The sequence below is a fragment of the Ornithorhynchus anatinus genome, chromosome X3, assembly GCF_004115215.2.
Source record: "Ornithorhynchus anatinus isolate Pmale09 chromosome X3, mOrnAna1.pri.v4, whole genome shotgun sequence".
NCBI lineage: Eukaryota > Metazoa > Chordata > Mammalia > Monotremata > Ornithorhynchidae > Ornithorhynchus > Ornithorhynchus anatinus.
In genome coordinates, this window is record NC_041751.1 from 32,659,025 (window position 1) to 32,729,000 (window position 69,976).

The 69,976-nt window shown below is 49.3% G+C and overlaps 7 protein-coding genes and 2 pseudogenes across 9 annotated transcripts; 8 read left to right on the top strand and 1 right to left on the bottom strand.

Moving 5' to 3' along the window:
* Window positions 1-2,286: 2,286 nt before the first annotated feature.
* On the top strand, window positions 2,287-3,217 carry ORNANAV1R3023 (vomeronasal 1 receptor ornAnaV1R3023). The gene is given in 2 exon segments (NM_001253415.1): window positions 2,287-2,897; window positions 2,899-3,217. Coding segments are annotated over 2 exon segments (930 nt in total).
* On the top strand, window positions 4,269-4,950 carry ORNANAV1R-PS3033 (vomeronasal 1 receptor ornAnaV1R-ps3033 pseudogene; annotated as a pseudogene).
* On the top strand, window positions 5,687-6,638 carry ORNANAV1R-PS3034 (vomeronasal 1 receptor ornAnaV1R-ps3034 pseudogene; annotated as a pseudogene).
* On the top strand, window positions 15,455-16,375 carry ORNANAV1R3024 (vomeronasal 1 receptor ornAnaV1R3024; the record flags this gene model as incomplete). Its single annotated transcript, NM_001253416.1, is given in 2 exon segments — window positions 15,455-15,740; window positions 15,742-16,375. Coding segments are annotated over 2 exon segments (920 nt in total), but the record flags the coding sequence as incomplete, so codon positions are not given.
* A 4,935-nt stretch (window positions 16,376-21,310) lies between these two features.
* On the top strand, window positions 21,311-22,240 carry ORNANAV1R3025 (vomeronasal 1 receptor ornAnaV1R3025). The gene has a single exon (NM_001253417.2). The coding sequence runs from the start codon at window positions 21,311-21,313 to the stop codon at window positions 22,238-22,240; it is 930 nt and encodes a 309-aa protein (NP_001240346.2).
* A 1,598-nt stretch (window positions 22,241-23,838) lies between these two features.
* ORNANAV1R3026 (vomeronasal 1 receptor ornAnaV1R3026) lies at window positions 23,839-27,629 on the top strand. 2 transcript variants are annotated; one of them, XM_029053585.2, is made up of 2 exons: window positions 23,839-23,896; window positions 26,664-27,629. In XM_029053585.2, exon 2 carries the CDS (start codon window positions 26,700-26,702, stop codon window positions 27,627-27,629), a length of 930 nt encoding a protein of 309 aa, XP_028909418.1. In that variant the 5' UTR covers window positions 23,839-23,896; window positions 26,664-26,699. The 2 variants fall into 2 exon arrangements, with proteins under 2 accessions (XP_028909418.1, NP_001240347.2); NM_001253418.2 differs by lacking the exon at window positions 23,839-23,896 and having other exon boundaries at window positions 26,700-27,629.
* A 13,307-nt stretch (window positions 27,630-40,936) lies between these two features.
* Window positions 40,937-41,866, top strand: ORNANAV1R3028 (vomeronasal 1 receptor ornAnaV1R3028). The gene has a single exon (NM_001253420.2). The coding sequence runs from the start codon at window positions 40,937-40,939 to the stop codon at window positions 41,864-41,866; it is 930 nt and encodes a 309-aa protein (NP_001240349.2).
* Window positions 41,867-48,378: 6,512 nt separating this feature from the next.
* ORNANAV1R3029 (vomeronasal 1 receptor ornAnaV1R3029) lies at window positions 48,379-54,411 on the top strand. Of its 2 annotated transcripts, XM_029053587.1 has the most exons (2): window positions 48,379-49,307; window positions 54,384-54,411. In XM_029053587.1, the coding sequence occupies exons 1-2, from the start codon at window positions 48,379-48,381 to the stop codon at window positions 54,409-54,411; spliced, it is 957 nt and encodes a 318-aa protein (XP_028909420.1). The 2 variants fall into 2 exon arrangements, with proteins under 2 accessions (XP_028909420.1, NP_001240350.2); NM_001253421.2 differs by lacking the exon at window positions 54,384-54,411 and having other exon boundaries at window positions 48,379-49,350.
* Window positions 52,577-53,482, bottom strand: ORNANAV1R3030 (vomeronasal 1 receptor ornAnaV1R3030). Its single transcript, NM_001253422.1, has one exon. It carries the CDS (start codon window positions 53,480-53,482, stop codon window positions 52,577-52,579), a length of 906 nt encoding a protein of 301 aa, NP_001240351.1.
* Window positions 54,412-69,976: the final 15,565 nt, after the last annotated feature.

The following is a 69,976-nucleotide window of genomic DNA, read 5'->3' on the forward strand; positions in this document are numbered from 1 at the left end:
CGTGACAGGAGAGAGTCAGGAAATGGGGGAAGAAAAGGAAATGCAGGTACAGCACCGACGATGCCGTGTCTCTCTATGGGCACCTCTGATGTGTCAGTTTGTAACAAGTAATTGTGGGGAGAGATCTGGGCTTGTCTTGTCCCAGATTGGTGGGCAGCAGGGAGGGGAGTCTGCAAATTTCCTGTTATGTCGCTATCCAAGTGTCAGAGTGGATTAGTGGGCAGCGATTCACTCGTTGACACACGCACACCTCCACCAACGCAAACACACAGATTACTCCCTGAGGGAGTGGAGAGATGAGGAAAACTGCTGATAAATGCCGCCTCAGCCTTGTCTCGACTGAGTCTCACTGTCCACGAGCCGCCCTTCCGTCCAGAATACGCAGTTGGTTTGGGTAAGACAAAAATGGCAGAGTGAAATTTTAGATAGGAGATCCAGGTAACAGAGTGAAGCATAATCTGGAGTGGGGAGAGGGTGGAAGAAGGAAGACCAATGAGGAGGGTGATAACTATATCGGTAATAATGTTGGTATTTGTTAAGCGCTTACTATGTGCACAGCACTATTCTAAGCACCGAGGTAGATACAAGGTAATCAGGTTGTCCCACGTGAGGCTCACAGTTAATCCCCATTTTACAGATGAGGTAACTGAGGCACCGAGAAGTTAAGTGACTTGCCCACAGTCACACAACGGTCAAGTGGCAGAGCCGGGATACGAACCCATGACCTCGGACTCCCAAGGCCGGGCTCTTTCCACTGAGCCACGCTGCTTCTCTATCAGTCTCCTCACTGGTCTCCCTGACTGCATATGTAACACACACACACGCACATCGTGTCTTTGGTATTTGAAAAAGAAGGTGTTACCCACTGGTGTGTAAGTGAGAGTGAAAAATCTAAGGGACAACCACAGTCCTGGCTGCACGATGTATGCATTTGCCCCATCAGTGGTATTCACTGAGGGATTACGGTGTGCAGAGGACTGTACTAAGCAGCTGGGAGAGTATAATACAGTACAGTTGAGCACTTGAGTCCAAACTGAACTAAGTGCACGCGAGAGAACAAGAGAAATATATCATCACGATAGAGTAATTAGGCAAGACTGCCCCTTATTGTGATGTCTTTGTGGTTTGCAGTATCCGAGCTGTTTCTCGTAAGCCTCTTACTTTGATGATCCTAACAGAGTTACTGCTGCAACACTCCCTTCCTAATCACAGAGCACCGTGCCGGAGCTACTGATTCCCAGCTGGGATTTAGCGTGGTCTGAGGCTTTGTTTTTCCACGCACTTAAATAGTCTCCTCTTCCCTCCTTGCTTTCTGTTTTCACTTTCAGCTCTCCGGGTAACAGTTGATTGGGTATTCTGCTGCTGGCCATTCTTCCCTGGGTCCCCCTTCCCCAGAACAACTGTGTTTCAGTGAGCATAACTTCACTGCTTAGGAGACCGACTTCATTCCAGGCCTTTGTTGCCCCCAAGATACTGCCTTGATATCTGACGTTGAGAATACGGTTCAGGACGTTGCCGACTGAAATGCTCCTGATGTATGTGGGTATTTGTTAAGCGCTTACTATGTGCCGAGCCCTGTTCTAAGCGCTGGGGTAGACCCAGGGGAATCAGGTTGTCCCACGTGGGGCTCACAGTCGTCATCCCCATTTTACAGATGAGGTAACTGAGGCACAGAGAAGTGAAGTGACTTGCCCAAAGTCACACAGCTGACAAGTGGCTGAGCCGGGATTCGAACCCCTGACCTCTGACTCCAAAGCCCGTGCTCTTTCCACTGAGCCACGCCGCTTCTCTGACTCTGACAGAAGCCGCCGCTTTTGTCCCCCAAAAGCCCACCCTGCTGGGAGGCCACCCTGAAGCCAACCAGAATGTCTCTCTCGCGCTCTCTCTGACCGTCTCTCTCTGACTCGCTGAAGGGAATTAGCTCGAATGGTAGAACGCTCACTTAGCAGGTTTGTTGCCCACATTCTCCACGTGTATTCATTTCCCCCCATATAGACTGTAAGATCATTATGGGCGGGAAAGATTTCTCTTAATTCTGCTGTATGGTACTCTCCGAAGTGCTTAGCGCTCAATAAATACCATGAATTGATTGAATGTTTGATTTCTGTCCCTCCATTACTCACCTTCTCTGCTCTTATCTCACTCTGACTCTCTGTTTCTGTGTCTCTTCCTCAACCTATGTCTCTCTCTGACTCTCTCTCAGTGTTTATATCTGTCTTTCTCTAGTTCTCTTGTTCCCGAGGTTGCGCTACCGGAGAACTCTTCTAATACTATGGAATGAAGAGAATGGATGTCATCGAGCTTGTCTATGGGACTCTCTTTCTGTTACAGATTGTGTTTGGGGTCTTGGGGAACGTGTTCCTCCTTCTGCTTTATATGCACATGCTCTTCACCAACCGCCAGGTGATTCTCCCAGACCTGATCCTCGCCCACCTGACCCTGGCCAATACCATGGCACTTCTAAGCAGGGGGGTCCCTGACCTCCTGTCAGCTTGGGGACTGAATAATTTCCTGGATGACGTTGGATGTAAAACCCTCTTATACATTTATCGAGCGTCCCGGGGCTTGGCCATCTGCACCACCTGCCTCCTGAGCGTCTTCCAGTCCGTCACCATCAGCCCCGGCACCTCCCGGTGGGCAAGGGTCAAAACCCAATTACCCAAGTGCATCCTCCCTTCCTGCCTCTTCTCCTGGATCCTCAATCTGCTGATTGACATGCCCACACCAATTTTCGTTACGGGACCCCAGAACGGCACCAACATAAACAGCATCATCATCCTGAAATACTGCTCCTCCGTCAGCATCAGAGCAGTCACAGCCCTGGTTAATGCGGTCCTGCTCTCCTTCCGTGACCTCTTCTTCTTGGGGCTCATGAGCGTGGCCAGCGGCCACATGGTTGTTGGTCCTGCACAGACACCACCGGCATGTCCGCCACCTCCACGGGCCCGGCCGCTCCCCCAGGGAGATGCCCGAGGTTCGAGCGGCCAAGAGAGTCGTTGCCCTGGTCACCCTCTATATCCTCCTCTATGGACGGGATACAATCACCCTGAGTTTTTTATTTAATATGAAGAAAATTTCCCCTCTCATTCTTAATAGCAACAACATTATGTCCTTCACTTTCTCAGCTGTCAGTCCATTTCTGATGATTCTCAGTGACAGGAGGGTGAGAACGTTCTGGAAAAGGGATTCTCCTATTGCCAACTGGGATCCCTCTTAGGGTCTTGGGAAGCGGAGTGCGTCTGATGGGGAACGGGGGATCCAGGGATCTGGGGAACAGGAGGGTTGGGATGGAGGGGTTAGAGGCATCCCATCCTGCTAGTGTCATTCTTCTGGATACTCAGAGGCCTGGTTCCTCCATTTCCACCGAGTCGATTTCCTTCTCCTTATGTGTTTTGTGATCCGGAAGCAGATCTACCAGGGGTCCTGGTACCCCGCTCCAAGTTTCCCCATGGTCTGTGACATTAACCAATCCCTGATAATTCTGAGAGTCACTGGTTTGGGGAAGGGGGAGAGTCCGGGACAGTGTGAGCCACCAATGGGGCTGGGGGTAAGTTCAGGTCTGTCAGCGTCTGCCAGCATCCCCATAATGCATGTTTTTGGTTATGAGGACTTAGCTGGGGTGTGTGAATATCTTTTTATTAATGGTATTTGTTAAGCGCTTATGTGCTAGGCACTGTACTAAGCACTGAGGTAGGTACAAGATAATCAGGTTGAACACTGTTCATGCCCCACATGTGGCTCACAGGTCTCAATCCCCACGTTACAGATGAGATAACTGAGTCCCAGAGAAGTTGAATGACCTACTCTACACGCTAGGCCACGCTGCATCTCTGTGCAAACCATCTCCATTAATGCAAACACAAATCCAAGCACATGTCTTGCTGGAGGAGGGGCATATCTTCTTCAAGAATGAAGTCTGACCAATGCTCATCAGAATATCAAAGAGCCGGCAATCGTGCGTGACTGTTTCCAAGGGCATGAAGGGCAAGTGTATGAGAAGTTCTCTCTCAACGACGCATTCGTGGATACAATCTCACCACCAGCATTGGTACTGTCTTCAATTCAAAGTTCAATCCTCCTACTTTTCCTTATCATCATTTATTGTTAGCAATATTTGTTATTATTATTATTAGAGAGAGGCAGCAGTAGTTGTAATAGTAATAGAAGTGAGAGTAAAGTTTATTGAATCGCTCATTCAGTGCATTGTATTATACTATCGCTTGGAAAGTATCGATAACCCAGTGACACATTACCAGCCCACAGTGAGCACTGAGCTCTCCTTTGGGATCGTGATTCTGGTAGAGATCAGTATCGGGGTCTCAGTGAACGTCTTCCTCCTCCTGTTTTATGCCCACGTGGTGTCCACCAGCCACAAGCCCAGCTCCCCAGACCTGATTCTCGCCCACCTGGCCTTGGCCATCGCCATCATCCTCCTCACCAGTGGAATCACCAAGACCATGTCGGCTTGGGGACTGAGGAATTTCCTGGATGACGTTGGATGTAAAATCTTCACGTACCTCTACTGGGTGGGTCGGGGTCTCGCCATCTGCACCACCTGCCTCCTGAGCGTCTTCCAGGCCGTCACCGTCAGCCCTGGCACTTCCCGGCGGGCAGGGGGTCAAGGCCAAATTATCCAAGTGGATCGTCTCCTCCCGTGTTCCTTTCTGGATCCTCCAACTTCTCATCGATGTTAGTACGTGACAGGCCCCCGGAACTTGAGGCCTTTTACTCAACATGAAAGAAAAGTCTCCTCTGTTGGTGAACATCCACGTGATGTCGTTTACCTTTCCAGCGACCCTTCCCGATGATCCACAGTGACAGGAGGGAGAGAACCTTCTGGAAAAAGAAATCTCCTGTGTCCTTACAACGGATCAGTTGTAAGGTCCCCGGGAAGCTTCCTGTCTTCCCGGTGCTTCCGCAGGAAGCTCAGAGTGAGCGGTAGAGTGGGAGATGAAGCGGCGTGGCTTAGTGAAAACAGCCTGGGCCTGGGAGTCAGAGGTCGAGGGTTCTAATCCCACCTCCGCCACTTGTCAGGGGTTTGACTTCGGGCTAGTCACTTAACTTCTCTGGGCCTCAGTTACCTCATCTATAAAATGGGGACCAAGACTGTGAGCCCCACGTGGGGCAACCTGAAAACCTCGTATCTACCCCAATGCTTAAAACAGTGCTTGGCACATCGTAAGTGCTGAACAAATACCATCTTTATTATTATTAGAGGTAGGCACCTGCCTGAGCCTCACCAAAATGACACTGAGTGAAAGTCTGGGGAAATGGAGGGATGTAACCATATCAAGGCAATAACTTTCCCATCACTGTAGAGAGTACCATTATCCTCCCTGTCTCTCAGACCTGAACCTTGATATTTATCCTCAATGTTCTCATTTGCCCCACATATTCAAACTGACACCAAAATCCTGGCAGGTCTACCTTCACAACATGCCTAAAATCCACCCTTTCCATTCCATCCAAGTTGAACCATGTTGCAAGTGCTTAAAACACTGCACTCGGAGTGCTAACTACTCAATAAAAAACAGTTTTTCTTGATTAATCTACGTAGGGTATTAGCTAAATATTTGGAATTAGCTGTTCTATGAGTATAGGATGGTAATTGCATTCTCCTAAGTGCCTGGTAAGAGTACCATAAATTTAGAAGAGACATTAATTCACTCAGTTGTATTTATTGAGTGCTTTCTCTGTGCAAGTTTCTTTCGGGACTGTGTTGCTGTTACAGATCAGCAATGGGGCTCCAGTAAATGCCTTCCTCCTCTTATTTTATACCCACATGGTCTCCTTCAGCCCAAATTCAGCTCCTCAGTCTTGATCTACACCCATTTGGCTTTGGCCAACACCATCATTATTTTCACTTATGGAATCCCAGAGACCATGGCTGCATGGGGATGGAAAAATTCCCTGGGCAAGATTGGATGTAAAATCATCTTATATATTCACCTGGTGTCCCGGGGTCTTGTCATCTGCATCACTTGCCTCCTGAGCATCTTCCAGGCTGTCACTGTCAGCCTCACAACTTTCCGGTGGGCAGGAGTCAAAATTAATTACCCAAGTGTATTGTTCCCTCCTTTGTCGTTTTCTGGGTCCTCAATATGCTGATCGACACTAATGCACTGATATATATGACAGACCCCCAGAACAGCACCACCGCTCATCTTCCCTATGATCTCAAATATTGTTCATTAATCATCCTTAGTGCCGAGGCTGCCGTGGTAAATGTGATTTTGCTTTCCGGTCGTGATCTGACATTTGTAGTGATCATGAGCGTGGCCAGTGGCTATATCGTGTTTGTCCTGCACAGACCCCACCGGCAGGTCCGGCACCTCCACGGGCCCGGCCGCTCCCTCAAGATGTTGCCCGAAGTCAGAGCGGCCAAGAGAGTGATCGCCCTGGTCACCCTCTGTGTCCTCCTTTACGGCCGCCAGTCCATCATGCTTAACTTTATAGTCAACACGAGAGAAAAGTCTCCTCTTCTGGTGAAAGTCCACCAGCTTTTGACATTCACCTTCTCCTTTGTCTGTCCGTTCCTGGTGATATACAGCGATAAGGGGGGTGAGAATGTTCGGGAAAAGGGAATATTCCGTGTACAACAGGGAGCCTTTGTAGAGCCACCTGCCCTCCCTCTGTGATTCCCTGGGGTGGAGGCGACCCCATTTCCTGATTTGGGCCGACTCATACAAGATAGGGGGAACCTGCCAGGAATCATCTCAAGGACTGGAAGAGACAGCAGCGATGGAGGGAGCTGTAGCTTTCACGTAAAAGAAGAAATCCACCCTCCCCACCTCCCTCTGATCACTACCCTGGAAGGGCTAGTTCTGGGGAAATCATGCAAAAGTGGGAATGGCTGCCACAACTCTGATGTTACCGGTCGAACTTCCCTGGTCTCACGCTTCTGCCTCCTTATGTCTATCCTGTTTGCCCCCATCAGGTCCTGTCTGTGAGATAGATCTTACCATCTTTAGTCATTGCAAAATCCCTACCCTCACTAATCCTGAAATTCCTCTATCCAACCTCATTCTCCTCACCCGCTCTCTTACCCACACATCTACTCCCTGCAAATCTGTCCTGTTCCCTCTCAGAGACTCGCGATTTCTTAATCCACCTTCCCTTGATGCGCAAATCTACGCCCTCCATTACTCTCTCCCCCTTCAAAGCCTTAGTGAAGGCACATCTCTTCCAAGAGGCCTTCCCTGATTAAGTCCTCTTTTCATGTTCTTCCACTCCCTTCTGTGTCGCCCTCACTTGCTGCCTTTATTCATACCCCCCCTCAGCCCCGTAGCACTTGTGTACATATCTATAATTTTATTTATATTAACATCCGTCTTCCCCTATAGACTTTAAGCTCGTTATGGGCAGGGAATGTGTCTGTTATATTGTTCTATTTTAGACTTTGACCAAGGAAAGGGGATTTAGGTTAGTCCATTAACAGAACTTGTGAAAGCCAGGTTTACTTAAGGATATAAGACAGAATGCTAGGAATGTAGATAAATATGTAAGGCGAAGACCAGGAGTAAGATGAAAAACTAAGTTTGCGAGGTGTTGATCAAGAACCCACTGCCTACCCCTACGAAAATTGCAGGAAATGGGGGCGGTGGGGTGGCTGGAGAGCAGTGGACACCAGGCCACCTGAGCAATCAGTCGCAGAAGGACTTAAATGGAAAAGAGGACCAATAACAGAATACTGGACCGGAGCAGCAGCATGTTGTAGTGGATAGAGCAGGGGCCTGGGAGTCAGAAGGTCAAGGGTTCTAATCCAGGCTCCACCACCACTCCACACTCCGCCACCAGGGAAGCAGCGTGGCTCAGTGGAAAGAGCCTGGGCTTCGGAGTCAGAGGTCATGGGTTGGACTCCCGGCTCTGCCACTCGTCAGCTGTGTGACTGTGGGCAGGTCGCTTAACTTCTCTGTGCCTCGGTTACCTCGTCCGTAAAATGGGGATTAACTGTGAGCCTCACGTGGGACAATCTTTCATTCAATAGTATTTATTGAGCGCTTACTATGTGCAGAGCACTGTACTAAGCGCTTGGGATGAACAAGTCGGCAACAGATAGAGACAGTCCCTGCCGTTTGACGGGCTTACGGTCTAATCCGGGGAGACGGACAGACGAGAACGATGGCAATAAACAGCGTCGAGGGGAAGAACATCTCGTAAAAACCGATGGCAACTAAATAGAATCGAGGCGATGTACAATTCATTAACAAAATAAATAGGGTAACGAAAATATATACAGTCGAGCGGACGAGTACAGTGCTGTGGGGATGGGAAGGGAGAGGTGGAGGAGCAGAGGGAAAAGGGGAAAATGAGGCTTTAGCTGTGGAGAGGTAAAGGGGGGATGGCAGAGGGAGTAGAGGGGGAAGAGGAGCTCAGTCTGGGAACGCCTCTCGGAGGAGGTGATTTTTAAGTAGGGTTTTGAAGAGGGGAAGAGAATCAGTTTGGCGGAGGTGAGGAGGGAGGGCGTTCCGGGACCGCGGGAGGACGTGACCCGGGGGTCGACGGCGGGATAGGCGAGACCGAGGGCCGGTGAGGAGGTGGGCGGCGGAGGAGCGGAGCGTGCGGGGTGGGCGGTAGAAAGAGAGAAGGGAGGAGAGGTAGGAAGGGGCAAGGTGACGGAGAGCCTCGAAGCCTAGAGTGAGGAGTTTTTGTTTGGAGCGGAGGTCGATGGGCAACCACTGGAGTCGTTTAAGAAGGGGAGTGACATGCCCAGATCGTTTCTGCAGGAAGATGAGCCGGGCGGCGGAGTGAAGAATAGACCGGAGCGGGGCGAGAGAGGAGGAAGGGAGGTCAGAGAGAAGGCCGACACAGTAGTCTAGGCGGGATATAACGAGAGCCCGTAATAGTAAGGTAGCCGTTTGGGTGGAGAGGAAAGGGCGGATCTTGGCGATATCGTAGAGGTGAAACTGGCAGGTCTCGGTAACGGATAGGATGTGTGGGGTGAACGAGAGGGACGAGTCAAGGACGACACCGAGATCGCGGGCCCGAGAGACGGGAAGGATGGTCGTGCCATCCACGGTGATAGAGAAGTCTGGGAGAGGACCGGGTTCGGGAGGGAAGATGAGGAGCTCAGTCTTGCTCATGTTGAGTTTTAGGCGGCGGGCCGACATCCAGGTGGAGACGTCCCGGAGGCAGGAGATGCGAGCCTGAAGGGAGGGGGAGAGGACAGGGGCGGAGATGTAGATCTGCGTGTCATCTGCGTAGAGATGGTAGTCAAAGCCGTGAGAGCGAATGAGTTCACCGAGGGAGTGAGTGTAAATGGAGAACAGAAGAGGGCCAAGAACTGACCCTTGAGGAACTCCGACAGTTAAAGGATGGGAGGGGGAGGAGGCTCCGGCGAAGGAGACCGAGAATGATCGGCCAGAGAGGTAAGAGGAGAACCGGGAGAGGACAGAGTCCATGAAGCAAGGTGAGATAAGGTATGGAGGAGGAGGGGATGGTCGACAGTGTCAAAGGCAGCAGAGAGGTCAAGGAGGATCAGAATGGAGTAGGAGCCATTACCTGATTATATTACCCTGTATCTCCCCCAGCGCTTAGAACAGTGCTCTGCACATAGTAAGCGCTTAACAAATACCACTTGTCTGCTGTGTGGCCTCAGGCAAGTCACTTCTGGGTCTCAGTTACCTCATCTTTAAAATGGAGATTGAGACTACGGAGCCTCATGCGGGACAGAGACTGTGTCCAATCCGATTTGCTCACCCCGGCCCTTAGTACGGGGTCTGGCACAAAGTAAGCACTTAACAAATACCATAATTATTATTATTACATATATAAGTGAGTAGATTGTAATGGTCAGTATGATTCTTTTCACTTGATACTGTCCCGATAGAGATCACCCATCGGATCGCGATCGAAGAGGTATCCCTCCTCGATATCTTGGCAGTTAAACTGCGATCTCTGATTCTGAGCACCTCCTCACTGTAGCCTTGCGGCGTCCCATCCCCACCACCAGAAAATTAGTCTCTTGCTTTTCACTTCCAAGCACCTTCATGGCGTGGTGGTGCAGCATCGGCCCTCTGGGGATAATATCTCCCGAGGTTAACACATACCACCAGCTCATAGCCCTGAGCCACTGCCGTAGTACATATCCTTGTCTCCTGTCCACAAGAACCAGGGAGCGGTTGGCAGAAATCCAGACATCAGGCTGACCTCATCCCTCTCAACTTCATCCTCACCTGTTCTAATTCTGCCCTCTCCCCAACCTGACAACAATATTTCTCCATCCTTACTGACTCCTGTTCCCATTACCCTCACCTATTATTTCAGAAATAGAACTCCCTCCTCAAACTCCCTATCCTTTCTCCCCCCTCATGACCTAGCCGCCTATTTAACTGATAGAATTGCAAGAATCAGGCACGATCTCTCCAAACTCTTCCCTGCTCCTCTCCATTCCCTCCATTCTCCTGCCCCACCTTTGACTCTTCTGTCTCTCCTATCGGTGTGTCCAGAAGATCTTCTCTCAAAATCTACCTCCTTCACCTGTATCTCTGATCCCATTCCTCAGCGCCTTGTCAAATCACTCGCCAATCTTTTCTTCTCCCACCCGCAGAACCATCTTTAGTCTTTCATTTTCCAGTGTCTTCTACCTCACTACTTTCTAACATGATCATATATCCCCTCTCTTAAAAAAATCAGCCCTTAACCCATGGCTCCACCCAGTTATCACCCCATTTCCTTCCTCTCAAAACTGCTTGAGTGAGTCTCTTATACCCACCGCCTCCACTTTCTATCCTCCAGATCTCTTCTTGACACCCTCCAATCTGGCTTCCTCTCCCTTTGTGGGAAAAGGAGATTAATAGTGATCCAGTCCAACTGGCTCAAATACTTCTAAATCTTCCTTGGACGCTCAACAAAGATGAAATGACACTCACCTTTCCCACAGCCCCGTGGCATTTATATACATATTCTCCCACTTTGCCATTTTCCCCCATCTCACCCTCTAAACTGTAAGCCCCTTGTGGGTAGGGATTGTGTTTACCAACTCTGTTGTATCATACCCTCCTAAGTGCTTAATACAGAGGTCATGACACGGTATCTGCTCGATAAATACCATCGGTTGATTAATTGATTTATTGTTTGGTCACTCCTCTCTCCTGGAAACATTAACACCCTTTGGTTTCCCTAGCACAGTTCTCTCCTGGCTCTCCTCCTATCTCTCTCCCCATTCCTCAGAATCAGGCACCGATTCACCTTCTAACTCTCACCCCCAAACCACGGGTGCTCCGCAGAGCCAGTGTTCTGGGTTTCCCACCCTTCCACTCTACACATGATCGTATAATTCATCCATGCACATGGTTTTTTTATGGTATTTTGTTAAGTGCCTACTATGTGCCAGGTGCTGTACTAAGCACTGTGGTAAATACAAGCTAATCAGATTGGACACAGTCCCTGTCCCATGTGGGGCTCACTGTCTTAATCCCTGCTTTACAGATGAGGGAACTGAGGCCCAGAGAAGTGAAGTGACTTGTACAAGGTCACACAGCAGACAAGTGGAGGAGCTGGGATTAGAACCCATGACCTTCTGACTCCCAGACCCATGATCTCTCCACTAGGCCATGCTGCTTCTCATTTGCCCTTGCCGCCTCTTGGCAGAAGACTCCTACACGCATATCATAAGCTCCAACCTCACTCCCGCTACGGGGTTTACGGCATGTGTCATAACGTGGTGTTGAGGGACACTGACTCCAGGACTGGAGCATCTGTGTCCTTGTATGATCCTGGGTCTAAGAGTGTCAGACACACGTAAGAGACCCAGGCTTAACTCCTGGCAGAGCTGGGCTGCGGGTGAGAGCCGGGCCGTCTCCAGGGCTGCAGGATTCACCACTGATGCTGCCCTGTCTCTCCGTGGGCATCTCTGATGGTCAATTAGCAGCGGATAATTGCGAGACGAGATCTGGGGTCCTCTTGTCCCTGAACGGTGTAAAGCAAGGGGGTCTGGGTATTTCTAGAGATGTCCCAATTGGAGTGTCACAGCGTATAACTGCTCAAGGAGTCACTCATTCACACGCACACAAACAGCAGAGTCACTCCCTGAGGTATGGGAGAGATGAGGAAAATGGATGATAAATTCTGCCTCAGCCGTGACCTGCTACAGCTTCCCTCCCAGACAGCAGTAGCGGACAGAGATGGGTGAGTAGGAGAAAGCTATCAATCTGTCAGTGTGGTTTTGAGGTCGGTTTTGGATGGGGAAGATTCACTAGGAGAAAGGTTTTTGTGTTCTGCGGTCAGTAAATGATGGGGATTTTTTTTTTATGATGGGACAATGAGAGTGAAACGGGGATGAGTCTCTCACTGCTTCTCTCTTTCTCTCCTCTCTCATTCTCTCTTTTTCTCTCTAAATACCCTTCTCCTTACCCGCCCCCCCCGTTTTCTTTCCCGTAAATCTTCCCACAGGCTCTGCCATCACTATAGACAACACCGCCTTCCTCCCAATCTCAAAACCCAGTGACCTTAGCATTATTTTTGACTCATCTCTGTCATTCAGTACACTTGTGTAGGATGCCATCAAATCCTGTCACTTCTGCTTTCAGAGCATCTCTAAAATCTGCCCGTTCAAACTGCTGATGCAAGCACTTATCATATCCTTCTTTGAGTACCACCTAAGCTTCCTTGCTGACTTCCCTGCCTCTGTCTCTCCCCTCTCTAGTCCATACTTAACTCTGCTGCCCAGATCATTTTTCTAAAAAAAAGAAAATTCAGCCTATGTCTTTCCATTCTTCATAAACCTTTTGCCAACTCACTTTCACATCAAACAGAAACTCATTACCATCGGCTTTACGCCTCTCATTCAGTTCACCCCTTCCTACCTTATCCTGGTGATCTCCAAGTATTATCGTAATCATTATTGTTGTCATTATGATACTTGATAAGCGCTTTACTGAGTGTTAAGCGCTGCTGTAAGCACTGGGATAGGTACATATTAATCAGACTGGACATAATCCGTGTCCCACGTGGGGCTCACAGTGTAAGTAGTTACAGCCCAACCCATACACTTCACTCTTTTAACGTTAACCTATTCTATAAACTTCAGTCTCATCTTTCACTGCTCCAACCCCTTGTTCGTGCCCTCCCTCTGCTGGAATGCCCTCCCGCTTTTCATCTGACAGACCGCAACTCTCCCTCTTCTCGAAAGCGTCTGGAAATCTCATCTCCCTTGAGAGGTCTTTTATTCATTCATTTATCCATTTGTATTTATTGAGTGCTTACTATGTGCAGAGCACTGTACTAAGTGCTTGGAATGTACAATTCTGCAACAGATCGAGATAATCTCTGCCCAGTAACTGGCTACCATCTAAAAGGGCGAGACAGACAGCAGAGCAAAACAGAACAGAACAAAACAAGTAGGCCGGCATAAATATCTTCAAAATAAGTAGAATCATAGATATATACACAGCATTAACAAAATAGAGTAATAAATAATATATGCAAGTATGCACGGTGCTGTAGGGAGGGTAAGGGGGAAGAGCAGAGGGTGGGAGAAGGGGGAATGGGGAGGGGAGGAGAGCAGAGGGAAAGGGAGGCTTAGTCTGGGAAAACCTTCTGGAGGAGGTGAGCTCTCAGTAGGGCTTTGAAGAGGAGAAGAGAGTTAGTTTTGTGGATGTGAGGAGGGAGGCCATTCCAGGTCAGTGGTAGGATGTGGGCCGGAGGTAGATGGCGGCACAGGCGAGAACAGGGGACCGTGAGGAAGTGAGCAGCAGAGGAGTGGAGACTACGGGGTGGGCAGTAGAAGGAGAGAAGGGAGGTGAGGTAGGAGGGGGCAAGGGGATGGAGAGCTTTGCAGCCAAGAGTGAGGAGTTTTTGTTTTGTGCGAAGGTTGATAAGCAACCACTGGAGGTTTTTGAGGAGGGGAGTGACATGCCCAGAGCGTTTCTGTAAGAAGATGATCCGGGCAGCGGAATGAAGAATAGACTGGAGTGGGGAGAGACAGGAGGAAGGGAGATTAGAGAGAAGGCTGACACAATAATCCAGTAGGGATATTACGAGAGCTTGTACCAGCACGATAGCCATTTGGATGGAGAGGAAGATGCGGATCTTGGCGATGTGAAGGTGAGACCGGCAGGTTTTGGTGACGGATTGGATGTGTGGGGTGAATGAGAGAGTAGAGTCAAGGATGACACCCCGGTTGCGGGCCCGTGGGACGGGAAGGATGGTCGTGCCGTACACAGTGACAGGGAAGTCAGGGAGAGGACAGGGTTTGGGAGAGGAGATGAGGAGCTCAATCTTGGACATGCTGCGTTTTAGGTGGCGGGCAGACATCCAGGTGGAGACGTCCTGAAGGCAGAAGGAGATACAAGCCTGGAGGGAGGGGGGAAGAACAGGAGAGATGTAGATTTGGGAGTCATCTGCATAGAGATGATAGCTGAAGCCGTGGGGGCTCCTGAGTTCACCAAGGGAGTGAGTCTAGATGGAGAACAGAAGAGGGCCAAGAACTGACGCTTGAGGAACCCCGACGGTTAGGAGACGAGAGGGGGAGGAGGAGCCCGAGTAAGACCTCATTTCCCATTTTCCCTCTGCCTTCCGTGTCCTCTCTGCACTTACCCCTGGGCCCCCTAAGCACTTTATACTGACCCTACCCTAATCTGTACTGTATGTACATTTACTTATACCCTGCCATTGCCATAACCGTAATTTATGTCAATATCTTTTCCCCCCACTAGACTGAAAGCTCCTTGTGGACAAGGGATGCATAATAATAATAATAATGGCATTTGTTAAGCACTTACTATGTGCAAAGCACTGCTCTGCTGGGGGCGGATCAGGTTGTCCCAGCCGGGGCTCCCAGTCTTAATCTCCATTTTACAGATGAGGTAACTGAGGCACAGAGAAGTGAAGTGACTTGCCCAAAGTCACACAGCTGACAAGCGGCAGAGCTGGGATTAGAACCCATGACCTCTGACTCCCAAGCCCGGGCTCCTTCCACTGAGCCACCCCGCTTCCCTACCAACACACCTCCCAACTCCAAGTGCTTAAGAGTGTTCTATGGAGAATAAGTCCTCAAGAAATACTTTTGATTGATAGATTAATTTCCCTTTTTCATTCTTCATCCCTCTCCCTTTATATCCTCTCTCCTCTATCTCTCATTGTACTTCTGACTCACTCTCCTTTCATCTGTTCCTTTTTTTCTCTCACTCTTCTCCCTCTTTCTCTCTGCCTCACGTTTTCTCCCCTCCATTTTCCCCTCTCTCTCTCTCGTCTCCATCTTCTTTCTTTCTCTGCCTCTCACTCTTTTCTCTCTCTACTCTCCTTCTCTCTTCCCTCTTTCTTTCTCAGTCTCTTCCTCCTGCTCTTGCTACTTTTCTCATTCCCCCTCTCATTCCCCATCCTCTCTCCCTGTTTCTCTTCCTTTTCCATTCCAATTCCCCACCCCCTTCATTTTTATTATTCCACCTCTACCTCTCTCCATCCCTCTCTCTCACACACTTTGTCTCTTTTTCCTTCTCCCTCTCCCTCCCATTCTCTCAATGGTCCGTAATGCTGTTAGAGATCGGCACTGGGGTGTCAGGGAATGTCTTCCTCCTCCTGTTTTATGCCCACATGGCCTTCTCCAGGCACAAGCTCAGCTCCTCAGACTTGATACTCACCCACCTGGCCTTGGTCAACATCATCATGCTTCTCACCTATGGGATCCCAGAGATCATTTCTGCTTGGGGATGGAAAAATTTCCTGGACACCGCTGGTTGTAAAATCATCTTATATATTTACCGAGTGGGCCGGGATCTTGTCATCTGCACCACCTGCCTTCTGCCTTCTGAGTATCTTCCAGGCCATCACCATCAGCCCTGGCACCTCCCGGTGGGCAGGGGTCAAAGCCAAATTACCCAAGTACATCCTCCCTTCCTTTGTCTTTTTCTGGGTCCTCAATCTGCTGATCGATGTGAATTCACTGGTGTATGTGACAGGCCCCCAGAACAGCACCACCGTGCTCATCACATTTGATCTTAAATATTGTTCGATAACCATTCTCAGTGCAGAGGCCGCCCTGTTAAATGCCATTATGCTCTCTGGACGTGATCTGTCCTTCTTGGGGCTCATGAGCCTGGCCAGCGGCTACATGGTGTTTGTCCTGTACGGACACCACCGGCGGGTCCGACATCTCCACGGGCCCGGTGGCTCCCCCAGAACGATGCCCGAGGTCCAAGCAGCCAAGAGAGTCATAACCCTGGTCACTCTTTATGTCCTCCTCTACGGGCGACAGTCCATCATGTTCAGTGTTTTACTCAACAGGAAAGAAAAGTCTCCTCTGCTGGTGAAAATCCATATGGTGATGTCTTTTGGCTTTCCTGTCATCAGCCCATTCCTAGTGATTCTTAGTGACAGGAGGACGAGAACGTTCTGGAAAAGACAGTCAACGATTTCCACCGTGGATTCCTCATAAAAGTCCCAAGGAAGCTGCCTGTCTTCCCACTGCATCCTTAAGACCCGCAGAGTGAGAGAGGTATTCATTCATTCAAGAGTATTTATTGAGCGCTTACTGTGTGCAGAGCACTGTACTAAGCGCTTGGAACGTACAATTCAGCAACAGATAGAGAGACCATCCCTGCCCAGCGACGGGCTCACAGTCTAAACGGGTAGCCTTCAGGTAGGGACCTGAAGGCTGATTCTGCCTGACTCCTGAGTCTCACCTAAAGGAGCATGGGGTCGTAAATAGAGTCGGGGCCGGGAGTCAGAAGGTCATGGGTTCTAATCCTGGCTCTGCCACGTGTCCGCTGTGTGACCTTGGACAGGTCACTTTACTTGTCTGTGCCTCAGTTACCTCATCTGTAAAATGGGGATTGGAACTCTGAGGCCTACGTGGGACAGGGACTGTGTTCACCCCGATTAATTCGTACTCACCCCAGTGCTCAGTATGGTGCCTGGCACGTATTCATTCAATCGTATTTATTGAGCTCTTACTGTGTGCAAAACGCCATACTAAGCACCTGGAAAGTACATTTTGGCAACAGAGGCAATCCCTACCCAACAACGGGCTCACAGTCTACAAGAGGGGAGACAAACAACAGAACAAAGCAAATAGACATCAATAGCGTCACTATAAATAAATAGAATTATAGATATATACACCTCTTTAATAAAATAGAATAATAAATATGGGCATATATACACAAGTGCTGTGGGGCGGGGAGGGAGGTTTTTATTACCTCACTGACCCTGGGTGAGGGGATGGATGAGGTGAACAGTGTCACTCCATCATACAGTGAGACAGTTATAACTCAGGGCAACCACTCAACAATCTGAGCAGTTCATCCGCCTTATGAGCTGGGGAAGCAGCGTGGCTCAGTGGAAAGAGCCCGGGCTTCGGAGTCAGAGGTCATGGGTTCGACTCCCGGCTCCGCCACTCGTCAGCTATGTGACTGTGGGCAAGTCACTTCACTTCTCTGGGCCTCAGTTCCCTCGTCTGTAAAATGGGGATTAACTGTGAGCCTCACGCGGGACGACCTGATGACCCTGTATCTCCCCCAGCGCTTAGAACAGTGCTCTGCACATAGTAAGCGCTTAACAAATACCAACATTATTATCATTATTATTATGAGCTGCAGTGCCAACTCTCATTCCAAGATCCAGTTCCTTCAATCCGTCCATTCACTGATGATCAAATCTCTTGTCGTCTCTTTCCCCCAGTTAGCCTGGCCACATACTTTACTGATAAAATTGAATGCCTCAGATGCGATCTCCCTAAAATCTCCTCCGCTCCTCCCCAGTTCCTAAACCTCCTCCTCTCCCCTTTACTCTCCCAATATTCCCAACAGTATGTCAAGAAGAAATCTCTCACCTCCACTCAAAACCTACCCTCTCCATTTGCTCTTCTGATCCTCTCTCATCATTCCTAATAAAATACTTGCCTTCTCCCAGTCTACACACTTCTCTTTTAACGCCAATTTGCTCACGGTTCTTTGATCCCATCTTACACGTTGCCGACGCCTTTCCCATGTCATCCCTCTGTCCTGAAACTCCCCCTCTCTGAATACCAGGCTACCACTTTCCCCATCTTCAAAGTTTTATTAAGGGAAAAGCAGCATAGACTAGTGGAAAGTGCACGCGCCTGGGAATCAGAAGCCTGGATTCTAATCCCGGCTCCACCACGTGTATGCTGTGTGACCTTGGGGAAGTCACTTAACGTCTCTGTGCCTCAGTTACCTCATATCTGTAAAAGGGGACAATGGTTATTAAATCCTCCTTCCTCCAACTTAATCTGTGAGCTCCACAAATGACAAGGACCCCGTCCAACCTAATTATCCGGTATCTAGCCCAGCACTGAGAAAAGTGCTAGACCTGTGATGTGTTTAACAAATACCATAGAAAATATCTCCAAGAGACTTTCCCTGATTAAGCCCTCCTTCTCCAACTCCTTCTCCATTCTCTGTCATCTATGCACTTTGATTAGTCCCCTTTGGGCACTTGATATTCACTCCACGCTCAGCCCCACAGCGCTGATGTACATTCCCATAATTCATGAATTTATATTAGTATTTGTATCCCCCACTAAACTGTTCGCTCACTGTGGGAAGGGTACATCTCTACCAACTTCAACCAAACGTTTAGTGCAACGCTCTTCATATAGTAAGCACTCAATCAATACCATTGATTGATTATTTGAGCAGCTACTATGTGCCGAGAGCTGTAGGAAATGCTTGGAAGAATACAATAGTTAGAAGATAGGACCCCTAGATGCACTATACTGTAAGGGTGTAGAAGGCAGGTACTCTTTTGTACTCTCCCAAGCACTTAGTACACTTTCTGGACACAATTAAATTCCAGGTAGGCTGTTCTAGACCAAAAGTCCCACCAAGGAGATGAACACTTAATTCATTGGTCTGCATATAGTAAGCGTTCAGTAAGTGCATTTGATTGACTGATTCCAGCCCCCAACAGCCAGAGGGGCCCCAGGCCCAGGTCGGGAAGAATCTAGTGAGGCTTCTTTGAGGTAGCATGGCTTAATGGAAAGAGCACAGGTTTGGGAGTCAGAGGTCTTGGGTTCTAATCCTGGCTCTGCCACTTACCAGCTGTGTGACTTTGGGCAAGTCACTTCACTTCTCTGTGCTTCAGTTACCTCATCTGTGTCCATGTGTGACCCTGAGGGTGAGCACGTCAGATATACACTAAAGAGCCAGGCTTGGCCCCTGGCAGTGCTGGGCTGCGGGCGGGAGCTGGGGTGTCCGGGCCTGCGGGGAATGGCACTGAGGCTGCCCTGTCTCTCCGTGGGCTTCTCAGATAATTGCTGGGAGAGATCTGGGAGAGATCTGGGCTCATCTCGTCCCAGGTTGGCCGTCAGGAGGGAGGGGAGTCTCAGCAATTCCAGAGAGGTCCAGGTTCAAGTGTCAGAGTGGATTAGTGCTCAGCTAATCTCTCATTTACTTTCTCTTTCTCTCTCATCACTCCCCGAGGGAGGGGAGAGATGAGGAAAGCCGCTGATAAATGCTGCCTCAGCCTTATCCCTTTAGAGTCTGACTGACTGCAAGGTGCCCTCCCAGTCAGCCCGACCGATGGAGACGGGTGAGTAGGATAAGGTCCCCCTCTTCTGTCGGTGCGTTTTCTGGGCTTTCCCGTAAAACCTCTACAGCTTCATATTGGAGCTCTGGGGTGGGAGCCGGGGCTGGTCACCCCTGAAAAGCCTTCTCCCAGGGCCACCACCTTCCCAATCCCGGAACCTCTGGAGCAGAGGCCCTTCGGCATCAGACCGGATCCGCTCCTGTCTGAGGTCTCAGAAAGGATCGGTTTTAATCTCCATATGTAGAAGGCAAAGTGTTGCCATCCGGCTGACCGTGACGGGCTGGACCGGGCAGAGAGAAGCAGCTGAGCAGCACTCGTCTACCTATTCCCCATGGTTCCCCCCTCCCTTCTTCTGCATCCGTTGCTCCCAGAATAGCAGGGCTGCGGTGACCGTGGCTCGGGAGAACCTTTTTCTTGATCCTTCTCAGCCACCCTCCTGACACCTCAAGAATGGTCCAATGATACCAAAGATTCTCTCTCTCTCTCTCACACACACACACACATACACTAATTACTTCTTGAGGGAGGGCACAGATGAGGAGAATGGCCCATAAAATGCTACCTCAGTCTTGACCCACCCAAGTCCGACTTCCCCCGATTTGCCCCTCCAGCCAGCACGATTGATGGAGATGGGTGACGTCCCTCTGTCGGCGTGGTTTCCGGATTTTCCCTAAATCTGCAGGTTCAGATTGGAGCTTAGTACGGCTCTCCGACGGCTCCCAGGTGGCTCCTGGGAGGGAGGACTGGGGCAGAGCGAGGACGCTGCACAGCACCCATCTCCCTGTGCCCCACGATTCCCCCTCCCTCCTTCTGCAGCTGTAATAATAATAATAATGGCGTTTACTAAGCGCTTACTAAGTGCCAAGCATTGTTCTAAGCCCTGGGGTAGATACAAGGTAATCAGATTGTCCCACGTGGGGCTCACAGTCTTCATCCCCATTTTACAGATGAAGCACAGAGAAGTTCAGTTGCTTGCTCAAGGTCACAGAGCAGACAAGTGGCGGGATTAGAACCCATGTCCTCTGATTCCCAAGCCCGGGCTCTTGCCACTAATCCACGCTGCTTCCCATGCTGTGTCTGCTGCGGTAGCGGGGCTGCAGGGACTATGGCCTGGGAGAGGCTCCTTTCTGTCCCCTCTTCACTGCCCTCCAAGACACCCCTGACCCAGAAATGCTCCCCACTTCCACAGTAGTAAGAGGAGTAGAGTGGGCAGGGACAGCTATACCGCAGAGATCTCTACTTCAGCCCTGGGTAGTAAAGTTGGAGGTGGAAATATCCCAGACCAGTGTTGCAACAATAGTATTGATTGAGCACTTACCGTGTGAAGAACGCTGAAATAAGCACTCTTATAATGGTATTTGTTAGGTGCCCAGTATCTGCCAGGCACAGTTCTAAGCACTGGGATAGATACAGAGTAATCAGGTCAAACAGAATCTATCCCGACGTGGGACTCGCAGTCTTAACCCCCGATATACAGATGAGGGAACTGAGGCCCAGAGAAGTGAAGCGACTTGCCCAAGGTCACACAGCAGACAAGTGACAGAGCCGGGATTAGAACCCACATCCTCTGACCCCTGGCTTTGTTCTCTCCCCTAGAGCACACTGCTTCTCTGAACTCTTTATATGGTTCTCTCACTCTCCTTCATCTTTCCTCTCTTTTCCTCTCTCCTCATCTCTTTTTTTCTCCTCTCTCTCGCTCTTTCTCCCTCCCTCTCGCTATCATCTTTTTCTTTATCTTTTCCAACCTCTTCCTCTTCCTCCTGCCACTTCCAGGTTGATCTACAGGAAGTTTCCTTTAGTTTTGAAATGAGCATTCAAGAGAATGGAAGCCAGGGACATCCCCTTTGGAACTGTGATGCTTTTTCAGATCGGCATCGGTGTCTCGGTGAACATCTTCCTCCTCCTGTTTTATGCCCGTGAGGTCTCTGGCAGCCACAAGCCCAGCTCCTCTGACCTGATCCTCGCCCACCTCGCCTTGGCCAACACCGTCATCCTCCTCACCTATGGAATCCCCGAGACCATGTCGATTTGGGGATGGAGAAATTTCCTGGATGTTTTCGGATGTAAAATCTGTATGTATGTATACCGAGTGGGCCGGGGTCTTGCCATCTGCACCACCTGCCTTCTGAGCGTCTTTCAAGCCGTCACCATCAGTCCCAGCACCACCCCCTGGGCAGGAATTAAAGCCAAGTTACCCAAGTGCATCATCCCCTTCTGTGTTCTTTCCTGGGTCCTCAATCTGCTGATAGATTTAAGTACACCCATCCACATGACAAGCCCACAGAACAGCAGCCTTGTTCGAGTCGTACTGGATCTCAAATATTGTTCAAAAGTCATTGCCAGTGCAGAAAAGGGTCTGATCATTGCAGTTGCTCTCTCCCTGCGGGATCTGTTCTTCGTAGTTCTCATGAGCGCGGCCAGCGGGTACATGGTGTTTGTCCTGCAAAGACACCACCGGCGGGTCCGGCACCTCCACGGGCCCGGACGCTCCCCCAAGACAATGCCTGAGGTCAGGGCGGCCAAGAAAGTCATCGCCCTGGTCACCCTCTACGTCCTCCTCTATGGAAGACAGTCAGTCACGCTGAGCGTGATCCTGAACATGAAGGAAAAGTCTCCTCTCCTCATGAACACCCACATGGTCCTGGCATTTACCTTCTCAGCCATCAGTCCATTCCTGATGGCCCACGGTGACCGGAGAATAGGAACATTCTGGAAAAAAGGATCTCCCGTCTCCAACCCGGGTGCTCCATAGGGTCCTTGGAAATCCTCTTTTCTGCCCTCCCGCCCGCCTGTCGGCCCGGCTGCTTGTCCCCCAGCTCTCATCGAGCTGCCACATTTTCAAGAGAGGAGAAAGTGATAATTACTAATGATAGTATTGATTAAATGCCTACTAGTGTGCCAAGCCCAGTGCTAATCGGTGAGATGGATACAAGACTATCAGATCGGATCAGATGTAGGCCCTTTTCCACACAGGGCTTGCAGTCTAAGAGGGAGGGTGGCGACTTATTTTATCCCCGTTTTACAGAGGAGGAAATGGAGGCCAAGGAAGGTTAAGTGGCTTGCCCAAAGTCACAAAGCTGGCCAATAGCAGAGGTGGGACTATTGACCACGTCAACTGACTCTCAATCTCATTCTCTTTCCTCTGGACCGGACTGCCCGGTTTTAAGGCAAAAAGTGATAAGCTAAGTAGAGTTTTCCTCTGGAAACGCTATCTTGTGCTTCGTTGTGTTCCCCCACTCCAATAAATGGACGCGATCTTATGAAATTTTTTTTTAAATGATAAACTCGCTATGGAGCTGTGATCATATTACAGTGCAACTCTGTAACAGTAATAATTTTGAGTTTGATACTGGTCTCTGGAAATAGTTTCAAAGGGTGAACTTGCACCTAGAATTCAGCCAAAGCACTGGAGATTTGTCACTAAGTTTAAACTGATCATGATAAAAATTGCGATATTTCTTAAGTGCTCTATGCTCCAAATGTTCTAATCAATCAACCAATTATTTATTGAGCACTTACTGTGTGCAGGCTACTAGATTAAGTGCTTGGGAGAGTACAATATAACAGTGTAATAGACACATTCCCTGTCCACAGTAAGCTAACAAGCTAGAGGGGGAGACGGATATTAATAGAAATAAATAAATTACAGATTTGTACATTAAGTGCTTTGGGGCTGGGAGGGAGGATGAACAAGCTCTATTAAGCACCGGGGAAGATACAAGATAATCAGGTCAGACACTTCACATGAAGATCACATTCTAAGACAGAGAGTAATGCAGGGAAAAAGAAGTAAGTCATCTACATTTTACAGATGAGGAAACCGAAGCAGAGAAAACTTAAGTGATTTTCCTGAAGACATACAGCAGGTAGTGACAGAATTGAAATTAGAACCCAGGCTCTCTATTGATTTACTGATTAAATGGGTGTGTGGGAGCTTAAGTAAAACATCAAGATTAGTTTATGAGAGCGACAAACCCAAGTTGAAAACTTAATTGAAGAAGATGAAATAGCACACCAGAGGCAGAGGCTAAACTGTGGGCCAGAGCTGCGAGGCCTCCAGGGCCCTAGGATATGGCACTGTTGCTGCCTTATCTCTCCATGGGCATCTCTGATGGTCAATTAGGAGTAGGTAATTATGGGGAGATGCGTGGGCTACCTTGTCCCAGATCAGTGGGCAGCAGGGAGGGGAATCTGGGCATTTCCAGAGATGTCCCAATCCGAGTGTCAGAGGGGATTAGTGCTCAGCGGGTCACTTTTTCACACACACACACACACACACACACTCATTACTCCTTGCGGGAGGGCAGAGATGAGGAAAAGCAGCTGATAAATGTTACCTCAGCCTTGTCCTTTCAGAGTCTGACTACCCTGGAGAAGCCCTCCTAGTCAACAAGAACGACGGAGACGGGTGAGTAGGATCAAGCCACATCTCTCTCAGTGCGGTTTCCTTAAAAACTCGGAGGCTTCAGATTAGAGTTTAGCACAGCTCTCCAGTGGCTCCCAGGAAGTGGCCGGCAGGGAGGACTGGGGCAGGGACAGAGGAGGCTGCGCAGCACACGTCTCCCTGTGCCCCACGGTTCTCCCTTCTTCCTTCTGCGGCCACTTCTCCTGGGGTAGCGGGGCTGCGGAGACCGTGACCCGGGAGAAACTGGTTCCTGTTCCCTCTCGGCCACCCTCCGGGACAACCCTGATCCAGCAATGCCCCCACCTTCCTTAGGAGCAGGAAAGGTAAACTGGGCAGAGACGGCCATGCCACGGAGATCCCCGCTTCGGCCCTGGTAGTTGGGTTGGAGGCGGAACTATCCCGGACCAATGTTGCAATCAATCGATCGATTGTGTTTATTGAGCACTTACTGTGTGCAGAGCATGGGAGAGTGGAACAAAGGAGGACTAAAGGGAGAGACAGATATTCAAATAAATTGGAGAAACAGTGTGACTTAGCGGATAGAACATGGGCCTGGGAGTCAGAAGGACCAGGTTTCTGACCCCGTCTGTTGTGTCCTTGGGCATGTCACTTCACTTCTCTCTGCTTCAGTTACCTCATCTGTAAATCGGTGATTAAGGCTTTGAGCCCATCTGGGACGGGGACTGTGTCCAACCTGATTACCTTGTATCTTCCCAAGCGCTTAGAATAATGTTTGGCAGAAAGTAAGTGCTTGGCAAATACCACAATTATTGTTATTATTATTTTTATTATTATTAGAGAGCCAAGTTCTTGTTCTGTACGAGCTCCCTTCACACTCCCCCGTTTAGACTCCCACTACGTCTTTCCTCCTGACTCTCAGATTTCCTTTCTTTCTCCTCTCTTCCTCTAGCATTCTTTGCCTCTCCATCCTTCCTGGGTCATAGAAATAATAATGATGATAGTATTTGTTAAGTCCTTACGGTGTGCCAAGCACTGTTCTAAGCACTGGGGTAGATACAAGGTAATCGCGTTGAACCACGTGGGGCTCACGGTCTGAATCCCCATTTTACAGATGAGGTAATTGAGGCACAGAGAAGTTAGGTGGCTTGCCCAAGGTCACACAGCAGACAAGTGGCAGAGGCCGAATTAGAACCCACGACCTCTGCCTCCCAAGCCCGCGCTCTTTCCGCTAAGCCACGCTGCTTCGCCTTTCCCCTTTAGTCCATGTCCCAGTCAGTGTGACTCTCGCATCTGTGCCCTTCTGTCAGTGAGATGCAGAGAGGGGTGACCCCAACGGGGGTATTCTTACTAATGGGGTGCAGAAAGTCGAGTTTTTTCATCAGAACTAAAGCCCAACTCTCGTCTAAGATTGTGCTGGCTTGCTGCAATGGAGAGAGGGAAAGGGAAGCCCGGGCTCTTTCCACTAAGCCATGCCGCTTTCCCTCATTTGCGAGGAGCAGAGACAGTGAGCTGGGGACTAGTGGGAAAAGAGAGTTGAGAGGTGAGGTGGGGAAAGACGGAGAAGAACCAAGGGGGTGATGGTGAGGAACTTTCGTTTAAGAAGGTGGGATGCGGGGAGTCAATGCTGGGTCTTGAGGAGAGGAGATATGTGGATCCAGCAATCCTTTGAGAATATTATTCATCCAGTAGTAGGGAAGAGCAGCGAGGAGGCTGATGCAAAAGCCTGACAGCGATATGACTGGACCTCATGGCAGGATGGTCACTCTTTGGATGGAGAGGAAAGGGGTGGATCCTGGAGCACATGCGTAAGAAAGACCAGCAGGATTTAGCAGAGGATGGAATGTGACAACTGAGAGGGAGGAGTACGTAGGGGTGTGTGTTTTGGTATTTGTTAAGCATATACTATGTGTCAAACAATGATCTAAGTGCAGGGGAAGGTACAAGTCAATTAGCTTGGAAACAGCTCTGACCCTCAGGGGGTTCACAGCCCAAGTAGGGGGGAGGACTGGAATTTAATCCTCGTTTCACAGCCGAGGAAACTGGGGCACAGAGAAGCCAAGTGCTTGCCCAAGCTCCCACAGCAGGCGATTGGCAGAGCCGATAGGAAAACCCAGGTCCTCTGACTCCCAGGCCCCTATTTATGTGTAATAACAATACTACTGCGAATAATAATAATAATTGTGGTGTCTGTTTAACACTTACTATATGAGCTAAGCACTGTACTAGGCGGTGGGGTGGTTAAAAGGAATTGGGTTGGACATAGTCCCCGTCCCACACTGGGCTCACAGTCTTAATCCCCATTTTATAGATGAGGTAATTGAGGCACAGAGAAGTGAAGTGATTTGCCCAAGGTCACACAGCAGACAAGTGGCAGAGCCGGGATTCTTCTAATTCCCAGGCCCTTGCTCTAGCCACTAGGCCATGCTACTTCTCAGCATGTGTGTGTGTATGTGCTTGTCTATCTGTTGTTCATCTCTGTCTCCCTGAATATAGATAGATGATAGATAGATAGATAGATAGATAGATAGATAGATAGATAGATAGATATAAATTGTGGTATTTATTAAGCACTTACTATGTGCAAAGCACTGTTCTAAGCGCTGGAGGATACAAGGTGAACAGGTTGTCCCACGTGGGGCTCACCGTTTTAATCCCCATTTGACAGATGAGGTAACTGAGGTATAGAGAAGTTAAGTGACTTGCCCAAGGTCACACGGCTGACTAGCGGCAGAGCCGGGATTAGATATAGATAGATATAGATAGATATATCTCCGTCTCTTTCTTTCTCACTCTTTTCCTTGCCCAACAGGAGGTTTCCTCCAATCCTAACTGAAATTTCAAGACAATGGTCGCCAGTGACCTCCCTTTGGGGATCATGATGCTGCTACAGATCAGCATTGGAACCTCAGCGAACATCTTCCTCTTCCTGTTTTACACCCGTGCGGTCTTTGCCAGCCACAAGTCCAGCTCCTCCGACGTGATCCTCGCCCACCTGGTCTTGGCCAACACCGTCATCCTCCTCGCCAGCGGAATCCCTGAGACCGTGTCAGCTTGGGGGCCGAGTAATTTCCTGAATGACGTTGGCTGTAAGATCCTCATCTACCTGTACCGAGTAGCCCGGGGTCTCGCCATCTGCACCACCTGCCTCCTGAGCGTCTTCCAGGCCGTCACCGTCAGCCCCGGCACCTCCAGGTGGGCGGGGGTCAAAGCCAAATTGAACAGGGGCATCCTCCCCTCCTGTGTTCTCTCTTGGGTCCTCAACATGTTCATAGACTTTTCTACGCTGTTGTACATGACTGGGCCCCAGAACAGCAGCAGGGTTCGAATCATATTGGATCTGAAATATTGCTCCACAGTCAGTGTCGGTGCAGGCATCACCCTGTTAAATGCAATTGGTCATTCCCTCTGGGATCTGTTCTTCGTGGGGTCCATGAGCGTGGCCAGCGGCTACATGGTGTTTGTCCTGCACAGACACCACCGGCGGGTCCGGCACCTCCACGGGACCGGACGCTCCCCCGGGGCGTTGCCCGAGGTCCGGGCGGCCAAGAGAGTCGTCACCCTGGTCATCCTCTACGTCCTCCTCTACGGGCGACAGACAATCACGCTAGGCGTTATGATAAACACGAAAGAGAAATCTCCCCTGCTGGTGAACGTCCACATGGTGCTGTCCTTCACCTTCTCAGCCGTCAGTCCCTTCCTGATGATCCACAGCGACAGGAGGATAAGGAGGTTCTGGAAAAGGGAATCTCCCGATTCTGACACGAATCCCTCGTAGGGTCCCAGGGGATCCTCCAGCTCTCCCCATAGGTCTCCCACTGGAATGGGGCGACCAGATGTCGCGAAATGGGCAGCACCACCCCGATTTGGGCCAGGCCCAGCGTGAGCTGCATTTATGGGCAGACGATTACAGTGACAATAGTAGCGTGGCTCACTGGAAAGAGCCCGGGCTTGGGAGTCAGAGGTCATGGGTTCTAATCCCGGCTCTGCCACTTGTCAGCTGTGTGACTGTGGGCAGGTCAATTCACTTCTCTGGGCCTCAGTTACCTCATCTGTAAAATGGGGGTGAAGACTGTGAGCCTCATGTGGGACAACCTGATTACCCTGTATCTAGCGCTTAGAACAGTGCTCCGCACATAGTAAGCGCTTGACAAATACCAACATTATTATTAATTGGTTGCCCCAGTATAAGGTCAAAAGAACATCAATTAAATCCATACAGAAGAGCTCAGAGTTCTTTCGGCTTCCGTGCCGCTCTGAATCGTTCCAAGTTCCATCCATGGCTTTTAGCTGGGGACTTCTCAGTTTGAACTTGTGTTCCTCTCTCCACGTAACTTCTCTCAGTTTCCCAAAGTGGATGCACCAGTCAATAAGATAGCTCTTCCCTTCATCCATCCAGGTGTTTCTTACCCTCACCTGCCACCGATGCAGTACGGGAACTGGGAATAGGAGTGACGCGCTGTCTCAAACACTGAGGAAAGCACAACACTAGAACAAGACACAATCCCTGCCAAAAGGAACCTCCCATTCTAATGGGGGGAGACAGACACAAGACTATTTGAGAGCAGTGAAATCAGAATAAATAACTGAGCGAACAGTGAACACGCTTATATACCCAAATGTTGAGGCTGCGTATAAATAAACACATAAGAGCTAGCTGGGGATGTTGAGTTGGTACAACCTGGAGCTTGGGAATCGATCAGGGAAGACTTGTTCGAGGTGGTGGGATTTTAGGAGGGTTTTGAAGAAGGGATGGGCTACGGTCTGATGGATTTGGGATGGGGAGAAAGGAGTTGTAGGCTGGGGGAACAGTGTGAGTGACGGGTTGGTGGTGGGAGAATCAGGAGTGAAACACAGTTAAAAGGTGAGTTTGGAAGGAGCAAAGAGTGTGAACCAGAAAATAATGGCTTAAGAGGGTCATATGTGAGATGGAGTGAGCTAGTGGATAACAGAGAGCAATAGAAGGCCACTGGATGCTTTCGAGAAACGAGAGAATGTGCACAAAATTAAAAAAAAAAATCAACTGGGCATCTAAATGAATTCTGAACGGAATTAGGGGAGAGGCTGGAGTCAGGGAGGTCGGCGAGGAGACTGATGGAAATACCGTCATTATCGTAGTCGAAGCAGGATGTGACAAAGGTTTCGACCAGCGTGATGGCAATTTGGATGGAGAGGAAGGTATGGATTCAGGAGGTGCTAGTGAGGTTGGGAAGCGACCTTGGCTGTGTCTCTTAACTTCTCCAGGCCTCGGTTACCTCATCCGTAAATTGGGCATTCGATTCCTGTTCCGCCTCCTACTTGGACTGTAAGAACGAGGAGGAGCAGGGACGGGGTACTCAGTATCAGTTCTATCAGTTCTATTAGATAGAACTGCAATACTATTATTATTATTATTATTATTTTCAAGAACTGCGATACAGTGTGTGGGTGCTTAAGAAATGCTATCATTATTGTCACTGCTGTTCCTCCAAAGGGACTGTGTCCAACCTGTTTAAATACCTGGGTCTGCCCCAGCATTTAGTGTGATGCCTGACACACAATAAGCACTTAACGAATGCAGCAACGGTTATTATTCCTATTCTTGTTAGGAGATAACGCCATTCCGATCTCCCTCGTGCGGAACAGGCTGATGAAGAGGCGATTCGCGGGTAGGGAGGGGGCTTCTGTGGCCATGTGTGACCCTGGGGGTGAGAGAGTCAGATATGCAGTAGAGACCCGGGCTTGGCACTTGGCAGAGTTGGGCTGTGGGTGGGAACTGGGATGTCCCCAGGGCTGCAGGATACGGCACTGAGGCTGCCCTCTCTCTCTCTGGGCATCTCTGATGGTCAATTAGCAGCAAATAATTGCGGGGAGAGATCTGGGTTTCTCTTGTCTCCGATCAGTGGGCAGCAGGGAGGGGAGTCTGGGCATTTCCAGAGATGTCCCCGTCTGAGTGTCAGAACAGATTAGTCCTCCGCGAGCCTCTCTCTCTCACACACACTTACACATACACACACACAAATCCCTCCCTGAAGGAGGGGAGAGATGAGGAAAGCAGCTGATAAATGCTGCCTCCGCCTCCTCTGCCAGAATTTGACTGTCCGTGAACCGCCCTCCCTAGCAGAATAAACGATGGAGAAAGGTAGGATAAAGCCATCTCCTGATCAGTGGGGTTTTAGGTTCTCCATGGGAACTCTGGGGTCTCCTCCCCCTCCCGCCCCCCATACACACGCATGCCGCTCTACTACACCATCCTTCTGTTTCTCCTCTTTCCCAGCTGCTTTTCAAGAAATCTTCTGCCCTCTCTCGAAATCATCCCTCCGCGTCTGTACCACCGACTGCATCCTCTCTCATTTCCTGAAATCTACCTCTCCCAGTCCCTTCCCCTCGGCCCGTCCAAAACACCTCTCGTCCCTCCGACTTCCGTGTCCTGCCACTGCACGGATCATCACCCTGAAGCATCGCTTAAAGGATCCTCTGTCCTTTAAACCCTCCAACGGCTGCCCATTTCCCTCCTTGTCTTATGCTGTCGAGTTGTTTCCAACTCATAGAGACACCACGGACACATCTCTTGCACAACGACCTGCTCTCTGTTTGCAATCGTTCCGGTAGTGGATCCATAGAGTTTTCTTGGTAAAAATCCCGAAGTGGTTTACCATTGCCGCCCTCTGTGCAGTAAACTCCGGTCTCCTCCCTCGACTCTCTCCCATGCCCCTGCTGCCCAGCATGGGTGAGTTTTGACTTGTAACAGATTGCCTTCCACTCCCTAGCCACTGCCCAAGCTAGGAACGGCAGGGACAGACCTCTGCTTGACTCTCCCTCCCATAGCCGAGATTGGTAGAGTACTGGAAACCCTCCTGGTGCGACCCTGAGAGGGGCCATTTCCTTCCACATCAGTCAAAATCTTTTTTTTTTTTTTGCGACTGAGCTTCATCATCTTCTATCAGTATCAGTTCTCTCTGTGATTATTATTTTCAAGAACTGCAATACAGTGCGTGGGTGCTCCATAAATGCTACCATTATTGTCATTCTGTACCTCCAAGTTCCTTTAGAGTCGGGCCAGAGAACGAGCACTGGGCTGGACGGGCCACTGGTCTGGCCCGGGATGCTACTGTGGCTGTCCCTGTGTTCTTGTGTCCCTCGGTCTTAGATATCATCCTTTCCCCAAACCTCACTCTTCACAATTTCCCATTAATCGTCCCCCCTCCAATGACGCAGCGCACACTTTGTTCCTCTAATGCCAAACTTCTCACCGTGCCTCGGTCTCACCTATCTCACTGCTGACCCCTGCCCCACGTCCTGCCTCTACCCTGGAATGCCCTCCCTCCTCAAATCCCACAGATGATTACTCTCCCCACCTTCAAAGCCTTATTGAGAGCACATCTCCTCCAAGGGGCCTACCCAGACTAAACCCTCCTTTCCTCTTGTCCCACTCCTTTTGCATCGCCCTGACTTGCTCCCTTTGTTCTTCTCCCCTCCCGGCCTCACAGCACTTAGGTGCATATCTGTAATTTATTTATTTGTATTGATTTCTGTATAGATTTCTGTATAGATTATCCCCCCATCTAGACTGCAAGCTCTTTGTGGGCAAGGAATGTGTCTGTTTATTGTTGTATTACACTCTCCCAAGTGCTTACTACATTGCTCTGCCCACATCCTCCCTTTTCTTCTGCTCCTCCTCCCCTCCCCATCACCCCTACTCCCTCCCTCTGCTCTCCCCCCTCCCCTCCCCACAGCACTTGTGAATGCTTGTACATATTCATTATTCTACTTCTTTTACTAATGATGTGTATATTTCTATAATTCCGTTTATCTATTTTGATGCTATTGATGCCTGCCTACTTGTTTTGTTTTGTTGTTTCCCTGCTTCTAGACTTTGAAGTCGTTGTTGAGTAAGGGTTGGCTCTATATGTTGCCAAATTATACTTTCCAAGCGCTTAGTACAGTGTTCTGCACACAGTAAGTGCTCAGTAAATACAACTGAATGAATGAATTAATGAATTAAGAGCTCAAGAAATACAATTGAATGAATGAATGATTGACTAAAGGAGTTTTCAAGCGAATTTTTATACTCAGTCTCCTTTTTGCTCAGCCTTACTCCTCCTTTAAAACTTCACCTACCTGCCCTATATTTATCCTCACTCCTTTCTGGTGCATCTCTGAGGATCAGTCGATGAATGCGTTTTGAGTGCTAACTGTGTGCAGAGCATCGTACAAAGTGATTGGGACAGTTCCAGGATCGAGGCATATTAAGCATGGTTTTTCTCCATTAACTCAGATGCCGTGTTTTTCCTGCGTAGGATCCCAGAATCACCACTCGAATCGACCCACACATCGGAGCTTCCCAAGAGCAGTGGGAGAAATTGTTTATGGATTTGGGCCAGTGGACAGACTAGATGCTTAGAGCGGATATGAGCTTTGGTAATAATAATAATTATTATTATGGTATTTGTTAAGTGCTTACTATGTGCCAGGCACTGTCCTAAGCGCTGCGGTGGATCCAAGCAGGTATGGTCGGACACCGTCCCTCGTCTCACGTAGGGCTCGCAATCTCAATCCCCATTTTACAGATGAGGTAACTGAGGCACAGGGAAGTTAAGTGACTTGCCTAAGGTCACATAACAGACAAGTGGCAGAGCCAAGATTGGAACCCATGACCCTCTGCATCCCAGGCCCATACTCTGTCCACTATTCCATGCTGCTTTGGCATCATCTACAAGTAATATAGAGAGTCAGTCAATCAACCAGAATATTTTATTGAGTGTTTACTGTGTGGCAGAACATTGTACTAAGTGATTGGGATAGTTCCCGGATTAATCCATATTAAGCATGGTTTTCTTCCATTAACTCAGAGGCCAGTGGTTTTCCTGGGTAAGATCTCATAATCACCACTTGAATCGATCCACACAGTGGAGCTGCCCAGGAGCAGTGGGGAAAATTGTTTATGGATTCGGCCCAAAGGACAGACTAAATGCTTAGAGTGGGTATGAGCTTTGGTAATAACAATAATCATTACGGTATTTGTTTAAGTGCTAGGCACTGTACTAAGCGTTGGGATGGATGCAAGCTAATCGAGTTTGGACACAGGCCCTTGTCCCACGTGGGGCTCACCATCTCAATCCCCATTTTACTGATGAGATAACTGAGGCACAGAGAAGTTAAGTGAGTTGCCTGAGGTCACACAGCAGACGAGTGGCAGAGCAGGGATTAGAACCCAAGACCTTCCCTATGACTCGGTTTCTATATTGTTGCCACTGTCTCCCTCTCGTCGCTCTCTCCTTCTCTGGGTGTGTCTCTCTTGCTCTCTTTCTCATCTCCTTCTCCCTCCCAGGTTGCTCTGCAGGTGGACTCCTCCGATCCTAATCGAAACTTCAAAACAATGGATGTCACCCAACTCACGTTTGGGATTGTGATGTTGCTACAGATCAGCATTGGGGTTTCAGTAATGCCTTCCTCCTCCCTATTTATCATCTGGCATGGTCTCCACCAACCATAACCCGGCTCCCTCGGGGACCTGATTCTCATCCACCTCTGAACCTTGGCCACACCATCATCCCCTCACCGGTGGATATTCCCGAGGCCTGTGTCAGCTGGGGAATGAGAAACTTCCTGGCATGATGTGGGGTTGTAAAATCCTGGTTACTTATATCGAGTGGGGCCGGGCCTCGTGCCATCTGCACCCACCTGCCCCTGAGGCGTCTTCCAGGCCGTCCCCCAGCCCCCCAGGCACCTCCCGCGGGGCGGGGATCAAAAGCCAAATTACCCAAGTGCATCCAACTCCATTCTGCCTCCTCATTTTTGGCTCCTCAATCTGATCGTAGATTGTCAATAGTGCTTGATATACATGGCAGGTCCCCCAGAACGAGCAGCAACAACTTCGAATCATACTGGATCTCAATCATTGCTCATTGTCTCTATCAGCGCAGCGGGCAACCAATGCTATATGGCCAGTTGTGCATTCCCTTTGGGATTGTGTTTTACGTGTGGCTCATGAGCACCGGCGAGTGTCTACATGGTGTTTGTCTTGCACAGACACCACCGGCAGGTCCCGGCACCGTCCACGGGCCCGGACGGTCCCCCAGGGAGATGCCGAGGTCCGGGCGGCCAAGAGAGTGGTCGCCCTGGTCATCCTCTACGTCCTCCTCTACGGACGACAGACCGTCATGCTGAGCATTTTAGTGAACATGAAGGAGAAGTCACCTCTGCTGGTGAACAGCCTACTATGGTGTTGTCATTCACCTTCTCGGCCGTCAGTCCGCTTCCTGATGATCCCAGTGACAGGAGGATGAGAACGTTCTGGAAAATGGACTCTCCCATTTCCCAAGGGAACCCTCTTAGAGTCCCAGGGAAACCGCCTACTCCCCACCGGGTTGGGTATCTGATTCTGGAACCCGGCCCAACGGCAGGCAGGACCAGTGAAAGGAGAAAGTTGGCAGCCGTAGATCTGCTACCCTGTCGTAGAAAAGAAGAGAGGGGCTTCCTTCCCAAGGGCTTCTGTGCTCCCGAGACCACCTTCCATGACTCCATTATTCCATGGCAGCCTGGCTAGTCTGCTGAATGTCTACATTCTGAAGAGCACTGAGGCCTAGTGGAAAGAGAACGGGTTTGGGGTCCAGAGGACCCGGGTCCTAATCCCATCAACATCACCTGCCTGCTTTGTGATCTTGGGCAACTTCACTTCACTCTCTGAGCCTCAGTTTCCTCATCTGAAAATTTGGGGATTTGGTACCTGTTCTCCCTCCTGTGTGAGCCCCAATGCGAGACAGGGGCTGTGTCCTACCTTATTACTATGTACCTATCCAGTGCTTTAGAACAGTGTCTGACACATAATAAGCACATTATTATTATTATTATGTGCCGTCGAGTCGTTTCCGATTAATAGAGACTCCGGGGATATACTTTCTCCAGGAATTTACTGTTCTCTGGCCAAATCCGCAACCTTTCTAATGGTTCTTCGGGTATCGTTGTTATGGTCTCTATCCATCTGGCCGCTGGTCTGCCTCTTCCACGTTTTCTGGACTTTTCCTAGCATTAGTGTTTTTCTCCTGGAAATAATCCTCCTGATTATGTGTCCAGAATACGCTCAATCTAAATCGTGTCATTTGGCCTTCCAAAGACCACATGGGTTTAATTTGTTCTACAATGCTATTATCATTATCATTATTATCTGTGAGCTCGAATATCCGCTGTAGCAGAACCCAATGACCAGACTGTCATACAGAAATATCAGGCCTGCATGGGAAGACCATCTGGATTTTGGCAGGCACCAACAGATCCTGGCTCCCAACCCACTCAGGAATTGGTCTGGTTGTGGGGTTTTATTGCCGGGCTTCCTTAGCCTGGTTGGCCTTGGGAAATATTTTGAAACTGTCTCTTCACCGAGAGGGCTGAGGGTCAATCGGCTTAACTTCCAGTAGCCAGAAAATGCCACCTCTGCAGAAGGCAGAGCCAATTTCAGCTGAGAAAGAGCGTGGAAGGGAAGTCTGCCTGTTTGAACTTCCTGTGCTGTGTACTGTACTTGCTTGTCTGCTGCACCGTGACCAATCCCGAGGAGGTTTCATGCCGTAAAGTATTTCTCTCTGCCTGTTATGTCTGAGGTAAAATGGAATCATAAACAATAATAATAGTGGTCTTTATTAAGCACTTACTCTATGCCAAGCACTGTTCTAAGCGCTAGAGTAGATACAAGGTAATCAGGTTTTCCCAAGTGGAGCCCACAATCTTAATCCCCACTTTACAGATGAGGTAACTGAGGTACAGAGAAGTTAAGTGGCTTGCCCAAGGCCACACAGCAGACAAGTGAAGGAGGCAGGATTAGAACCCAAGCCCTCTGACTCCCAAGCCGATGTTCTTTCCACTAAGCCATGCTCCTTCTCACGATTGAATTTGGGGATACATTTAGGCTGATCCTATCGCAGCGTGGCTCAGTGAAAAAAGCCCAGGCTTGGGAGTCAGAGGTCGTGGGTTCTAATGCTACAGTCCCGCCACTTATCAGCTGTGTGACTTTTGGGCAAGTCACGTGACTTCTCTGTGCCTCAGTTACCTCATTTATAAAATGAGGATTAAGACTGTGAGCCCCAAGTGGGACAACCTGATTACCTTGTATCTCCCCCAGCGCTTAGAACAGCGCTCAGCACATAGTAAGCGCTTAACAAATACCATAATTATTATTATTATTTCCAAATAAAGCCTTCAGGCAGCCATGTGCTTGCCACGCGGTGACCAAATTCTGGTTATCAGATCATCAAGGTTGACCCTCGCAGCTTTGAACCTGGTAGCCTTAAAGCGGCGTGTCTTAGTGGAAAGAGCACAGGCTTGGGAGTCAGAGGTCCTGGGTTCTAAACCCGACTCCGCCACTTGTCTGCTGTGTGACTTTGAGCAAGTCACTTAACTTCTCTGCGTCTCAGTTCCCTCATCTGTAAAAATGGGGATTAAGACAGTGAGCCCAGGTGGGACAACCTGATTACTCTGTAACTACTGCAGCACTTAGAACAGTGCTTGGCACATAGTAAGCTCTTAACAAATTCCATTATTATTTTCTTGCAAACCTGGGCTTTGGTCCTTTTCTGCTGCTATTCTTTCCAGTCTGTAGTACTGATTAAATCCCCGCTTCAGTTATTTTGTGAGTTTCTGTACAAAGGTGGAATGGGAAGGAAGGGAGCAACCTGTTAACACCATCTTCATTAATAATAATAACAATAATGGCATCTGTTAAGCACTGACTATGTGCCAGGCACTGTACTAAGCGCTGGGGTGGATATAAGCAAATAGGGTTGGACACAGTCTCTGTCCCACGTGGGGCTCACAGTCTCAATCCCCATTTTCCAGATGAGGGAACTGAGGCCCAGAGAAGTGAAGTGACTTGCCCAAGGTCACCCAGCAGACAAGTGGCAGAGCTGACTCCCAGGCCTGTGCTCCTACCACTACACCCTCTTTCCCTCCCTCCTTCCTCTCCCTCTCCCTCATAATACTAATGATGACGGTATCTGTTAAGCGCTTACTACGTGCCAAGCACTGTTCTAAGCGCTGGGGTGGATGCAAGGTAATCAGGACCTGGGACTCGCGGACTTAATCTCCATTTGACAAATGAGGTAACCGAGGCACAGAGAAGTGAAGTGACCTGCCCAAAATCGCACAGCTGCTAAGTGGTGGAGCCGGGATTAGAACCCACGACCTCTGACTCCCAAGCCCGGTCTCCACTAAGTCACGCCGCTTCTCTGAGCAGAGTAAAGAGGATGAGATACGCAGGAAAGAAAGAGGCGGAGGGGGGCTGAAAGACGGGCGCGTGACCTGGGTTTGAGAGAGACATGTTCTAGACACCCAGGCTTGGCTCCTGGTACAGCGGGGCCGTGGATGGGAGAGATGGGATGTCCCCGGGGCCGCAGGATACGGCACCGAGCCTGCCCTGTTTCTCCCTGGCCATCTCTGAAGGTCAATTAGAAGCAGATAATTTGGAGGAGAGATGTGGGATCATCTTGTCCCAGATGGGTGGACGGCAGGGAGGGGAGTCTGGGCATTTCCAGAGAAGTGTCGGGCCGAGGGTCAGAGCGGATTAGCGTTCAGTTAGTCACTCATTCACAAACATACACACAGACACACACTAATCACTCCCTGAGGGAGGAGAGGAGGAAGGCAGCTGATAAACGCTGCCTCAGCCTTGCTTCGCAAGGGTCCGACCACCCATGAGCCGCCGTCCCAGCCGGCCCGAGCGACGGACATGGGTGAGTAGGATGAACTCCTCTCTGTCAGTGCGGTTTTCCGGGCTCTCCGGCTCTGCGGCTTCAGACCGGAGTAGAAACCGAGGCTGGTCATCGCTCAAGGGCCTTCTCCCGGGCTTCCCACTTTTCAATTCCCAGGACTTTTGGGGCAGAGACCCCTCTCAGTATCAGACTGGATCCCTCCTGTCGGAGTTCTTTGAACAAAAAATCAGTATTCATCTGGATGTGTACAAGGCAGAGTGTTGTCTTCCGGATGGCCTCTGCTGGCTCCGTAAGCCTTCCGCTAATGATCATGATGGTATTTGTGAAGCGCTTACTAATTCTTATTATTATGGCATTTGTTAAGCGCATGCTAATTTATAAGGATGACGTTATGGTTGTAATCGTTAATAAGTATTGTAATTAATATTACAATTATTATAATCAGTAACGTGGAAGTTATCAGTAATGATGATATTTGTTAAGCCCTTACTTTGTGTCAAGTGCTGTTCTACCCGCTGGGGTAGATACAAGGTAATCAGGTTGTCCCACGCGGGGCTCACAGTCTTAAATCCCACTTTTACAGATGAGGCAACCGAGGCACAGAGAAGTGACTTGCCGCAAGTCACACCACCGACAAGTGGCGGAGCCGGGATTAGAACCCACGCCCTCTGGCTCCCAAACCCGTGCTCTTTCCATTAAGCCACGCTGCTTCTAATGACACCCAGGCGGCGGTGGGCAGATCGAGGTGGCTACCCAGAAAAAAAACCTCCCCGTGCCCTACGGTTCCCCCCGCTCCTGCAGCCGTGTGTCTCGGGGTGGCAGAAACTCCAGGGTCTCTGGCCCGGGAGAAGCCGTTTCTCCTTCCCTCTCGGCCCCACTCCTGATCACCACTGGCACAACAATCCTTGCATGATCCCACAGGAGCGGGACAGATGCACTGGACAGAGACAGGAGGACCACAGAGTTTTCCTCTCCGTCCTCGGGGCCACGGTGAAGGTGGAAATAACACAGAACAGAGCGGCTAAGGTAAGTACCCTGTTATTCCCGTCTCCTCTTCCATCCTCTCTCTCCTACTCCTTTCTGCCTCTCTTCCTTCATCGCGTCGTCCCTCGTGGGTTTATTATCGATTTGAGCCAGTTCATGCACTGCAGGGTTAGGGAGTTGGTGTTACGGTTAGCGTAACCATCTGCTATGGGGCAGAGATTTGCCACTGAGCGGTGCACAGTCAGAAAAGACTGTGATTCTAGAGAAACCGGTGGAAATCGTCATCATCATCATAGTATTTATCTGGCGCTTTCTATGTGCTACGCGCTGGGGTAGATGCGAGATCAAGAGATGAGAGGGTACATAGTAAGAGCTTAACAAATACCATCATTACTATTATCAGAGAGGTTAAGTGACTTGGCCAAGGTCACACAGTGGCAGAGCCAGGTCTGCCCGTCCCGTTTTCTTTGCACTGTTTCCACTTTGCTTACTTTCCATTTAGGCTGCCTCCTAAATGTGGACCGAAATCTGCTCAAGACAAGTGGGTTCTCTTCTGATTTTAATTTATGTAGAAAACATCCTCCCTTCAACTGTGCTCTTGAAACACCTCGTTCACCCCAGTGTGACCTGTTTATACACGTGAAATTAGCGCTAGTGAGTTCTAAGAACTTCATGCCCCCATGATGGTAGAAGCCAGGAGATTCACAGGATTTATGCAGAGGAAAATCATGCACAACCCTTGGGGGGTAACCATTAGGGGTGACGGTGTAGCGAAGTGGAAAGAGCCTGGTACAGGGAGTCACAGGCCCTGGGTTCTAATCTTGCCTCCCCCAAGGGAGCAGGCAAGTGTGACTCCAGACAAGTCACTTAACTTTTCTGTGCATATATTTCCTCATCAGAAAAATTAGGATTCAATACCTATTCTTCCCTCCTACTTAAGCCCTATATGGGACAGGGATTGTGTCAGTCAATCCTATTTATTGAGCGCTTACTGCATGCAGAGCTCTGTACTGAGCGCTTGGGAGGGAACAATGTAACAGTAAACAGACACATTCCCTATCCATTAGAGCTTAAAGTCTAGAGGGGGAGATAGACATTAATATACATTAACTTTTAAATAAATTGCAGGTGTCCAACCTGATCCTACTGCATTTCTCCAGCATTTGCACAGTGCTGGGCACAAAGTTAGAGCTTAACAAATACCGCATTGTTATTAATAGGGGGAAGGGTGGAGGTAGGGAGGTCAGTATGGAAGCTGAAGCAGGAGTAGAGGCTGGGTATCGCAAGTTCTTGGACAAACACGATAGCGGTTTGGATGGAGAGGAAGGCGCGGATCATAGAGATGCTGTGAAAGTAGAACAGGTTGGATTTGGTGAAGGTCTGTATATCGTGTATTTGGTGAAGGTCTGTTGTGAGAGAAATGAATCGAGTATCGTACCAAGGTTGCAGGATTGTGAGGCCCGGAGGATGGTATTGTTTTCAACAGTGATGGGAAAGTCGCGGAGATGAAAGAGTTTGGCCGGGGAGATGAAGATTTGTGTTGTGGAGATATTAATTTTGAGACACTGGCAAGAAACCTATATAAAACTGCCCTGGAGTCAAGAGGAAATGTGAGGGGAAGGGCAACCAGAGATGGAAAGAGATTTGGGAGTCATTCACGGAGAGATGATAGTTGAAGATTTGGGAAAAAATAAGTTCTCAAAGGGCGTGGGTGTAAATGAGAATGGGCATGGCGTAAATGGGATGCAGAATTAAGCCTTAAGGCAGCCCCACGGTTAGGGAATAGGAACATCAGCGGAAGAAAGGGTGAAAGACCATGAGAAGGAAAGGTCAGAGAGATAGAGGACCTGGAAAGGACAGATGGTGAAGCCAAGGTTAGGCCGAGAGAACCAAGAAAGGACAGATGGTGAAGCCAAGGTTAAGTCCGTGTTTCCAGAAGAAGGGAGTGGTCCACAGTGCAAGAGGCAACTGAGAGGAGGATTAGGATGAAGCCGAAACCATAGGATTAATTGAGAAGGAGTTCACTGGCGACTGCAGAGAGGGCAATTTCAATGGAATGGAGGTGTGGAAGCCAAATTGGAGAGGGTTAAGGATAGAATTGGAGGAAAATAAGAGGAACCGAGGGAGGAAACTTCATTTGAGAGGTTTGAAAAGGAACGGTAAAAAGTGAGAGGGTGCGGTGGGATGTAGGGAGGGTTTTCTTCAGTATGGGGGATAGATTTCTTTAGACGTGCTATCAAATCCTTGTTGAGTAGTATACTATGTTCCAGTTGTTTCTCTATTTTTTTTCTCTCTCTCTGTCTCCTTCTTCCTTCTTCTTCTCCTTTCTTCCTCTCTTTTCCTTCCACCTTCCAGATTGCTCTGAAGGTGTCCTGCTGATTAATAGGACACCTCCTGTCATTCTAACTGGAAAATCAGGACAATGGACAGGACGGAACTCTCCTTTGGGATGGTGATGCTGCTACAGATCAGCATTGGGGTCTTAGTGAACGTCTTCCTCATCCTGTTTTATATTCGCGTGATCTCTGCCACCCATAAGATCAGCTCTTCTGATCTGATCCTGGCTCACCTGGCCTTAGCCAACACCATCATCCTCCTGGCCAGTGGAATCCCCGAGACCATGTCAGCTTGGGGGCGAAGAAATTTCTTGAACGCTGTTGGATGCAAAATCCTCATTTATATCTATAGGATAGCCCGGGGCCTTGCCATCTGCACCACCTGCCTCCTGAGCATCTTCCAGGCCGTCACCATCAGCCCCGGCACTTCCCGGTGGGCGGGGGTCAAAGCTAAATTGCCCAAGTGGATTCTTCCCCTCTGCCTCCTCTCCTGGATCCTCTCCATGTTAATAGACGCTAATGCACTGATATATATCACGGGGCCACAGAACAGCAGCGCTGTTCGGATTACCCTGGACCTCAAATACTGCTCGACACTCACTGCCAGTGCAGAAATCGCCCTGGCCATTGCTTTTATGCTCTCCACCCGGGACCTGTTCTTCGTGGTATTAATGAGCGCGGCCAGCGGCTACATGGTGTTTGTCCTGTACAGACACCACCGGCGGGTCCGACACCTCCACGGGCCCGACGGCCCCTCCAGGGCGATGCCCGAGGTCCGAGCGGCCAAGAGAGTCATCGCCCTGGTCACCCTCTACGTCATCCTCTACGGGAGGCAGTCAGTCATGCTGAGCTTTATTTTTAACATGAAAGAGAAATCCCCTCTGCTGGTCAACAGTCACATGGTGTTGTCATTCACCTTCTCAGTTGTCAGTCCCTTCCTGATCGTTCACAGCGACAGGAGGATGAGAACTTTCTGGGGAAGGGAATCTCCTGGGTCCAACACGGATCCCTCTTAGAGTCCGAGAGAAGCCGACTGCCTTCCCGTTGGGATCTAATCGGGAGAGGGTGACCAGTTGATCTGGGCAGCACCGGTGACCTGCAGGGGATGGTGAAGGAAAAAACAAGAGCCGTTGGAGAAGATAGAAAGCCTTCTCTCCCCCAGGTCTGGTTCTCTCTAGGAATCGTCCCCTCCCCATTCCACCACACCGCCGTGCGTTCTCCCTTGGGCAGGAGTCCGCAAGGGGTTTGGAGAGGTGTGCGCCATCTGGAGAAGGGGTTCAGGTCACAGCGTCTTCCTCGGGGCGAGAGAGTTTGCACAAGTGAAACCCGCACTGCCAACTGTGCCAAGAGACGGATACTTTCTTATGTCGTGGGCGTGAAATCTGGAGAACAGTACCACAACAGTTCTAGACCTTGATGCCCCACCGCCAGCAGCTCCTGAAGCACGCAACGTACGGCCCAGTGCACAGAGCACTGGCCTCGGAGACAGGAGAGCTGCGTTTGAGCTGCAGTTCTGCTCCGGCCTGTCATGTCACTCTGGGCAAGTCGCTTCGGTTTCCTCATCTGTAAAATGGGGAGCTAATCCCTATTCTCCCTTCCTTTTGGACTCTAAATCTCACTCGGGAGAGCGACTGCGTCAGATCTATTTATTTTGTATCTATCCCAGGGAGTATCGCAGTACTTGTTCCATAGTATGTTCTTAATAAAGATCATTTAAAGAGTGTTTCGAGCTGCTCGGTGGCGAATTGAATGTGAGTTCAGTGTGTGGAAAACTGTCTCGCCCACCACTACATCACCCTCCCGCGATCGCTCTGGTTGTCTAGACTGATCCTCTAGGGGATTGTCTGGTTCTCCAGAATGTAAGCTCGTTGTAGGCAGGGAATGTGTCTGCAACATGGTTATATTACACTCTTCCAAGCACTCAGTACAGTGCTCCGCACACACAGTAAGTGCTCCATAAATACAACTGGCTGGCTGGCTGATCACAGTTCTAGAGAAAGAGCAGTGATCCTTACTCCAGAACCTGATCTAGTGAAATCTCTTCGGCCACAGTTCTATTGGGAGAGCCGTGTTTCTCGTTTCCTTGTCCAGAACCTGATGCTGCGTATTCTCTCTGGCTGCAGCTCTAGAGGGAGAGCGGAGGCTCTTCTTTTCCCTTTGAATTGATTCCTGAACCCACCGCGATAGGACTGAACGAGTGGGAGAAAGGAGCATCAGTGAACAGATCTATCAGTCAGTCAATCGGTTATATTTATAACATATCGCATAACGCTGTACTAAGGGAGTGGGAGAGAACGGTACGATAGAGTTGGTAGATTAGATCCCTGTCCACAAAGCGCTTACAGTCTACAGGGGGAGACCATAAGTATTGTACACTCCCAAGCGCTTAGTACAGTGCTCTGCACACAGTACGTGCTCAATCAACACTACTGAAAGAATGAAACAGTATAGTAAATTACAGAACAGGGTAATGGCAGAGTACAAGTATACAGACATACGTTCTGTGAGGTTGGGGGTGGGTTGAATCGTAAAGTGCTTCAGGGGTATTCAATTTATGGAGCATTTATTCTGTGCAAAGCACTGTCCTAAGCGCTTAGGACACATTCCTGCCCACAGTGAGCTCACGGTCTAGAGGGGAAGACAGACATTAACATAAATAGATAGATAAGTAGATAAATAAATTACAGATCTATTAAGATATATACCTAGTGGCTGTGGGGATGAGAGCGAGGATGGATGAAGGAGCAAGTAAGAGTGGCACAGAAGGGAATGAGAGAAGAGGAGGGAAGGGCTTAGTCAGGGAAGGCTTCTTGGAGGCGAGGTGATTTTAGGTGGGGTTTGTGATGGACTGTCTGATATGAAGGTGGAGGGAGTTCAAGGCAGAGGGAGAATGTGGACAAGGAGTTGGTGAGGAATAGATGAGAGAGAAGTAGAGCGAGTAGTTTGGGGTTAGAAGAGCAAAGGGCGAGGGCTGGGTCAAATGAGGTGATCAGCGAGCCGGGGGGAGGATGGGAGAAAGAGTCCATAACGTAAACATGGGAGCAGAGGCTGTCAGCAGGATTCGAACCTGTGCAGGAGCCTCACAGTGGATTCCAGTCCATTGCTCCATTGCCCGTCCACAACTAATTCAGATACACTCACTCTAAGAAGAGTGCTTGGCACATAGTAAGCACTTAACAAATACCATTATTATTATTATCATCATCTGTCGAAGGAGAGGCCTCCTTTCTCAGCCAGCTCTTTTGGTGTTCACTTCGGCCCAGGTTATTATTTGGCCCAATTCTTGAAGCGGCATGGCCTAGTGGCAAGAGCTTGGGCTCGGGAGTCGGGAGCCGTGGGTTCTAATGCCGGCTCCGCCGCTTGTCTACTGTGTGACCTCGGGCGAGTCACTTCACTTCTCTGAGCCTCAGTGACCTCATCTGTAAAATGGGGTTTAGGACTGTAAGCCTCACGTGGGACAACCTGATTACCTTGTATCTACCCCAGCGCTTAGAACGGAGCTTGGCGCTTAGTAAGTGTTTAACAAATACTTTTATCATTATTGTTTTCCCAGAAAGAAGATCAGTCTCCACGGCGCCATGATGATCCTGAAGGCTAGGATCTAAAGATACGGGGCCTGGGTCCTTCGTCGGGTCGTCCAGAGTGGAGGAGACACACTGGGATGGGAAGGAAATGAGATTGGGTTCCGTAGGGAGAGATTGTTTGTATCTGCTGGGCAGAGTCCGCGACTTTGTCAGGGGGAGGGGGGAGCTACTGCAATTAGTCAGAGGGAGGGTAAGGAGCAGGGATGTCAGTCCCTGCCTTCTTCGGCTCCCCCTTCTCCAGTGCTGTTTTGGGCTGGTGAGGGAACAGTCTGTCACTCCACTCTCCCCTTCCCAGTTTTCTCTCCCTCTCACTGAGCAGCCTGATGAGGATGAGACACAGAGCAGGGACGGTGCTGTTGGGAGCTGAGGTCCAGAAGCATCTGTGACCACGTAAGACCCTAGAGATGAGCATGTCGAACATGCAGTAGAGATCTAGCTTGGCTCCTGCCAGAGCTGGGATGTCCCTAGAGCTGCCAGATACAACACTGATGCTACCAGGACTCTCCGTGGGCATCTCTGACGGTCGATTAGCAGCAGGTAATTGCCGAGAAAGATCGGGGCTTATTTTCTCCCAGATTGGTGGACAGTGGGGGAAGGGAATATCCAGAGACGTCCCAGTTTGAGAGACAGAGCGGGTTAAGGCTCAGCGAATCGATCATTCTCATACACTCACTAATCACTCCCTGAGGGAGGGGAGAGATGAGGAAAGCGGTTGATAAATGGTGCCTCCGTCTTGTCCTGTCAGAGTCTGACTGCCCACGAGCCGCCCTCCCTGCCAGCACGAGAGATGGAGACGGGTGAGTAGGATAAAGCTGTCTTTCTGTCAGTGAGATTTCAGGGGTTTTCATAGAAATTCTACAGCTTCGGCCCGGAGCTGAACGTGGCTCACAGATGACTCTTAGCGGGTGGCTGAAAGGGAAGACTAGGACAGAGAGAGGGGGCTCTCCCTGTGTCCCACGACGACTCCTTTTACGGTCCGCTTTCCCGGAGGTTGCAAGGCAGCGGTGACCATGACCTGGAAGAAACCAATTTCTGTCCTCCCCCAGTCTCCCTCCAGGATCCTTCTGCCACAATAATACTCCCAAGATCCCATAGGATCTGGACAGGTGCTTTGGACAGAGAAAGGAGGACCACAGATATTCCCGCTCCATCCCGAAGCTCAAAGCAGCACAGAGCAGAGCAGCCAAGGTAAATACCCACCTCCCTCCACATCTTCTCTCCCACTCCATCTCTGGTTTTTTTTTGTTTTTGGGTGGTTTTATGGTATTTATTGAGTGCTTACTATGTGCCAGACACTGTATTAAGCCCTGGACTAGATACAAGCTAATCAAGTTAGACCCAGGTCGTGTCCCAAATAATAATGTTGGTATTTGTTAAGCGCTTACTGTGTGCCGAGCACTGTTCTAAGCCCTGGGGTAGTCACAGGGGAATCAGGTTGTCCCACGTGGGGCTCACGGTCTTAATCCCCATTTTACAGATGAGGTAACTGAGGCACAGAGAAGTTAAGTGACTTGCCCAAAGTCACACAGCTGACAAGTGGCCGAGCCGGGATTCGAACCCATGAACTCTGACTCCAAAGCCCGTGCTCTTTCCACTGAGCCACGCTGCTTCTCTATTGGGGTTCACAGTATTAATTCACCATTTTATAGATGAGGTAGATGAGGCACAGAGAAGTGAAGTGACTTTTCCAAGGTCACACAGCAGACAAGTGGTGGAGCCAGGGCAATCCCTCCCTTTTCAGTCAGTCAATCATATTTATTGAGTGCTTCCGTGTGCAAAGCACCATAGTAAGTACTGGGGAGAGTACACTATCATAATTATAATGGTATTTGTTAAGAGCTTACTATGTGCCAAGCACTGTTCTAAGCACTGGGGTAGAAGCGGGTAATCAAGTTTCCCTTGTGGGGCTCACAGTCTTTATCCCCATTTTACAGATGAGGCAACCGAGGCACGGAGAAGTTAAGTGGCTTGCCCAAGGTCACTAGAACAATAAACTGACACATTCCCTGCTCACAATGAGTTTACAGTTTATAAAATGAGTTTACAGTCTATAAAATGGGTTTACAGTCTAAAGGACGAGCTTATAATCACCCTATTTTTTTCTTATTCCTCTCCTTCCACATCTTTAGCGTTGCAACCTTCATGTGACAATCATTTATTTGAACTGATGAACAGGCAGGAGGTCTGGGGGAGTTCATGCTGGGGTGAGTGTGACTGCCCACAGAGGGTGCAACAGTAATATTTATTGAGCATTTTGTAGGCCCCAAGCATTGTGCTAAGTGATGAAGTGGGCACAAGTGAGTCAGTTCATACACGATCCCTGCTCTCACAAGTGTCTCATAGTCTAATGGGGCAGGATAACAGGTATTTTAATCCCAATTTACAGATGAGGTAACTGAGAAACAGAGAAGTTAACTGCTTTGCCCAAAATCTCACAACAGGCAAATGGGAGAACTGGCATAAAAGCCCAAATCTCTCCTGATTCTCAGTCCTCTGTTCTTTCCACAAGTTCTTTCCACCTTCTCGGAAAGTAGATTTGCCACAGTGCAAATGCCTCACGGGGAACAAGGCAGAAATGGACACAAATTCTCACCAAAACCTGCCCGAGGAAAATGAACTTCTTTCCTGATTTTAATTTGTGTAGGCAACATCTTTCTTCTTCCAAACATGTTTCTCTCATGTTACACACTGATGACGACCATCCTCTTCCTTCCAACATCCGTTTCAGTCTTTCTTCAAATCTTCCTGGTTCTTCCTCCTCCTCAAAATCTCTAGAAACCGCTCCTTTCTCGCCATCCAAATTGCCTTCACACTCGTAAAGGCGCTCCTTTTATTTCAACTTATCTCTTGCAACAGCCTTCTTGTAGACCTCCCTGTCTCCAGTCTCTCCCCTTTCCAGCCCATACTTCATTCCTTTGTCCAGATCATTTTTCCAAGACAAGAGTCTGTGTTTGTTTCCCCACTGCTCAAAAAACCCGTTGGTTTTCCACTCATCTGCATATGAAGCTGAAACTCCACTCCGTCGGCTTTAAGGAACTCAGTGCTTGTTCCTCTCCCACTAGGCCTCAACCTGCCATTTCCTTCCTCTCAAGGCAACCTCTTTCCTTGCTTCATTCCCATGGTCTTTTGCTACCGAGCTCTTGCTCACTCACCTCCTCCCTGCCTGGAAACCCCTCCACCTTCACACCCTGTTGACCTCTCTCTCCATCTTGAAATCTCTTCTGAAATCAAATCTCCTTCAGGGGGCCTTCCCTGAATCACCCATTTCCCATCCTTTTCCCCCCACCTTCGAGAAGCAACCTGACATAGTGTATAGAGCCCGGGCCCGGGAGTTAGAAGGTCCTGGGTTCTAATGCCGGCTCTGTCACTTGTCTGCTGCGTGATTTTGGGCAAATCACTTCACTTCTCTGTGCCTCAGCGGCATCACTAGTAAAGAGAGGATTGAGACCCATGTGGGACTGTGTCCAACCTGATAAAATTGTCTCTACTCCCGCGTTTAGTACCGTGCCTGGCCCATAATAGGCATTTAACAAATACCACTGTTATTATTATCATTATTATTATTATGTTTCAGTACTTCCCCGCCACCTAAGCACTTAGATACTTGTTCACTTCCTCCACTGCTATCACCGCACTTAAGTATATATTTTTGTACACTACTGCTTTCTCCTGGGTGTGATTTAATTTACTGTCTTCCCTACTAGACTGTAGTAATGCTTGAGGGCAGAGATAAGGGATTTTATCTTTATGGTGCTCTCCTAAGCACATTTTACAGTACTCTGCAAAAAGTAAGCTCTCAGTAAATACCATTTTTTGATTCATTCATTCGCTCCCTCTCTTTCTCTGTCACTTTCTGTCTCTCTCTAACTCCCGCTCTCTTTGTTCTTCCTCCCCAGGTTGTTCTGCAGGAAATGCGGTCTCACTGAAATTAGAAATTCAAGGCAATGGATGCCACCGAGCTCTCTTTTGCGATCTTGATTCTGTTGCAGATCAGTATCGGACTCTCAGCCAATGTCTTCCTCCTCCAGTTTTATGCCCGTATGGTGTCTGCCAGCCACAGGCCCAGCTCCTCTGATTTGATTCTCGCCCACCTAGCCTTGGCCAACGCCATCATCCTTCTCACCAGTGGAATCCCAGAGACCATGTCGGTTTGGGGACTGAAAAATTTCCTGGATGCCGTTGGATGCAAAATCCTCATCTACCTGTATCGAGTGGCTCGGGGTCTCGCCATCTGCACCACCTGCCTTCTGAGCATCTTCCAGGCCGTCACCATCGGCCCCGGCACCTCTCGGTGGGCGAGAATCAAGGCCAAATTACCCAAGTTGATTGTCCCCTTCCGTCTCCTCTCCTGGGTCCTCAACATGCTAATAGATGTGAACGTGCTGATATACATCACTGGCCCCCAGAACAGCAGCAGTGTTCGAATAATACTGGATCTCAAATATTGCTCTACAGTCAGCGTCAGTGCAGGAATTGCCTTGGCTGTTGCTACTGCGATTTCTCTCCGGGATGTATTATTTGTGGTGCTCATGAGCGTGGCCAGCACCTACATGGTGTTTGTCCTGCACAGACACCACCGGCAGGTCCGCCACCTCCACGGAACCGGTCACTCCCCAAAGGCGATGCCCGAGGTCAGGGCGGCCAAAAGAGTTATCGCCCTGGTCACCCTCTATGTCCTCCTCTACGGCAGACAGAGCATCATGTTCAGCATTTTACTAAACATGAAGGAGAAATCTCCCCTGCTGGTGAACAGCCACATGGTGCTGTCGTTCACCTTCTCGGCCGTCAGTCCCTTCCTGATGATCCACGGCGACAGGAGGATGAGAACGTTCCGGAAAACAGAATCTCCTGTGTCCAATACAGATCGCACAAAGGGTCTGGGGGAGACCCCTGCCTTCTCGCCCGGTCCTGCTTGACTGGCATGACCAGACATCCCGATTTGGGCACCCCTGGAGAGTCACCGCTAAGGAGATGGTGGAGGCAGCAACGAGGGCTGTTGTAGAAGAGAAGGGGTCTTCTCTCCTCGGTTACACATCCCTCCCGTCCTGGCTCTGCCCAAGTCCATGAGGACCGTCCTCTCCTCACCCTACCACGTTTCCGTGGCCGCTCCAGCAAGAATCAGCAAGGTGGAAGAGATGGATTCTGGATCCTTAACTTAATAACTTGGCCACGACTACCTTGGCTAGACCCACATCCAAGATCCCTCATTCATTCAGTCAGTCATTCGTATTTACTGAGGGCTTACTGTGCGTAGAGCACTGTGCTGAGCCCTTGGGAGAGTACAACATAGCATTCATTCATTGAATCTTATTTATTCAATTACAACCGCTCAGTACAGTGCTCTTTACCCAGTAAGTGCTCAATAAATACAATTGAATGAATTCAGTTGTACTTACTGAGCCACTTAATAAGTCCTTGGGAGGGTATAATATCAGAATAAACAGGCACATTCCCTGCCCATATTGAGCTTACAGTCTAGAGAGGGAGGCAGACATTAATATAAATCAATAAATTACAGATATGTAATGAGCTTACAGCCTAGAGGGGGAGGAAGACATTAATATAAATTAATAAATTACAGATATGTAGGTAAGTGCTACGGGGCTGGGACGAGGGGTGAATGAAGGAAGCAAGTCAGAGTGATGGAGGTAGCGGGAGATGACAAAAGGTGGGACAACCTGCTACCCTGTACCTATCCCAGTGCCTAGAACAGTGCTCTGCCCATAGTAAGCGCTTAACAAATACCAACATTATTTATTATTACTATTATTATCATAACAATAAACAGACACATTCGCTGCCCACAGTGAGCTTACAGTCTAGAGGAGACAGACATTAATACAAATAAATAAATTACAGATACTGGTGGAGAGTAATACGTTTCTAGGAAACTCCTTAGGGCCAACAGGCATTCAGTCACAGAAACCAGGAATGCAGCAGAAGCAGACATAACAAAGTCCTATGTCACGCTAATGTTGTAAAATCTTTCGATAGGTGAACGATTTCAAGGCTCTCACCATCTGGCACCAGCTCACCTATCTGGTTTCCTCAGCTATTATTCCCCACTGGCTGTCTTCCTTCCTTTCAAGCCAACTGTTTAGCTGTATCTCGCTTTTGAGCCATTCCCTCTATCCATCGGGTCCCAACTTTCCCAGAATCAAATCCCTCCCATCTCTTCCGATACATCTTCCAAGATGAATTTCTCACCAACCCGATACATATCACCTAGCGCGTATCTGTTAGAGAAGCAGTGTGGCTTAGTGGAAAGAGCCCGGTCTTGGGAGTCAGAGGTCGTGGGTTCAAATTCTGGCTCCGCCACTGACTTTGGGGTAAGTCCTTAGCTTCTCTGTGCCTCAGTTACTTCATCTGTAGAATGGGGATTAAGACTGTGAGCCTCACTTAGGACAACCTGATTAACTTGCCCAGCGCTTAGAACAATGCTTGGCACGTAGTAAGCCCTTAACAAATACCATCATCATCATCATCATCACCTCTTCAGCCAGCTAGGATTTATTAATTTAATTACACCGTCTTAAGCACTCAAGATTATATGTCCTCTCATTGTATTTATTTTGACCACAAGTGGTATAAATACTTATATAAATATCTTCCCTATTAGAGTTTAAACTCCTTGGGGCGAGGGAACAGGCCACTTCCTTGTTCTGTATTTCCCAAGGGCCTAATAAAAGCACCAAGTAAATGTTGCTGACGTTACAATTATTACCACTATTACTATTACCTACTATGCTGTGAGTCCTTGGACAGATAGAAGACTAATCCGTGAGTTTGGGGGACCAAGCTAATGGAAGTGGCAAATGATAATACTGTGTGAAAATTGGCTTTCTTTTTGTCTGTCTGTCTGTAAAACTGGATAGATGATTTCAGCGAATGAGTTCTCTCTTCCACTCTACCAGGGCAATTCCAGATTGTGATTCCCATCAGTTTCAGTCACTCCCGAGCAGGGATCGTTCCCCAAGATTTCCTTACCTTGACAAACACCTGGTCAGTGGGGAGTGGAGCGGGATATTTAGGAAAAGGGGGAAAGGGGAAAAGTGTTCCCCTTTCCCGTTTTTCCCGTTCGATCGACCGTTCAAGTCTATTGATGGAGAGCTTCCTCTGTGTGAGCAATATACTTGAGGAAGTATAATAGAGTTAATAAATATGATCTCTATTCTCGAAGATCTTACAGTACAGCTGGACTGTCTCGATCAACTAAGTATTTACCGTGCACCTTCCGTGTGCAGTGTACTGTACTGAGCACTTGGGAGAGAAAATACAGTTAGTAGACATGATCCTTGCCCTCAAGGAGTTTATAACCTAGCTGGGGAGATTCTCTTTTGCCTCTTTTCCCTCTTTCCCTCTCCTTTTTCTCCTCTCTCTGAGCGTGGCTCAGTGGAAAGAGCTTGGGCTTCGGAGTCAGAGGTCATGGGTTCGACTCCCGGCTCTGCCGCTTGTCAGCTGTGTGACTGTGGGCAAGTCACTTCACTTCTCTGTGCCTCAGTTACCTCATCTGTAAAATGGGGATTAACTGTGAGCCTCACGTGGGACCACCTGATGACCCTGTATCTACCCCAGCACTTAGAACAGGGCTCTGCACATAGTAAGCGCTTAACAAATACCAACATTATTATTATTACTCACTGACCCCTCCCTCTCTAAAATCCTCCCTCATGCAGTCTCATCCTCCCAGAATTATGTTCTCTTTATTCTCCCTTTTTCAGGGTGATCTATTCACAGTCCCCCTCTCATCCAGCCCCTTCCTTCTGAAGATCAAGCTCTCACCCCCTTCCTCATCTCATTCTAGAGAGGGCGTGCACAGCGGAGGCCAGGTTGAGGTCAAATATCCAGATCCCGCTAGACTTTAAGCTCCTTGAGGGTAGGGAGAGTGTTTACCCTCTCTACTGAACCCTGCCAAGCATCTAATTCAGAGTAGCCACTCAGTCAATGCTATCGATTGATTGACCAATAATTCCCAATCCTGTTATCATTGGAACGGGAGACGATTTTCTCTTCAGCTCCACGGGATTGCGTGGATCTGATCCATAGGCAGTTCCACACCCCTGTTGGTCCTCAGTTCCTTAAGCTCTCCCAGCGGGCTCAGGAGGGCAGGAATTTTCTCTAGGATCCAGGGTGGAATCCATGTTAGGGGTGGGATTTCCTTTTCCCACAAGTTCTTATCCTCCGGTTGCTGTGAATCACTAGGAATGGAGTGAACACAGAGAAGGTGATTGACAAATCTATGTTGGTTCTCATCTGTGGAGATCTGTTTCTCATGTTCATGAAAATATTCAGCATGATTATCTCTAGGCTGTAAAATAGAAGGTACAGAGCCAACAGGGCGACGACACATTTGACCGCCCGGACCGCGGGTATCGCCCCGGGGGAGCCACCGGGCCCGTGGAGATGTCGGACCTGCCGGCGGTGCCTGTGCAGGACAAACACCATGTAGCCACTGGCCACGCTCATGAGCCCCATGAAGAGAAAGTCCCTGAAGGAATTCACACAAGAATTTATTATTAACTCTTCTGTACTGATATTGGCTAAGGAACAGTGTTTCAGCACAAATATGTATTGATCGTTGGTGCTATTCTGGGGACCTAAAATATATACTGGAGCAGAAACATCAATCAGAAGACTGAGGACCCAGAAGAAGAGGAAACAGGGGATGATGCACTTGGGTAATTTGGCTTTGATTCCTGCCCACCGGGAGGTACTGGGGCTGATGGTGACGGCCTGGAAGACATTCAGGAGGCAGGTGGTGCAGATAACAAGGCTCCGAGCCACTCGGTAGATATAAATAAGGAGTTTACACCCAATGTCATCCAGGACATTCCTCAGGCCCCAGATAGACAAGACGCCCGGGATGCCCCTGGTGAGGAGGATGAGAATGTTTGCCAAAGCCAGGTGAGCAAAGATTAGATCGGAAGAGTTGGGCTTGTGGCTGGTGGAGACTGTGCGGATAGAAAGCAGCAGGAGGAACGCATTCCCCGAAACTCCAATGCTGAGCTGTAAAATAATAAAGATCTCATAGATTTCAGTGGCCTTCATTCTCTCGAAGTCACTTCGGAGCAGCCTGGAGGAAGAGAAGGGAAGCATGAAAGAGCATGAAAGAGAGAGGTGGAAAGAAATCGACTTCTGACAGTTCCTAAGGATAACCACATCGCAACCTCGTTTGTAAGTTAGCACAGCGGCCTTTAATAACCAGGAATGTCTACTGGGATTCCCCGCAGAAGGACCGGACCCGTGCTCTTTCCACTAAGCCACACTGCTTCTCCGTGTCATACTAGTCTTATTTTACCAAAAGAAAAGAGTGCTAAATCCATTCATTCAGTCAGTTGTATTTATTGAGCGCTTACTGTGTGCAGAGCTCCGTACTAAGCGCTGGGAAAGTACGATTCAGCCACAAATAGAGACGATCTCTATTCAACAACGGGCTCACAGTCTAGAAGTGGGGAGACAGACATCAAAACAGGTAAACAGGTATCCATAGCATCACTTTAAATAAACAGAATTATAGATATATACACGTCATTTATAAAATAAATAGAATTATAGATTTTACATATAAACACAAGTGCTGTGGGGCAGCGAGGGAGGTAGAGCAGAGGCAGGGAGTCGGGGCTAAATGAGGGGGATTCCTCGGGCTTGGGCAAGAGATTGTTAATTGAGAAGACGCTGACCTAGTGGGAAAAGCACAGACCTGGAAGTAAGGAGACATGGGTTCTAATCCCGGCTTTACCACTTGCTTGCTCTGTGACCTTGGGCAAGTCACTTGACTTCTTCGTGCTTCAGTTTCCTCATCTGCAAAATGAGGATTCCATACCTGTTCTTCCTCTCATTTAGACTGTGAGCACCATGCGGGACCTGACCATCTTGTATTTACCCCAGTGCTTAGTACCCCAGTACTACAGTACAGTAGAACAATGCTTAGTACAGTGCTTAGTACCCTTAATAATAATAATGTTGGTATTTGTTAAGCGCTTACTACGTGCAGAGCACTGTTCTAAGTGCTCGGGTAGGCACAGGGGAATCAGGTTGTCCCACGTGGGGCTCACGGTCTTAATCCCCATTTTACAGATGAGGTAACCGAGGCACAGAGAAGTTAAGCGACTTGCCCTTAAGGCATATGCTTAACAAATACCACAGTTATTATTCATTAATCTACCCCAGAGCTTAACACGTAGCAGGTTTTCGATAAATGTCACTATTACGATTAATAAGAATAGACTGAGTAGGCAAACTCCATTCCCTGCAGGAGCAGAGTGCCAGCGCTCAGAACAGTGCTTGGCACATAGTAAGCCCTCAACGAACACCATTATTATTACTATTACTATTATTATTAGATGACCTAAAGTCATTAGAAGACGAGTAGCTCCGGGGTCAAAGACGCTGGCCCGTGCTGACTCCACCATTCATTCATTCATTGAATCGTATTTTTTGAGTGCTTACGATGTGCAAAGCACTGTACTAAGAGCTCGGAAGAGTGCGGTACAACAATAAACGGACACATTCACTGCCCACAATGAGTTTACAGTCAGAGGGGGAGACAGACGTTAATATCCAGTGCTTAGAACAGTGCTTGGCACATAGTAAGCGCTTAGCAGATACCATCATTATAAATGGGTGAGGAATGATCTGGAATGGGAGAGAGCCCTGGGAGAAAACTGGGAGTGACTGGGCTCCCCATCCCTCCCCAGAACTCCAGCCAGGAGTCAGTATTTCCCCACTTCCCAATCCCACTCCTATCCCCGCTACCCAAAGAGATGGGGCCATTCAAGAGAAGCAACCTGGCTTAGTGGAAAGAACGCGGCCTTGGGCACCAGAGGATGCGGGTTCTAATCCCAGCTCTGCCACTCGTCTGCTGTGTGACCTTAGGCGAGCCACTTAACCTCTCTGTGCCTCGATTAACTCATCTGTAAAATGGGGGTTAAGTCTGTGAGCCCCAAGCGAGACAACCTGATTACCTTGTATCTACCCCAGCGCTTAGAAGCGTGCTTGGCACATAGTGTGCACTTAACATATATCGTTATTTATTATTTTTAACCTGGACACCGGGTTCCATCAGGGAGAGAGCCAGGGACAGCCCTACTGGGACCACACTCTTGTACCCCAAGACGACCTGCTCCCAGCCGCTGTTTCGAGAGAATTTCTTCCCTCTCCTACTGTGGGAACCTCCAGAGAAGGCCCTGCATAGACAGGGAACCCCAGGATGATGGAAAGGGAAACGAATCATTTAAATCCATATTCCAGTCCAGTTAATCCCAGCCCATCCCATGCCAACCTTTACAGGGCAGATGTTGGGCTGGAGACTCAGACTCCCGTTTAATACTTACTGCCCAAGCGTCAGGCGATTCCCAACCTCTCCCCAAGCCCGGCACACAGAGCCCGTCTCCCGTCGAGTCCGTTCAGTCGCCGTTCCTGCCCTGGCCAAGCCACTGGGCTGGAGACGCAAACTCCTGCTAAAACCCCGTGATCCTGGTGTCCGCATCCCCACCCCGTCACTGAGTCCAACGAAGCATGGCCTAGTGGAAAAAGCAGGGGGCTGGGAGTCAGAGGTCCTGAGTTCTAAAACTGACTCTGCCACATTCCAGCTGTGTGAACTCGGGCAAGTCACTTGACTTGTCAGTGCCTCAGTTACTTCATCTGTAAAACGGGGATTAAGACCGTGAGCCCCCTGTGGGGTAGGATCCGTGTCCAACCCGATTATCTTGTATCTACCCCAGCTCTTAGAATTGTGCTTGACACGTAGTAAGGGCTTAGCAAGTACTGTGGTTATTATTATTATATCCCATCTCCCAGTGAAACCTCTCCCTTAGACCCCAATCCTGAAACGCCCGCTCATTTCAGGAGAGATGACTTCATCCTACCTACCTGTCTCCATTGCTCGTGCAAGCTGGGAAGGCAGTTTGCAGGCAGTCAGACTTCGGCGGGACAGAGCTGAGGCAGGTATCTATCCGCCGCTTGCCTCTTCTCACCTCCCTCTCAGGGAGTGATTAGCGTTTGTGCGTGTATATGCGTGTGCGTGAATGAGTGACTCGCTGAGCACTAATCCGCTCTGACACCGAGACATCTCTGGAAATACCCAGATTCCCCATCCCTCCTGGCCATCAATCTTGAGACTAGATGATCTCTGTGGTTTTCCTCACAACTCTCTGCGGTGAAGGGACTTGTCAGGCACCCTGGAGACAAGGATGGTTTTACCAGCACATTCTGCAGGCCACCAGTCGACCCAGTTCTACTAAGAGGTCACTGTCTCTCGAGTACAGACTGCTTCTCTCAACATAAACCCCAAAGCAATACATGCAAGCCCATAGCCCAGCCAGTTCTGTATTCCCCCTGTATAGGCCCTTGAGAAATACAATAATTAATTTCTTTCTCTCTCTGTCTCTCTCCCTCTCTCTATATAGATATATATCCTGTCACTATCCTCTATCTAGAGAGAGAGAGATACTATATAAATTATACTGTTTTTCTCCGATTGAATCTCCTCTGATGATCTCTTTTTTCTTTGCCAGTTAGCCAGGCACCATTTCTATTTGACAGTTCCGTTTTTGGTTGATTGGATTTTTGCTCTCTGAAACACTTTTACCCGAGCCTCTAATGGAGTGATCTAAAACAGTCTGGCCATTTCAGGTAACAAGCAATTTGGTTTGAGCTTTTTCTAAATGGATCACACTCTGATAATAATAATGTTGGTATTTGTTAAGCGCCTACTATGTGCAGAGCACTGTTCTAAGCGCTGGGGGAGACACAAGGGAATCAGGTTGTCCCACGTGGGGCTCGCAGTCTTAATCCCCATTTTACAGATGAGGTAATTGAGGCACGGAGAAGTTAAGTGACTTGCCCAAAGTCACACAGCTAAGTGGCAGAGCCGGGATTCAACCCGTGATCTCTGACTCCAAAGCCCGTACTCTTTCCACTGAGCCACGCTGCTTCTCGAATACCAACATTATTATTATTATAATAGTAGTTACAGGAGTAGGAGCGGGTGGCTTACAGGATAGAGCCCGGGCCTGGGAGTCAGAAGGACCTGAGTTCCCATTCCGGCTCCGCCATATGTCTGCTGTGTGACCTTGGGCAAGTCACTTAACTTCTTTGGGCCTCATCTGTAAAATGAGGATTAAGAGTGTGAGCTCCATGTGGGATAGAGACTGTGTCTAACTTGATTAACTTGTATCTACTTCTTTACTCAGAACAGTGCTTGGCACAAAGTAAGCACTTAAGAAGTACCATTATTATCATTATTATTATTCAGAAACTTCTTCTCTGATGGCGGAGAAAAATATAAAATTATTTACAACTGGAGTGGTGGAAATAACTTAGTGTGCTTGTATCCATCCCAAGACTTAGTACAGTGCCTGGCCCATAGTAAGCACTTAACAAATACCACAGTTATCATCATTGTTGTTTTTGTTATTATTCTATTTTTATTATTACATGAATGTGCAATAAATCCATAAGTGGCAGAGTTGACTAAAGCGATGGTAGGGCTCAGGTTCCCAGAAAATAATCAGGGAAAATTTGTTGTTTCCAGCCCTGCAAGAACGTTGAATTTATTCATGAGATGATCACGATCGTCGAATGCGTCTCTCTGGTCAACTTCCCGAACCAGTAGGGAACCTATTGGATTAAAGCCTATGAGTTTTCTTTCTTTGAGAAGTTCAGAATTCTTCTTCTGTTATGTTGTCACCCACAAACCCCATCCTACCCCTATTTTGAGTTATACCTGCGTTTACCAGGCAGTGATATCCAGACATCACCATCTTCCAGCACTCTTTTTTCTCTGAGCCTGACAAAATCCACCAAATAACTTTAAATGCGAACCAGGAAAGCAGGCTGTATCTTCTTTACTCCCTCTAAGTCTCTCCCCAAACGAGCCATTACAGAGGACTGTGAAGTGACAGAGACATAGTGAGGCAGGGATAGAAAGTGTGAGAAACCCCTGAACAATACAACACCTTCCTGTTTCCCTCCCCCTGCTCCCAGCCCCTTGTCTTGATTAGGGAGGAGATGACTTGACAGAAGAAATATAAATTGAAAGAAGCCTTCAAAGGAGTTGTGATTTCGGAAGGGGTATAAAGATGGGAAGAGCTGTTGTCTGGGAGATTTGGAAGGATAGTGAGTTTCACGTGGGGAAAAGGGCATGAACAAGAGGCTCAGAGGTAGCCACCTTGGGCTGAGACCTGCAGGTTCACCAGGTCTTGAGCCACTCCCGAGTGTTAGAAGGGGAAGTTAGAGCAAAGGGGGAGACAGAATGGCCACCTAGGTCTCTCTACTCAGCGCTTTCAGTCCAGAGAGGAGAGCGAGGAAAGGGGAAGACTAGGAGTGGGGCCTACCAATACACCTCCCCTTAGCTTCCCATAACCTAACTGAAAACTCGCCCGCCATCTCAACTCATCTGGTATTAAACATAGAGTAGAAGAAATGTCAAGGGCAGAGTAAATTTTGTGATGCTGGTGCGATTGAGCTCAGTTTTGCCACACTGTGCCAAGGCAGCAGGACTCTGGTTCTGGGGTGGCTAGCTACCTTTTCATCCGAGTGGATTTTGGCCACCTCCTTGCTCAGGACCTGGGGAACAATTCGCTGTCCGTGTATAGGACCCTCCAAATGTTTGGTGTGTTTTTTTCCCAGCTAACGGGCAAGTTCTGGTTCCAACAATGAAAAATGAGGGCCTTAGCTACATCCACACCCGCTGACCCAGCCCTCCATCCATTTGGCCGATTTTCACGCTGGAAGAGGGCAGGCCAGAAGAAACGAATCAACCTGGAGCAGCGTGTCTGAAGATAGTACAGAGCTCTGCACATAGTAAGCGCTCAATAAATACTATTGAATGAATGAATGAATGAATGAATTGTGAGGGCACACATTATCGGGGTCGTTTGGAAGCACCATACTGAAAAGGATCACGTGGATTCCTCTCTCACTGTCCCGTTGGCCCTCATTGTCGCCCTGCGCCTAACGAGGCGGAGTCAGAATGTCTCTGAGAGGAGCCATCCGTGCTTAGGAGGCACGAGATTGATCCTTCGTTCCTGGCCTTGGAACCTACATCACTTTCTTGGCAGTTCTTGTACCTCCAGCGGTACACAGAAAATGATTCATAAATGATTTTACCACAGCTACTATTATTTGCAGGGGAGCTGTTATATAGACCTGCAGGAACCTATCGCCTCTGAAAGTGTGGCTCATGTGCAGAAAAATTCTTTAACTGGTTCTTTACAGAATCGTTTTCTAGTGATCTTTGTCATTTTTACTGAACTTTACGTTCCTTTACCCACCACCTACTAGGCCAGTCATTGCAGTTTCCTCCTCGAGAGGGAGAATTCCTTGAGGGCAAGAACTTCTTCTTCTTCTCCTCCTTCTTCGTGTGTTCCTTCAACACCAAATAAACTAAATTCCACCCACGAGACCCTCAGTAAGTGACATAAAGACAGAAGAGAAAAGCTGGGTTGTATTTATACTTTTATTTTTACCAATCATGTGAAACAGAATGGTCCCTGGTGTTTATGTGCTACTCTTGGTGGGTATTCCTCCCTCAAAAGCTGGTAATCGAGGGACATCACAGTGGGGTACCACAATAGCTGTTGAGAAACGTGGTTAAATTTAGGGCCTGGGTCTGGACATCAATGTCCATAAGCCATACAGAGGAGAGGGCGGGAAGCTGGGACGATAAGGACGATGTTAATGATAATATAGATAATGAAAACCACAATAACAATAATAGCCATATTTGTTGAGCACCAAGATTCTCACGTTCCCTGAAACAATGAGCAGAATGAAACTCACTCCGGCTGCTTGTTAACCGAAGAGGTTGTAGATTCTTTATGGTGAGGGGGGAGGTTCCCGAAGGGAGAAAGGGTTCGAGACCCTGAGAGTCACCGGGCCTTGAGCCACTCCCGAGTGTTCCTTTCGGGATGCAGGAGGATCACATAGCACTTGGGGACGAAGATGCAGCCCAGCAGCCCGGCGCTGGAGGCCAGGATGGAGAAGATCTCCACGGCCACCATGGCCTTCCCCTTGCTGCTCTGGTAGGCGGGCAGGAAGGAGATCCAGACGCTGCAGAAGACCAGCATGCTGAACGTGATGAACTTGGCCTCGTTGAAGCTGTCGGGCAGCCTGCGGGCCAGGAAGGCCACGGTGAAGCTGACCAGGGCCAGGAAGCCCAGGTAGCCCAGGACGCAGTAGAAGGCGACCACGGAACCCTCGTTACACTGGACGACGATGTGCCCGGGCTCGGAGAGCACGTCCAGGTCCGGGAAGGGGGGAGCGGCCCCCAGCCAGGTGGCGCAGATGGCCACCTGGACCAGGGAACAGACGAGGACGATGGAGGCCGACACCCGGGGGCCCATCCACGTGCGGCTGCGGCCCCCCGGAACCGTGGCCTTGAAGGCCACCACCACCGTGACCGTCTTGGCCAGGATGGAGGAGACGGCCACCGCGAAGACCACCCCGAAGGCGGTCTGGCGGAGGAGGCAGCTGACGGGGCCGGGCCGGCCGATGAAAACGCAGGAGCAGAGGAAGCAGAGGGTGAGGGCGATGAGGAGGGTGTAGCTGAGGTGGCGGTTATTGGCCCTGACCACGGGGGTGTCTCGGTGCTTAATGAAGACGCCCAGCACCGCGACGCTGAGAAGAGAGAAGGAGAGGGCGAGGAAGACCAGGATCATCCCCAGAGGTTCTTCAAAGGTCAGGAAGGTGAAAGCCTTCGGGAGACAGCTATTCCTCTCCCTATTTGCATAGTGGTCGTCGGGGCACTTCACACACGTGTCCATGTCTGAGGGTGAACAAACGGGGTCTCAGACTGGTTCCAAAGCCACACTCGTCCCCCACCCTGAGAACCACTGCTGAGTGATAATGGCAGAACCTGGGCTGTGACTGTGGATTGTGTCTGGGTCCAGGAGCCCCTCCAGGTAAGGTTCTCAACCCCAGTTTACTTGTTTACTGTGTGATCTTGGGTAAGTCACTTAATTGCTATCACCCTCAATTTAGTTCTAAAATGGTGATTAAATCCTACTAATTCCAATTCAGACTGCGATCCCAATGTGAGACCGGGACAGTGTTCTTTCGGGTGATTTTATATCACCCTCTAGATTGTAAGTACCTAGTGGAGAGGGAACATGTCTAGCCATTCTATCATATTATCGTATTGTACTCTCCCGTATGCTTAGCACAGTGCTTCACACAAAATATGTGCTCAATAAACATGAGCGATTGACTGGAATATAATAAGCGCTACATAGGTGCTATAATAAAACAAGAATAGGGTTTCCCTTTTGGTTGATTTTGGTTTGTTTGTGTGTGTGTGTGTGTGTGTGTGGCAATTGTTACATCAGCACATTTCATGACTATTTCTAGGCTCTTCATAGCAAATCTTCCTAACGTTAATCTTGAGCCTATTTCTTGGCTACTAGTTTCTTTATTATTGACTACAGGTCCCAGGAGAGAAAAATCGTCAACTACTTCAATCTTCTCTCAGCCCACTAAAAATGTGTCAAAACTTCCTGTTATCATGATCTTTGTTTTCTGTTTTTTTTTGACATTCTAGGCCCATCTATGCCACAGAAATACAGTGTTTCTAGTGATGATGAATGGATCTGAATTCTGGACAGTGAAAACACAGGATAGAAAGAACGTCTGTGCTTTCGAAATGCGGTGTTGGAGAAGGCTTTCTCAAGTACCATGCATTGCCCGAAAGACCAACAGATGGATTTTATAGCAAATTAAACCCAAGTGGTCTTTGGCCAAATGACTCGACATAGATGAGCACGGTTTGGACACATAATTGGCAGGACTGATTCTGTGGAGAAGACACTGATGCTAGGAAAGTGCAGGGAAAATGAAGAAGAGGTAGACTGGCAGCTAGATGGATAGAGACAGTAACAAACCTAATGGTAGAACAATTAGAAGGGTTGTGGATTATAGCAGAGGACGGGACGTTCTGGGGAAAGTACGTCAGTGGAGTCGCTCTGAGTCAGACATGACTCGACGGCACTTAGTAATAAGAATCATAGGGTTTTCTTACTTTGTCGGGATGCCAAGAGACCCTGGACACAGTCACCTGGAAGGGGCTTCCAGAGGATCGTCCAGAAGGCTGCCAGGCAGGGGTCGGAGTTAAGGTCAACACTTACTCATCTGATTGCTGACCGCCCCCTCGGGGCACTGGATACAAGTAAAGCAGCATATGGGCACACCCGACTCTCTTGTTTTTCGCGTTCCAGGCTGACAGTCACCACTGCACACGGAGGTGGGGATCTGAGGATGGAAAGAGAAAGTGGGGAGTGGGGTATCGGAGCACCGCAGGGAAGACAAGGGAATCGGGGGCAATTCAAGGGTCAGGGGAGGAGGGAAGAGGACCCAAGGCATGAAAGAGGAGCGAGTGAGATATTCCTGGACCTCTCTCGATCTTCATATACAGCTGACGACCGCTCTCCTCAATCTCAGTGCCTTCTTAAATTCACATCTCCTCCAAGAGACCTTCCCCCTTCCCGACTAATCCCTCTCCCTCTCTGTCATCTTTGCACTTCCACCTGTTGCCTTTGCTAATCACCAAACTTCAGCCAGATAGCAAATACGTACATCTCCACAATTCATTCATTCATTTTAATGCCTCTATCCCCAAGGAGATGGTAGATTTTGGTGGACATGGAACATATCTTCCACCTCCATTGTATTCTTTTCTCCCAAGTGCTTAGTACAGAGCTCTGAACACAGCAAATGCTCGATAAATACCACTGATGAATTGAGGCCTTCACAGATTAAGCACTTATTTCCAGTCTTCCCCGCCCCTCCGCATCGCCTTTACACTTGGTTCTGGGCTCCTGAAGCACCTTCCTACTCACCCCGGTCTCACACTTCTGTAGGAATCCTTATATTCGAGTGTAAGATTCATCTGAACGTCCTTATCCTCCTGTGGCCTCTCAGTTTCTTGTGGCCCGGGATCGTGTCTACCTACGCTACTGTATCCTACTTTCCCAAGTCCAGTGTTTAGCACGCACAGTAAGTGCTCAATTAATGGCTTGGTTTGATTGGGGGAAGCAGTTGACAGGGAGCACCAGTAACGAAGGGACGAGGACAGGTGATCAAGCAGGAAAAAAATGCACTTCTAGTTGCTCTCCCTTAAAGCCCTTCGCCCACACCATCCCCGCTTCGCAACTCTACTGTTACCTCGCCGCGACAAATAGGTTTCCCCAGGCTCCTCACCGATTTGTCATCTTTGGCCCACACGATGGCCTGTTGATCGATGACGAGGTCTTGGCCTGCAGGAGCCATAGAATCAAACTCCCCGACTTTGTCTTGAGCCTCGATGGGATGAGCCACAAAATTTTTGATATCATACTTTGTACTGGACACCCCTGACTCTTCCCAAACCATCCTGTTCCCATCACCGCCGTTCCTGCGGATGTGGCTCAGGACAGAGTGGACCTGGAATGACAGAGAGATCCCCGGGGCTCTCCGATGGTCGGGGCCAAGGGACTGGCCGCGACCCCGGGGAGAGAGGGTTGTTGAAGGTTGGGCTTTGGATCTGGAGGCTGGAGGGAGTGGTTGCTGCATTTCCATCGTGTATCTCCTGCCTGTGCCTTTCCGGCTCCGAAAATGGAGGTAATGGGGGGGCCAAGGAGGGAAGGGAATCTCTGCCATGAAGCATCTCTCTCTCAAGAGACAGATGGGGGAATCCAGCCCCAACGGCTTTCCTATCCCCAAGTAGAGAAGATGAGTCTCTTCAGGAGTCGAGGGGAAAGGAAGAGGAGATGAGAAAAGATGGGAACGGGGATTCATTCCGAGACTCCTACTCTAGTCTCCGGAATCAGTGGGCAGCGGCGCCCCCAAGTGGAAAGAGCACGGGCCTGGGAGCCAGAGGACCTGGGTGCGAATCCTGATGCTAAAGGCCAGGTCGTGAAACTTCAGGTGCCTCAGTTACCTCATTTGGAAACTAGAGATGAACAGCATTAGCCCTATGTTGGACAGGTAAGGTGTTCTACCTGATAATCGTGTAACCATTCAGTAGTATTTATTGAGCGCTTATTGAGTGCAGAGCACTAGATTAAGTGCTTGTAAAAAAGAGGCAATCCCTGTCATAACGGGCTCACAGTCTGGTGGCAGGGAGATAGACATCAAGTAAAGTGGAATCGATATAAATTAATAGAATTCTAGTTATATACATAAGTGCTGTGGGGCAAGGAGGGGGAAAGAGGAAAGAGAGAATGTCATGGTGACGCGAAAAGGAGGGGGAGCCGAGGAAAAGCAGGGAAGAGTTTGGCGGAGGTGAGGATGGAAGGCGTTCCAGGCCAGAGGAAGGACGTGGAGCAGGGTTCGACGGCGGGACAGGCGAGAAGGAGGCCCAGTGAGGAGATGAGCAGCGGCGAGGAGAAGAGTGTGCGGGCTGGGAGGGAGAAGGAAAGAAGGGAGGGGAGGTCGGAGGGGGCAAGGGGATGGACAGCTTTGAGGCCAAGAGTGAGGCGTTTTTATATGATACAGAGGTGGATAGGCAACCCCTGGAGATTTTTGAGGAGGGGAGTAACATGCCCAGAGCATTTCTGCAGAAAAATAATCCGGGCAGCAGGGTGATGTATGGACTGAAATGGGGAGAGGCCGGAGGTTGGGAGGTCAGAAAGGAGGATGATGCAGTCATCCGCTCGGGATAGGATGAGGGACTGCACCAACGTGGTAGCAATTTGGATGGAAAGGAAAGCGTGGATCATGGCCAAGTTGTGAAGGTGAGACGGGCAGGATTTGGTGACGGATTGGGTATGGGGATTGAATGAGAGAGTGAAGTCAAGGAGAACACCGTGGTGGCAGGCTCGTGAGATGGGAAGGATGTTAGTTCCATCCACAGTGACGGGGAAGCAAGGGAGAGGACAAGGTTTGTGAGGGAAGATAAGGAGCTCAGTCTTAGATCTGTTACGTTTGAGGTGACGGGAGGACATCCGAGTACAGATGTCTCGAAGGCAGGAGGAGATGCGAGCCTGGAAGTCGGGAATGGAGAACAGGCGAGGAGAAGGAGATTTGGGTGTCATCCGCATAGAGATGGCAGTTGAAGCCGTGGGAGCGAATGAGTTCTCCAAGGGAGTGAGTGTAGATGGAGAATAGAAAGGGGGCAGCTATCAACCCCCTGCGCTTCGTACAGTGTCTGCCACATAGTAAAACTCAAGAATACCATTAAAAAATTACCAGAGATGCTGAACTGTCTAATTTTAGGGAACCATTCGCCTCTCCAGACGAGTGGACTTCTCACAGGCAAGTGGGATCCACCTATTGACCTTGTAGGGGAAATCCCAATAGACCGCTAAAGGCCTTGGTGTTGGGGGATTTGGGTCAAGCAAGCCTCCGTTCAGAGACCACGGGTGGCCGCACCTCCACGGGAGATAAGGGAGGGGCCTTTTTTCAACCGAAAAGTGTGGGGGGTGTTACCAGCCATGGGGGAGGCGCCCCGCCGTGTCCAGCATCCACCGCTCCCTCCTCCGAGCTGAGGACCTCGTGGAGCCCGCGGGCCACGGCGTACACGGCTTTGTAGACCAGGTGACTCTGATCACTCAGATGCACGTCGAACATACGTCGGGGCCATTTATCCAAGGTGACGTTCTCTGAGCATATCGGGTTCGTCTTCTGCTCCTCAAAGTCAAAACAGAATTCTTTTATCTTCCAAAATTTTTTCAGGAAGAAGTCATCAGGATATTGCGTTGGATTGACCTTGCGGAGAAAGTCCTTGAAACTGGGAATCTCTTTCCTGTGCAGGGAAAACGACAGGGCCCCGTGGAGTATGCTTAAACTGAATCTGGGATCGAATCTCAAGGAAAAATCCCAGGAAGATGTGATAATCCAGATCTTGGGTACCATTCTGATTTCAATCATTAAATGAGCAAAAGTAGTCATGGTATCGGTATCACCGGACATAGTAACGACATTAGCAGTTGAGTCTTGAATACCGAATAACAACCTCCTAAGGGTATGTCTCATATCATCGCTTTTGGGAACTTTCTTTTCGAAGGCCTGACAGATTTCATTCTTTGCCATCTCCCTCCGCATCTCTCTGAGGAATTCCTCCCCTTTCATGTCATCCGCAACCACCAGCCCCACCCAGGTCCAGTTAAAGTGCACCAGGAGGCGGACGATGGCCAGGGGCTGGCAGAGCTCCTTGGGCGCTATCTGATGGAGGGTGGGGAACCGGGCCTTGTCCTCCAAGGTGGCATCAAACGGGTTGTAGGCGATCTAAAGGGAGAAGGAGTTGGTGGTCAGTTTCCCTGTGAGTGGAGTTCCCTCCGGGAAGGGGGCATTTTGGACCAGAATATCTCCAAGGCCACCTCTGTCCCGGACTCTGGACAGCCTTAACCAGGCTCTAACTCCCGCACACGGCTGCGCAGCCCGCTGGCCTTTCCAGAACCAGAGCGGCCTTAGCAGCCGCTCTCGGTAAATGTCCAGGGACTGACACCACTGAGAGGGCTGCTCCAGTCCCTCCAAACCGCCCTGCTTGTCCCAGCCCCGCGGGCTGGGTTCCTTTCCAGCAGTAGGAGAAGGAAGAGGCCTAAGAAGCCGAAAGGGGGAACAGAAGAGGACAAGGAGCGAGGGCAAGAAGAAGAAGTCGACTGAGAAGAAGAGGAGGAGGAGCGGGAGGAGATCGGGGGTGGGGAGGAACATCAGAGAAGAAAGAATCAATCAGTGGAAGAGAACAAAAACGGCAATAGGAGGAGGGGCAGGATAAGCCACTTTCTGTGAGCTGAATTAGATAACTGATATTAGTGGGTAGACTAACTCGGCTCGTATAAGCGATCAATATAATGCCTGGCAGAGAGTACGAGCTGAACATAGTAAGCACTTAACAAATACCAACATTAACATTATTATTAACAAACACCACCGTTATTATCAAAAGCGTGGAGAGACACATCTTCTTGTTCTCCACTACATTTTCCCACCCCCTTCCTCTTCGCCCAGTCATTGTCCTGGCTCACGTTTTCCTCCCGCATTTTGAGTCTACTGGATTAGCCTCTTCACTGGTCTCCCATCTCCTGGCCTCTCCGCTCTTCAGTTTCTACTCCGCTCTGCTGCTCAGAACACTATCCAAAATGTTACCAGATGAATATCTCCACAACTCCTGAATAAGAAGGATGGTATCTGTGAAGCACTTACCATGTGCCGGGCACTGTTCTCAGTGCTGGGGTACGTACAAGATTGTCAGGTTGGCCCACCTGGGGCTCACAGTCTTCATACCCATTTTCCAGATGAGGTAACGGAGGCCCAGAGAAGTGAAGTCAGTTGCCCAAAGTCACACGGCCGAAAAGTGGCGGGGCTGGGATTAGAATCCACGACCTCTGACTCCCAAGCCCGGGCTCTTGCCACTAAGCCACGATGCTTCCTCAACCTCCAAGAGCTAGCCATCTCACCCCACATCAGAGAGAAGCTCCTGACCAGCGACTTCAACATCCTCCACCCTCTTTGTCCCTTTCCCGTGTCTTCACCTGAGACTCCCCTACTCACTCCCTCTTACTTCGCCCCTCCTACGCGCACCTTCTCTCTGTGCCTCACTCCTGACTCTCCCACTTCCACTGCCTTGCTCGAGCCCTTTCTCCTCGCTTCCCTCCGCCTCGAAACCACCAGATCGCAGCTCTCCCCATCCACAGATCCTCTCCTAATTCCCACCTCTTTCCAGAAGCCTCCTGACCTCACACCAACCCTAGAGCTTTTCCATTTCTACTCATCCTCACGGCTGAAGTAGAGATCTGTGTGCAATTGCCTGACCGATCAGCCATTCATTCCCGACACAGTCACGTTGTTACCTTCTTCTATCTTAATTCTTCTGTTACGTGTTCACATAGCTCCTTGTGGGCAGGTATTGGTCTGTTCCCTGTTATGTCAAACTCTCCCAAGCTCTGTGTCCAGTGGTTTGTACACAGCAAATAGCCAATAAATACGGTTGAATGAAATATTTTAAAGTCACCTATGTCTACCTGTCTTCCCCGTGAGATTTGTAAAGCTTCTGATAGTGGGGATAGTGTCACCTCCTTCTCGGTCACTCTTCGAGGCGCTCATTACACTTATCTGAACTGATCAATTTAGTGATTAATTGCCTGGCTGAAAGACCGAGACAAATGGAGACTGAGGGAAAGAGAGAGAGATGAAGAGAGACAAGAGGGAGAGCCAGATCCTGGAAGGGAGAGACACAGTGAATGCAGCAATACACGTTTTATTAAGAGCTTGGAAAACACAAAACCAAGACACGACATATTCTCTGTCCAAAAGGAGCTTATATTCCAACAGGGAGACCGATGACTACTAATTTACAAAATAAAATCGATAATTAAAATAAATCAACAAATAAAAATATGTGCTAGATAATCATAGGTTCCATTGAATAAACACACATTCACAATTCTTGAAGATTCATAGAAATTACTATGTCCAATGGCTGATGATTTTCTCTGACCTGGGGTGCTGGCAGTTAATCGGGAAAGGCTTGTTGGAAGAGGTGGGATTTCAGAGAGCTTTGAAAGGGGATGAGCTATGATATGTTGGATTTGGGGAGACAGGGATTTTAGGGCCAGATGAGCGGCGAGTGTGGGGGACAGAGGTGGAAGCCTGGAGGGCGGGGTACGGCCCGAGGATCACCTAGGGCAAAACGAAGGGACAGGGCTGGGATACAGCGGGGAGAAAGGCAGATATGCAAGGTGAAGAAGAGGTGGGGAAGAGCCCGGGGAGAAAGGCAGATATGCAAGGTGAAGAAGAGGTGGGGAAGAGCCCCGAAGCCCATCGTGAGGAGATTTTTCTAAATACCTTGTAACACGGGAAGCCAGTGGAGGATATTGGGGAGAGGAGAGAAGCGGGCTGAGAGATGATTGAAGAAGATCATCCGGGTTGCAGTGTGGAGTCTAGATTGGAGGGGGGCGAGGGGGTGGGGTTAGGGAGGGGAAGAGGCTGGAGACAGAAAGATCCGGGAGGAATCCGAGACACTCGGCCGGCCACAATAGGACCGGACCTTACCCGAACGTGATAGTGGTTTGCGTGGAGAGGAAGCGACAGATCTATCTGTTCTTTCTTCCCTCTTGGCTTTCCAACCCCCGCTGACTTGCTCACGCCCTTCCGCCCAGCTTCCCTATTAAGGCGGTATTTATTCCTTCAATCGGATTCACTGAGCGTTTACCTTGTGCAAAGCACCGTATATAGGAAAGAGGCAGGATTTTGCAATCGACAGATGGAGAGAGATGAAGGACTCTGTGTGTGTGTGTGTGTGGTGGGGTTGGGGGCGATGCCAAGGATGCGGGACGGGGAGGGTGAGGGTATATCGACAGAGAGAGGACCAAGAAGAGTACCAATTTAAGCCAGTACCAATTACGGCCTTGGTTACAATCTCTCCATTGCTTGTGCCAAGACACCGGGAGGCCAGATGTCGATCGAGGGAGACTGGCCGAATCCATGCCAAGGAAATAGTCCCCGAGGGCAGGAGAAGCAAACTCCAGGGGCTCTGGGGCGTCCTTAGAAAAGTTTTGGCCCGAGATCACAGGAGCTTCGTAAGGATCCCGGTGTGGAGCTCGGAGGACACGGAGTCAGAGGGCAGGG

Bases quoted from the DNA above. Each gene is read 5' to 3' on its own strand.
- ORNANAV1R3026 (XM_029053585.2), top strand. From the start codon at position 26,700: ATGGTCGCCAGTGACCTCCCTTTGGGGATCATGATGCTGCTACAGATC.
- ORNANAV1R3030 (NM_001253422.1), bottom strand. From the start codon at position 53,482: ATGAAGGCCACTGAAATCTATGAGATCTTTATTATTTTACAGCTCAGC.
- ORNANAV1R3028 (NM_001253420.2), top strand. From the start codon at position 40,937: ATGGACAGGACGGAACTCTCCTTTGGGATGGTGATGCTGCTACAGATC.
- ORNANAV1R3029 (NM_001253421.2), top strand. From the start codon at position 48,379: ATGGATGCCACCGAGCTCTCTTTTGCGATCTTGATTCTGTTGCAGATC.
- ORNANAV1R3025 (NM_001253417.2), top strand. From the start codon at position 21,311: ATGGAAGCCAGGGACATCCCCTTTGGAACTGTGATGCTTTTTCAGATC.